Source organism: Suncus etruscus, chromosome 12, assembly GCF_024139225.1.
Source record: "Suncus etruscus isolate mSunEtr1 chromosome 12, mSunEtr1.pri.cur, whole genome shotgun sequence".
NCBI lineage: Eukaryota > Metazoa > Chordata > Mammalia > Eulipotyphla > Soricidae > Suncus > Suncus etruscus.
Window position 1 is genome coordinate 26,425,142 of NC_064859.1, and position 72,089 is coordinate 26,497,230.

General features: G+C 39.1%; 1 protein-coding gene across 1 annotated transcript; it reads left to right on the forward strand.

The window, feature by feature from the left end:
• Positions 1–19,774: 19,774 nt before the first annotated feature.
• Positions 19,775–56,163, forward strand: CNRIP1 (cannabinoid receptor interacting protein 1). Its single transcript, XM_049785119.1, has 3 exons — positions 19,775–20,293; positions 23,331–23,481; positions 55,173–56,163. The coding sequence occupies exons 1-3, from the start codon at positions 20,115–20,117 to the stop codon at positions 55,335–55,337; spliced, it is 495 nt and encodes a 164-aa protein (XP_049641076.1). The 5' UTR covers positions 19,775–20,114; the 3' UTR covers positions 55,338–56,163.
• The last annotated feature ends 15,926 nt before the right edge of the window (positions 56,164–72,089 follow it).

Here is a 72,089-nt window from a genome sequence, read left to right on the forward strand (position 1 = left end):
CTCCTGTCAGGCTCGGGGGACCATATGGGATGCCAGGATTCGAACCACCATCCTTTTGCATGCAAGGCAAATGCCTTACCTCCATGCTGTCTCTCTGGCCCCATTACTACCACGCCTCCATAAATTTTTAGGGGAATTCAGCCCACCAGGTGTATCCTCAGATTTTCCTGGTAGAGCGAACTGAAATAACCCCCACGGGATTCCTCAAAAGGCCTGCTGTGGACGCCTTTTTTCCTGCATGGATGGTTAAGGAATTTCGTTAGAGATGCTTGGCATTGCATTTTCAGTCATTTGACTATCTCTCCTTTATAAATCTTAAGGAAAAAATGTGGTCTCTATTAAATAATTTGGCTAAAGAAATCCCAGCACCAAAGATTACAAGAGACCCCCTTTTTTGGAACTTATAAGTTAAAACAATGTTTTTTCTTTTTTATGTTCTTGTAGTTGAAGTTCTGGGGCAATTTGAGGTTAATTGATAAAACCTGTTTTGAGTAACTTTGCTTTGTTATGGTAATTATCATTATTAACACCTGTGACTGGCTTACCCCTATAAAAACCTCTGTCTTGAAAATAAACTCATAGCACTCCTGCTAGTAGATGTGTTGACCCCACATACTCTGTGTGTGTGGTTATTATTTTTTCAATATTGTTCCGTTCGTCTGCCCATGCTCCCCCTTTTCTATTTGTGAAGGACTCCATCCCACTAGACTTGCTGAGATGCAGGACGTCTGCAGCACTTACCTTGATATTATTCCCATGACATTCTTTATATATTTATTAAATAATATCTTTACTTAAACACCATGACTACAAAGATGATTGTAGTTGGGTTTCAGTCATAAAAGGAACACCTCCCCTCTTCACCAACGCAGCATTCCCATCACCAATGCCCCCATCTCCCTCCCTGCTCCTGTATTCGAGACAGCCTTTCTATTTCTCTCACTCATTAACATTGTTATGATAGTTAACAGTGTAGTTGTTTCTCTAATAGCACTTACCACACTTTGTGGTGAGCTTCATATCATGAGCCAGTCTTCTGGCCATCATCTCTGGGAATTATTTTAATAATGTCTTTTATTTTTCTTAAAACCCATAGAAAAGAGAGACTATTCTGTGTGTGTGTGTGTGTGTGTGTGTGTGTGTGTGTGTGTGTGTGTCTGACTTATTCCCTCAGCATAATAGATTCCATGTACATCTTACCTTGATTTTTTTTATTTTAGTCTCTTACAGAAATATCATTACTATGTTAAGATTTAATATTAGTTCTTAGTATCTTAGTTCAAGATCATATTAACATAAAAATTTATTTGAAGAACATTCTGTCTTTTGAAAAACCACATTACAAGATATCCATTAAATTACTCTGTGTACCTAATACAAGAATCCACACACAAAGTTTCCCTTTAATTCAGTGCCAGGAAAAACCTTGTCTTTTTAAAAACATGTTTGTATCTTTAAAATTAAATAGCTCATATGTTTCCTTCTCAACTTTTCCCCTTAACTCCAGAAAATTTTATCTAAACTAAAAGCCCACTTGTACCAGACTAGGCACCTATTGTCATCTCCTGCCAACCCTATTGTAAATTGTATTTTGATTAGTGGGCTAGAGAGATAGTACAATGGTGCTTACTTTGCATACAGCCAACCAAGGTTTCATCCCTGGCTCCTTACATAGTCCCTGAGCCAAGTCATGAGTGACCCCTAAGCCGAGTGTAAGCCATGGTCACAGCTAGATATGACAAAAAAAAAAACATTCTTGATTATATTTCCCATTTAAAAATAATATCGATAGCACAGCGGTTGGGCCTTTGCCTTGCATGTAGCCTACCCAGGACCGACTCAGATTCAATCCCCGGTATCCAATATGGTCCCGAGTCAGGAACAATTTCTGAGCACAGAGCTAGGAGTAATCCCTGATCACTGCCAGGTGCGGCCCAACCCCCTCCCCAAATATTCAGATATAATTAATTATTGGTTTGGGGGACACACCTAGTGGTTCTTAGGGCCTATTCACAGTAGTCATAGGTATAGCATGTAGCACTGGAGATTGAACTCCAGTCTCCTGCATTCAAAGATTGTGTGTGCTCCAGCCATTGCATACATCCTGAACCAAAATACTTATTTTTAAACCTAAGTGTATTGTCTCTAACTACACTAACCCAAATTTAGATGCCTGAACAGAAAATTGATTCTGACCTTAATAGAGGATATTATATTATTGTTATTGTTGTTTTTGACCACATTCAGCAGAGCTGGATTTGTACTCAGGGGTCTTTCCTGGCACATCTTATGGGATCAAATCAGGTGCTGGGGACAGAATCTTGGTTGCAAGATTCTGTGCAAGGCAAGTGTCTTAATCATGTTACCATTTTTTTAGCACCTGTAGAACATTTCCTTTCACCTATCATTGGCTTATTAGATAGAACCTTGTAAATTTAACTGACAAAAGACTAACAAGAGGAAGACAAGACAAACACCCTCAGTATGTACTCTCACTATACTGTCCCTCTAGCCTCCAAACAGAAGCTTATGGACACATGTAGTACACATATTTCGTGAGAGCACCCAGAGGTGAGTAACTCAAAGCAGAGGTTGAAAGTTGGGTTGAAACAGCATCTTAGCAAAGAATAGTAATTTGGTAACAAAAAGGATAGGAAATGGGAAAAGAAAAGGGTGGCAAATTATGGAAAGGAAAATCATGGGTTACTAACAGTAAACAAAGGCTTGTTGTAGCAATATTTGCCAATTCTCTGTGCTACCTTTGGGTTGAAAGTGTCTGCAGTCTTCATGACCCTATTCATAAAGCTTCAACTCCTCTCCATTCTCAAAGGGAAGTCAGAAAACTTCTTTACATAGTTTTGTCCTGCTTTTAAGGCACTAGGGGTAGAGAGCTTTACTCGTAACCATTATACCAAAGTGACATATTCTCAGGTTGGCAAAATTTGTTTCTCTTAAATAATATAAAGTATTTGTTATAAGGATAGTGATGAGGCCTCAAAATTCAAGTCAAATAACCAAGCCTCAAAATTCACAAGAAACTCCAATCTTTGTTCTTTTAGACCACACCCAAAAGGGGTTACTCCTGGCTATGCGCTCAGAAATTGCTCCTGGCTTGGGGGACCATATGGGATGCCCGGGATGAAACCAAAATCCGTCCTAGGTCAGCCGTGTGCAAGGCAAACGCCCTACTGCTGCATTATCACTCCAGTCCCTAAAAAGACTTTTAAAGTACTGAGCTATCTGCATTTTATCCCTCCTGTGTGCTCATAGGTATATAAAATTTATGTTGGTCTGCATTTGCGACTACTGCTGTGATAATGAAAGCCTGGACTGATATTCATCCTTCCAATGAATTTCTGTGCAGATGTCAGTTCCCAAGGATTGTGATTATCCCAGGGTCTCAGCTTTTCTTGCTCCTCTCCTGCAAAGAAAGCTAAGATCAAGAGGAGAGAGAAGAGACAATTTGGAAATTAGAACTGAGCAGGAATCCTTAGTCACCCTAGGTTTAATGTGAATCAGCAAAACAGAGTCTAAGTTGATGCCTTTCATTTTTAATGGAGATGGTCTGTATCTATTCTGCTCTCTCAACAAGTTAGAATAATTTGATAATATTCCCAGAAGTGCATCTCACATAAAATTTCTCAAGATTTATAACACTGACTGGTGAGATCTCATATACATAGAAACATTAATATTTAAAAAAGTGTATAGATTTTAAGAAAGGGTATAGATTTTAAGAAAGGGTATTGGTAGTCCGATATATTTGAATGATATGACATGCATGCTATTTTGTATTTTAAAATATACAAAATATATTACCTACAACCAAAGATCCTAGGAAGTTGAATAGTTTCTCTTTCTCACTTTTTATTCCTATATTTACATGTACAGCACACACTCAAACACACACTAATGTAAAAGTGTAAAGATATACAATGAATATATTATATGATGCAAATAGATAAATTTCTGTCCAGTATACTCTCTATCCCTCTGTCTTTCTGCCAGCTCTCTCTCTGCTTCTGTTACCTTTCACTCATTCACTCACTCTATTTCTCTGTTGGGAGGTAAGATTTACAAGGCACAGAATTCAATCCCCCTACTAACAGCATAATTGAGGCCTCACAGCCAAACCTATGTGACAGAGTTTAAAAGTATATCCTCCTGCCCCAGTTGAGCCTTCTTGACTACAACCCCACTAACAGCTTAAAATTTTTTTTCTGAGAGCATCTGCAACAGAATTACTCAGTTTCTCTGGATTCCTGACACCTTCCCCCTACAAGAAAACATTTTAAGGTAGTAAACATATATTTTCAGGGGGCTAAATTTGGAGATAAATTTTCAACAATTCATAATAAGTACACAGCATCTATATTAGAAACAATTTGTCGGATCCTCACACATATAGAGCGACTCTCCAGACATTTCTTCTCTGACTCAAAACCCAACCTCTTTCTGGTGGCCAGTTCTTGAACAAACTCTGCTATACTCAGATACTCCATAAAAATGATATTTAACTCGTGTCATTGGAATGTTTGTGTATTAATATGGAATGAGTCAAAGGAGGAGGTTGGGCAGGGGAAATTCCCTGCACAGTAGTTTCCATAAAATACTGGTCATATTTTCTGAATTTAATGTTTTAATATTTTTCCATCTTAAAAAATTAAGTTTAGGGGACTGGAACAATAGTTCAGCAGATAGGGTATTTGCTTTGCATGCAGCTGACCAGGGTTCGATTACCAGCATTCCATTTGGTCCTTAAAGCACCACCAGGAATAATTCCTGAGCAAAGAGCTAGGAGTAACCTCTAAGCTCAACCAGTTGTGACCTCAAAACAAAAACAGTGAAATTAAATTAAATTTATTTTCAATTTCCAAATCTGTTTATGTAACCTGCATCTGTTGTCATTCTTGCTTTTTAATTTTTTTCCAGTACATTGTGACAATTATCTTTGAGAATTGTAATTTTCTTTTAGTCACCCGAGTTTTTGTATAATTTTGTATCTATTCCACAGTTTATTGCTTCCAACTTGTCAGTATTAAAGGTCCTATATTAATTTATGATGACATTTTATAAAGTATAAATCAGGAAAGACAAAGACTGTTGGTCACTTTACCAGAATGAACACAGGATTCTGGCAGACTAGTCATCATTAGGAGGATATTATGTCATTTCACTTTGTGATTTCAAAGTAATGAAATTTACTCTCTGTATTGTGGATGTCCCCTCCTCCAACTTCTTATTTGTCCCACCTGAATAATCAGAACTGCCCACACCTGGAATGGGCGGGTAGAGGAGTCTGCAGGGAGGAGAGAGAGGGGATAAGAAGGAGAGTTAGAGAGAGAAGTGGATGAGAGGCATCATTATCAGAGATTTAGCATCAGATTCAGCATTAGTAATTGAGCATCATTGAAGAAGCAGCAGCAGTAGCATCACCAAAGGGAGTTAGTCAGCCTGGAAGCCAGTTAGGAAGCCTGGAAAAAGCAGCTGAAAGGAAGACAGAAGCCAAAAGAGCCAGAAGGAGCAGAAAATAGCATCTAGGAAAAGGCTTAGTATGGTGGCCATATGAGGAGGTGTACATGGCGGTAGGGACTGTGAAATAAAGCTGGCTGACTCCTGGAACTTCATCTGACTGCTTTGTGAATCTCTCTGTCTTCACCCTGCAACCTTCAGGGTGGTCTGGTGGGAGCCTGGTCAAGCCCAGAAAGGCCTCACCATCCCCACACCAACACTAGGACTCATTCATTTATATTAAGACAACACTGTACCTTTTCTACATATATAAAAGCATGTTTTGTTTAAGTGGATGCAGTGTGAGATATTCAGGCACATGAGTATATGTGCATATGTGTGCCTGAAGAGAAAAAAAAGTGGGGCTTTGGAAAATTGAAAATATCCAGTTGCTCTAACTTTCCTTATTCAATTTTTTTAAATTAATAGAAGAACTCAAAAACAAACTGTAAGGGATTATTTGAAACTTCCATCTAATCTTTAAAACTCCATTGTTGTATCTTGTAATAGATTAGACAGGGTTGAACCAAAGAAGTAGTACAGGTATTAAGGCATGTGCCCACTCAGATTTCATTGCAAAAACGTTTATGGTCCCACAAGCAATGCCAGGAGTAAGCCCTAAACACCACCAAAAAATAAGATTATACATGGTCAAGGTAATTTTATATGTGAGGAGTTGAATGTGACAGCCTTGACATGGGTTATTCATAACAATAGGCTTGTCAAACACTTGCTAGTTTGCTAGGTCTAGTTTTCAAATTCTTCCACCATCATTTATGTTTGCTTTAGTTTTTCTTTTGCCCATCTAGTACCTTCACTTCCCCTTTTGAAAAAAAGCACACTCCTGTTTTGAAAAATGATTATCTTTCTCCTTCTCCCTTTGGTTCTAAAGATTCCAGTTCTGGCTCTCATGAGAAACAGCAGATCCTCTCCTTCTCCAATATATTTTTAATCTAGTTTTTTATTTGTTTTATAATGTACCAGTTGTCTCTTGTGGTTGGCATTGGTAATTAAAAAAAATAACAAATAGCATGCACTTGCCCATATCTTTTCTGAGATATGTCATTTCATACTTTAGGGTACAATTCCCCATTCTGATGAAATGGTCCACAGATCCATGCTTGGAATGGTTTACAAGCTTTTTCCATTTTGGATAAGCCGATGTCTCTCTTGAACATAAATCACTATTTACCTCTATATACATTCCCTTTCTTTATTTTCAGAACAAATTTGTTACATCAAAAGTAGTAATATGAATTTAAAACTTTTTTTAAAGAGCCATAATGAAAAAAGGAACTGAAAAGACAGCACAGGGGTAATTCTTGCCTTGTATTCTGGCAACCCCAGTTCAAATACTGACACTACAAGTGTTTCCCTAAGCACAGCAAAGGGTCAATCTTGAGCATAGAAGAAGCTCCATCTGGTGTGACCCATATATCTCTTCCAAAATAAGCCAAGCATATACAGAATTGTGTTAATATTATAATTTGTAGAGTAATTCTTCATTTGTATATTTTACTATCAAAATTAATTCTATCAATTGATTATTATTTTACATCTTATCAAGAGAAATATGTAAAGAATTTTACTTCCTCTGGTTATATAAATACCCATATGATATAATCAGCTTGCATCTTGGTTCCAAAATTTCAAATAATTATTGACCACAAAAGAATAATTATTTCCACAAAGGAAAATTTTGCTGATCTCTTATTAAGAGTATAAGATACTAAACTTTAAGGAAATAGGAAGATCAGTAGAACAGTGAGAAAAGATAAAATAAATGAAAGAATGTAAAATTATGTTACAAATAAATATGAAAAAATACTACAAATAAAATTAGGCAAGTAATTATGTGAAACATATATGTTGATTCTCAATTTTTTACTGAAAGTTTGGGTGACAACTGAAGTTCTCAGGGATTGCTCCTAGCTCCATATTTGGGTATCAGTCCTGGCAATGTTCTGGGACAGTGCAGTGCCAAAGATTGACCCAGGTCTTCAGCAGGCAAAGAATGGAATTTGCCTTTTTAGCTATCCCTTTGACCCCAAATTATTTTATTACTAACTGAATTTTATTTTTACAGTGCAGGTAATCTGACTTAACCAAAGCCTTGCACATGTTAAGTATGTGCTTTACCACTAAGCCATAGCCTGGACCTCCAAATATAAGGAATTAAAAAAATATATAACACTGCGATTTACCGTGTTGTTCCTAATACAGTCATTTTAGGCATTAAATGTTGAAACACAAGTACACCACCAGTATGATCTTCCTTTCATCAGTGCCCCCAGTTTCCCACCCACCATCAAAACCTGCCCCCTTGTTTTGTTATAACACAAGGGCAAATGGAATTTCTTAATAATCAAGAGATATATACATCAAGAAGTAATCACACTTTTAAAAATATATACAGCCAATGAGGGTCCAAAAATAGTAAAACAATTGCTAATAGACTTGAACAAAGATATCAATAGCAACAGAATAGTAGTTGGAGATTTCAACACTTGTATGCAGAAGGACGGTGGTTCAAATCCCAGCATCCCATATGGTCCCCAAGCTTGCCAGGAGCGATTTCTGAGCATAGAGTCAGGAGTAACCCCTGAGTGCTGCCATGTGTGACCCCCCAAAAAAGAACATCCTCCTTTACCAGTATAACATTCCCACCACCAATGCCCCCATTTTCCTCCTCCCCCACTCCCTTCTTGTATTCAAGACAGGCATTCTATTTCTCTCACTCACTACCATTGTCATGATAGTTGTCAGTGTATTTTTTCCTCTAACTAAACTCACCACTTTTTGTGGCAAGCTTCATACCATGGCCAGTCCTTCCAGCCCTCATCTTTTTTGTCTCTGGGCATTATTACAGCAATGTCTTTTATTTTACTTAAAACCCATAGATGAGTGAGACTATCTGTGCCTATCTCTCTTCCTCTGACTTATTTCACTCAGCATAATAGTTTCCCTGTTCATCCATGTATAGGAGAATTCATTATTTCATCTCTCCTGAAAGCTGCATAGTATTCCATTGTGTATATGTACCACAGTTTCTTTAGCCACTCATCTGTTGTCAGTCATCTGGGTTGTTTCCAGAGTCTGGCTATTGTAAATAGCACTGCAATGAATATAGGTGTGCAGAAGGCATTTTTGTGTTGTGTTTTTGTGTTGCTAGGGTTCTGAGTGCCAAACCAAGAGTAACTCCTGGCTGCTGCTTGGTGTGGCCCAAGAACCAAAAAATATTTTTATTTTAAAAAAAGAATCAATTTGAAATAATTGAGATAACAATCTCAATATTGTCACTAAATACTGAGGATGTACTGGGCTGTAGTTGATGCTAGTTGAGCCTTCTTCATTACTGTTCAGGCTAACTGAGCTTGGTGGTCTTCTACCAGCAGATTTCTTTTGGAGGGTTTAGGTTTGGGCACTGGGCTTCTACAGTTCATGCACAAAGGGAAATATACTGAAAATGCCACAGAACTATCAACTGGACTAGACTAGGAAATCTCAACAGCAGTTATTTTCTTTTGGAACTTGGTGGAAGATTGAGGCCATTTTCTCCCAGAAATATGGTGGCTATGGGAAGGGCTTCTGGGTTTTCAGGTAAAGTACACTTAACAAGTTATATTGCATCTATAGAAAAGTTATTAAAGTAGTCACAACACCTACTTGTTAAAAAGACATCTATTAGTTAATACCACATGTTAACCATTTACCTCTCATCAATCAACCTAAAATAATGTGCCACAGCCTAACATTCTGCCACATTTTTACGAAAATATGAGTTATACAGATGTTGAACTAAAGATTTGAGTATTGTTAAAAGTAACCTGGATGATCAAATGTCAGCATTGTAACATTAAAGAACATTTTGAATATCAATAAATGTAAAAATGGAGAAGAAATATGCAACTTTCTTCTTTGTGACTTGCTTTTAATAATAGAGTGAAAAAATGGAGTAAGGTATAAAATATGCTTCTATGGGTGAGGAAAAAAGTGGTAATAAGTTGGTCCATCACAGGAAACTCAGTCAATGCCTTTGCCTGGTTTAATATAGAGCTAACTCACTTTGTACTTTGCCCAAGAGCAGAAGTGTGTTTGTTCGTCATGTGTTGTTTTATTAAGTAACCATATTCATATAATATCAGACGTTTTGCAGAGAATATATTGAAGACCATGGCAATGGCAGATGGTTTGAAGGTAGGGCATAGAAATATTGTGTATAGACTTTTTCTTAGAAGAGATATGAGCAAGACTACCCATTAGTGAGGGGCAATTGCAGGGAGACCTTGGGACCCTGTTGCACTGGAAAATAATCTCTAAATATCAGCACAAATTCTTCCACATTATTTCCTTGAATGAAATGCAACTCTCATACCATGAGACTCGTATCTTCTGACTATACTGAGGAAAGCTGAGTGGATCTTCAAGATTGAATCATGCCACAGGGTGTATCACACCATCAACTGAATCATTACAACAGTAGAGTCATCTTACTGCAGGTTAGATAGAAAATCTCTTCAAAAGATAATTCCCTTCCCAATAGAAAAACAGCCCAGCTCTCCTACTAAGTTCCAAATACATATTATATATCAGCATATATCATATATATGCTAATTCTTCCCAGCTAGTTTGGTCTTGGCTGATATCTCTGGGGCTTTCTCAAAATGGGTGGGCAGAGCCCCTTCCTGCCTGAAGTCACAACAGTCACCTTTGACACCCATATAGAAATTGCTCAACTCCACAATTGAATGCATAATATGAGCAGTTGGTACCAGATTATGGTCTGAAATCTATGGGAGGGGGTGGTATTCTTGAAATGAAGGTGAACCAAGATGCCCTGAGCCTCTCTCCAGTAGAAAACCCTGCAGAATCTGCCCACCTTCACTGGCCCAACTCAGTTCCCACAGTCTCTTCCTGTGTAGTCCGGTCTGGGCTGAAAACTGGAGCATACTCAGAATGGGTGGGGACAGATTCCCCTTTCTGCCTAAAGCCACAGCCACCACTATCTTAGAGAAATGACCCATCAGTACAGTTTAACCTGATTAAACTGTAAGTCACCAAATTCATCCAGATTAATAGATCCTGGACCAATTGGCTGCAAGCAGCCACATAACACCTCAAAAATTACATAGTAATTTTCACATAGTAATGTCATCCTAGTATTATCATACTAAATCTGATGGAAAAGTTACATAGAAGATCACCCAACTCAGTGAACCTAAATAGTAACACAGAAGGCACTACTAGCACCAATCACAGCCTGGTAAATCCTCATTGACTTTAGTAACAACATTGAGGTATATAACAATTACTTCAAGTTAATATTTATTGATCTAAGTTTCAAAAATTCCATTTGCCTTTGTGTTGTAACAATCAATATGAAGTAAATTTGATTATTTCTACAAGGGGGCTGAGTATGGTGGGAGTGGGAACTGGGTACGCTGGAAAAAAGAAAGAAACACTGGTGGTGGTGTTGGTGTTTGAACAGTTAATGCCTGAAATGACTGTATATAAACAACTTGGTCAATCATGGTGTTATAATAAAAAGTGTTTAAAAAGAAATACTGCATGTATACACTGAAAAATGGCAACTTTGTTCCATTATTCACTGAAAAATTGGAGGAGAGCAGAAAGCAGAAATAAAATTGTAAACATCACTTTCAACTACAGGTGGGACATACAAAACTCTAAAGCAGAAATGTGCTTCAGTGATAAATTCATATTACATGGGCTTCATTGTATTAACAGTGAAGAACTCTGTTAAGAACTTCAGGACAAATTTTAATTAAATACTATGGGTAACTTTCTGTGTCCCTAGAAGTAATTTTGTGAGCTTTACCTTTATTAACAAATCTATAGAGGGGGCCAGGAGCAATAACACAGTGGTAGAGCATTTGCCTTACATGCAGCCAAAACAGGATGGACCCTAGTTCGATTTCCACCTTCCCATATGGTCCCTCGAGCCTGCCAGGAGTGACTTCTGAGTGCAAAGCCAGGAGTAATCCCTGAGCACTGCCAGGTGTGACTCGCCAAAAAAAAAAATTATCAATGGAGGATAGATAAATCATGTTCTGGAATATTAGACATGCTCTAAATATTCTTTGTATTCTCTTTGTATTCTTTGCATCTAATGCTGGCTAATTTGGAATATTCCAATTAGTTGTGAACTTTGTAAACCATGATTCCATTAGTATGAGTACTGTGAGTATTAGTATAAGTACTATTAGTATACATCATTATGAGTACTATTATTCTGTTTTATTTTGCTAAGGCTTTAATCATTTTTATGAATGTAGTCATTTATCAAAAGTCTGCAAAAACCTTTTTTTCTGAATAGGCATAACTTCTGGTCTGTGTTTGCCAGACAGTCCTGGAAAAGAAAGGACTTCCAATCTCTGCTGTCTCTCCCTTTCCCACACAAGGAAGAAAAACAAGCAGAGACTTTACTTCCTAAAAGTAACTTCTCTCCAGCTCATCTTTAAGGAAGAAGGTCCCAAACTAAGACGCCCCACATCACCATATGTTGCCTCCCTTCAGACCAGCATTCATAAAAGCCATTGTAGAAGTACCCTTTTGAGAGACTTCCCTTACTGCTTTCACAGGTAGTCTCAGTTTCTCCCATTCCAGTGTTTGTGTTCTTATCTTAACTGAGAGAAATAGTTGTTATAAGAATAGTTCAACCATTAATTATTTTTGCATAACAGAGCAAGAATCTACTCACAATTTACCACTAACAATTGTAACTAGGACTTGAAAGAAACTGGGTATTGGTGAGGGCTGACCTAGCCAATAAAAGCTTTAAGGTGAAACTTGACTTGGCCTGATGAAGGCGATTATTACAACTAATATTAAAGAATTAATTCATCGATCCATCGATTTAACAAATAATCCTGTATGCTTTGCTAAGGCTACTAGTACTGGAGAAAACTGTTTTGACTAGAATAGCACTCTGTCTTAAAGATATTTATGTGCTGATAGTGGAAAAAATGCTTAAGTAAATAAGTAAATTATATATTTATAAATCTAGATGTTAAAATTGTTTCAAAAACTGTAGTAGGGTGAAAGTAGGGAGTGCTAAATTTAGGCCTCTCTAATGAGCATTTGATGGGGGAGTGCTAAGTGGAAAAAAAAGAAAAAAGAAAGCAGAAATGTATGGTCAGGGAGTACAGGGGATTTTAGAAAGGATGTAATTGAAAGTTAGTGTTAAGGCCCAGTGTTTGTGCTGGAGAGATAAACACATTCTGGAACAATGAGTTGCATAATGCTGAAAAACTGGGTAACTTGATAATGATTAAAAAGGAAGCCACGGGTACAGTTGAAGTGATAGAGCTTAAGGTTTGCATGTGTAAAGCCTCTGAGCAGAGTAGGATGTAGCACCCAATAGGATAAAATAGGTAAGATGGCCACATCTTAAGCATATCACATGTTAAGCATATACAGGTTTTTTGTTTTTCATTTAGTTTTTGCTTTGGGGCCACACCTAGCAAAGGTCCTAGCTCTGTATTCAGGAATCACTTTTGGTGGTGCTCAAAGGACCATATGGGATGCTGGAAATCAAACCCGGGTCAGCCACATCCAAGAAAATCTCCTTAATCACTGTACTATCTCTCTGGCCCACAACAATTTTTATTTCAGTTTTGGGGCCACACCAGGTGGTGCTCATGGCTTAGTCCTGGTTCTGTACTTAGTAATCACACCCTATGGGCTCAGAGTACCATATGGGTGCCAAGGATCAAACGTCAATCAGCAGTGGGTAAGGCCATATGCAAGAACTTGTACAGCTCTTCCTGCTGTTTTGTTTTCAGTTCCTTTCCACAATTTTTAAACACGAAAAAATAAAATCTTTGTGTAATGTCACTTAAAGTGAATATTTTATTTAAAATTCTGGAGAAAAAGTGAATCATATTGTCTTGGTGGTTTACAGATAATATCCATGGCAAAAAAAAAAAAGTGTCCTTCTTAAAGTGTAAGTAAAGAAATTTTCTTGCTAAAACCTCCTAGAAGAGATGCATGCAAGGTTTCACAAGCACATGTAAAGACTCCCACTGGGATCACCAGCTTGAGTCAGAGCTGCTACGTGACTGTGAGGAGGTAACTAATTCCCCCAAGAGGCTGCCAGACAAGCAGGAGGCCTAATGTTCCCATGGCTACACAAGTCTCTTGGCCTAAAGTAGAACCTGAACTCTTCAGAATTGCTCCAAAAGGATGGTTTTTATCTTCAAAACTAGCAAATAAAACGAAGTAAGACAGTTCTCATAGGGAAAGAAGAGAAAATTATTTGCAGCAGATAAATCTTGCACTTGACTGACCAGGGTTCAATCTCTGACATCCCATATGGTTTCCTGAACACCACTGTGTGCACAAACTCCTTCCTCCCCCAAAAGAAAGTTCTTATATAAATGTGTGGTGAATTGATTAAGAATAACAAGCAGGGGCTGGAGAGATGGCATGGAGGTAAGGCGTTTGCCTTGCATGCAGAAGGACGTGGTTCGAATCCCAGCATCCCATATGGTCCCCCAACACTGTCAGGAGTGATTTCTGAGTGCAGAGCCAGAAGTAACCCCTGAGTGGTGCCAGGTGTGGCCCAAAAACCAAAAAAATAAAATAAATTAACAAGTAGAATGAAGCCTCATCCCTCCTTTCTTCCTAGGTAACTTGGCCTTACCTGCAAGACCCCGCCCATTCCTGGGTGGGGTCTTGGAAAAGGTAGATAAAGCCTTTGACCCAGGGGATTAGGGGCTCGCCCTTTGGCTCTCTCACCTTTTGGTCTTTGGCCAGGATGGAGGTCAAAGGGAAGATGGCTGAAAGGAGTTAAGATGCAGGGCAAGCTAAGAATAGCTAATGCTTAAAAGGTTATGATATAGGCCACACATGTGGTGGATAGGGATGAATAAAGCTGATGCTTCCTGATGCCTGTCTCTGGATGAGTCTGATTCCTCCGTTCACCTAAACCTGGGACCCGCCAGCTGAATGGGGATTGTGGAGCCACTTGGCCTGGGATGGCAGAGAAAAATCCCTCCATCCACCTCCATCCAGCACCATCGTTAATTATTGAACACAACAGTAGAAGAACAGAAATCTGACACTTCATTGATATTCATTTAAAAATAAAATAAAAGTAGAATCCTGCAGGTCTGTACCTAAACAAGGATCAAATGAAGACAAAGTAAGGATACTAGGACTAGATTATCTGTCTATGTATATGTGTGCATAAATTGGCTATCTGTATCACATCACATACATTGATAACTATGACTTTAGTTATAATGCTGATTGCATTTTGTTTTGTTTTATTTTCTTATCCTTTGATGATTTTTATTTTTGTTTTGGGGCCAGGCACAGCAATGCTCAAGGGTTACTTTTGGTTCTGCACTCCAAATTACTCCTGGAAGTGCTCAGGGAACCACATGGAATTTGGAGAATTATAGCCAAGTCAGCTGCATGCAAGGCAAGCTCCTTACCCACTGTACTATTACTCAGGCCCTAGTTGATTGTGTTTTGAAGTCTAAGATGTGCATTCAGCACAGTGACTAAACAGCAAACATGAATGCTATAAACCCAATTCCTTTGCAAAGCCCACTGCTGATTAACTGGCGCTTAATTTACCAATTACCAAACTCATGATAATTATGGTTACTTTGTTGATATCCCAATCGAAGATAATTCACACTGAGAAATAAGCACTTTAAAATAATATTTTACATCTATTAAATATAAATTCTTAAAATGGGATTTAAAAACGTAAAATCTACCAGGAATATATCACTACTTTTAAGGATAATTCAATGCTAGGAACTATAGTGAGTCCTGTAAATCTATCAAATGTAAGAGGAGCAAATGATCATATAAGAAGTCCCTAAGAGGTTTAGGGATACTCTAGCATGACACAGAGCTGGTTGGGATGGGGGTGGTGTGACTCCCAGCAATGCTCTGATTGAATCAGGCCTTTTTAACTTCTAAATTCAGTGAAAATTATGGTAGTTACAGGAGGAAAAAGGGGGTGGATGGAAACCATGGGTAGAGATCTTTTTTATATATATAATTTTTATTGTGACCAATATGAATTACAAGTCTCACATTATATTTAAGGAGCACAGTGACACTGAATCAGGGCTATGCCCACCACCAGTGTTGTCCTCCCTCTCTCCATTCGTTTCCAGCATGCATCAGATACTTTCCCCCCTTTTGTCCCTTGGACTGGTAGTGTAACAGGTCCCCTTTGTGTATAGCTTGTTGTAGATTGGGGGTCTTTATTCTGTTGCCATTGGCTTTGGGTTTGGTGTTTAGGATTAATCATTTTTTTAATTTCCATTCAAATTTCAAGCGACTGTTTGCTCCTGGTATCATTCACTTCCCCTCCCCCCAAGTTATAAGGCAAAACAAGATGATTCAAGTTCTGTGGTTCTGTTAGAAAAACAAAACAAACAAAAAAAGTAAAACTGACAAAAAATACAACAGCAACAAGAAAAAAAAAACGAAAAGAACAATAATAATAAAAATAATAACAAAAATAAGAAAAAGAAATGAAAAGGAAAGAATAAAAAAAAGGAAAAGGAAACTGCACTCTCCAAACAAGTGGAAATAGAGATAAACAGATAGGAATATATTAAGCTGAGAAGCTTCTGCACCTCAAAGAAAACAGGATACAAGAGCCACCCACTGAGTGGGAAAAACTATTCACCCAATACCCATCAGATAAAGAGCTAATATCCAAAATATACAAGGCACTGATGGAACTTTACAAGAAAAAAAATCTAATTCCATCAAAAAATGGGCAGAAGAAATGAACAGACACTTTGTCAAAGAAGAAATACAATTGGCCAAAAGGCACATGGAAATATGCTCCACATCACTAATTATCAGGGAGGTGCAAATCAAAACAACTATGAGGTACCATCTCACACCACAGAGATTGGCGCACATCACAAAGAATGAGAACAAGCAGGATGTGGGGGTGTGGAGAGAAAGGAACTCTTATTCACTGCTGGTGGGAATGCCGTCTAGTTCAACCTTTATGGAAAGCAATATGGAGATTCCTCCAAAAACTAGAAATTGAGCTCCCATATGATCCAGCTATACCACTCCTAGGGATAGACCCTAGAAACACAAAAATACAATACAAAAATCCCTTCCTCACACCTATATTCATTGCAGCACTATTTACAATAGCCAGACCCTGGAAATTACCAAGATGCCCTTCAACAGATGAATGGCCAAAGAATCTGTGATACATATCCACAATGAAATATTATGCAGCCATCAAAAGAGATGAAGTCATGAAATTTTCCTATACATGGATGTACCTGGAATCTATTATATTGAGTGAAATAAGTCAAAGGGAGAGATAGATGCAGAATAGTCTCACTCATCTATGGGTTTTAAGAAAAATAAAAGACATTTTTACAATAATTCTCAGAGACAAAAGAGAGGAGGGCTGGAAGATCCCACTCATGACATGAAGCTCACCATAAAGAGTGATGAGTACAGTTAGAAAAGTAACTACATTGAGAACTATCAATGTGAATAAATGAGGGAAGTAGAAAGCCTGTCTAGAGTACAGGTGAGGATGGGGTGAGGAGGTGGGAGAGTTGGGACATTGGTGATGAGAATGTTGCACTGGTGAAGAGGGGTGTTCTTTACATGACTGAAACCCAAATACAATCATATTTGTAATCAAGGTGTTTAAGTAAAGATATTAATAAAAAAACACACAAAAGGCTAGTGTGGCAAGTTTTTTTTTTGTTTTGTTTTGGTTTTGCATAGGCACAGTAAGTATTGGGGATATTAGAAAAAGAACTTCCTTGGCCTAAGATATTCAGGGTTCCTCCACTCCTGAAACACACTGTCATAGTAACAATTACAGGATCCGGAAATGCTCATTATCAAACCTCAAGGTCTTTTTACAGTACCAGGGAACATTCTGCTCACTTGTGGCTGATTAAATCAGTTGTCTGTCATTAGAGATCTTGATATTTGCATAGATCCTAGGATGAAGTCTAGGAGAGAGTCTTTCTTTATGGTTCTAGAAGTTCTGCTCCATCATGGTTGTTGTAGTCAGTTTTCTATAATTAGTGATCTTGGTTTTTGCACAGATCCTAGAATGAAGCCTAGTATAGAGTCTTTCCTTATGGTTCCAGAAGTTCTGTTCAGTCATGGTTGTCAAAGTCAGACATCTAGAATTAGAGATCTTGGTCTTTGTACAAGTCCGAGGCCATAGCCTAGACTAGGGTCTTACTTATTGGTCAGTCACAGTTGTAAAAGTCAGTCTTTTGTAATTAGTGATCTTGGTTTTGGGTTTTTGTACAGATCTAAGTATGGAGTGTCTTCTTATTTCATCTTACTGTTAGGTGATGAGGTAGGGCAACCTGCTTTTAGATCAAGTTGTCGCTGTTTCCTCATTATCAGGATGTCCTTATCAAGTAGGGCAAATTGGTGCCAGTGGGGTATTAGGAACTCTCTGGGGGGAGTTTGATTCCTGGTGCTGTCGCAGAGAACTTTTTTGGAGGTGACAGCGACTGAGTGAGGCATTGGTCACTATCACTGATTCATATGCCCTGCCCAAGGTTTTTCTAGTACTGAAACATTGGTAGCAGGTGTTGTGAGTTCTCTACCCCCACAGAGACATTAAGCTACCTAACTGAAACTTTATAAGGTTGTAAAATAATGTCAAATTAATAATAAAATGATAAGGGATGTCTGAGCATTCTTGTTATGTTTATTGATGTTTGAATTTCCACTCAGTAATAGTTACCTATATTAAATTAGGCACTGACCCTCACACCAATCCTATCAGAGCATTTACTTCCCCCACTCATTAAACAGAAGATGAGACTTCCCTTTCCCAAAGTCAATGAAAGTAAATTCTGAAGGAATTGGTTAAATTAGCGAATATCAAAGGGAGGGTCCCTTACAGAAGACAGAAAGCCCCCCTGCTTCCAAGTTTTACTGGGACACTCCAACATGTTTTATGTGAAGACTATATAATACTTTTAAGGATGATTTAATGCTAGTAACCATGGTGTACCAGTAAATCTCATAAATGTCAGTGAAGCAAATGATCGTGTTGAAAGAGAAAAAAAAAACGTAGCCCTCCAAGATTTTGTATCATTCCAAAAGTAGTATAGGGAACATTGGGGGTGAAAAAAAAAACCTGAAATGAAAGTTAAAGTTGATTTAATTTTGTAAAGTGAGAGATCTGTCACTTTCGAAATAACTCTTTTTTTTTTGGGGGGGGGGGGAGGTTGGGGTATACCTGGCAGCGCTCAGGGTATTATATGAAATGCGGGAGTAGAACCTGGGTCGGACGCATGCAAGGCAAACGCCATACCCACTATACTATCTCTCCAGCCCCTCGAGATGACATAATTTCTAAAGAAAAGCCGGGTGCGAAATAGCCAAAAAATGCAAACCCACGTCTTTATTGGCAAAAAAAAAAAAAAGGTCCTTCTCCAGCTCAGGTGAGTTCCCTGGATGACACTATCCACCTCGGTGGTGCTGAAGCAGCTCGTTTAGAGCTGCAGCTTCCTGCGGTGCCTTCCCACCTCCTTCTCCCCCTGCTTCCCAAACCGCTGACCTTCCATTTGGGCCAGAAAGACGCTAAAGAATCACGCTTAAAGCTCAAATCTGTCACTGGAGAAGCGGCGCCGTTCGGGGCCATCTAAGCTCTGCGGAGGGCTTTGTCACCAACCATCTTTGGCTGATCCCTGCGCTGGCCCACTGTCCTTAGCTGCGCTTTAAAAATGGGCTGTTTGCCTTTTCCTGGGTGGGCTGCTCACCTTCCAGATCTGTGCAAAAATAATAAACAAACAAACAAACAAAACACGTATTTTGTTTATCATTCTCGGAACAAGAATATGCATGGTAGAAATCCACACCCCAAGAGAAGACACAGATTCCCCTGAATGTGTCTTGATTTATTTTTCATCTTGATTTCACTTTTCTTGGCTCCTACCCCTAAATCTTGCAGCTGCAGCTAAGCCGGCTCTGGGAAATGGAATTTGAGTTTTCCTTCCACCTTCGCTTTGCAAATCCTTTTTATTTCCTGACACGGAAATATATTTGATTAGCGGTTTCCTGCCCCGCGCGCATACCGCGTCCTTTCCTCCCCTTGGCCGCACCAGCCACGAACCCCGTTCAGGGGAGTTAGCTGGCCCAGGGTGGGACCCAAACCCCGGGTCGCTGCAGCCCGGCACCGGCTCCCTCCCGGGCCTCCTTCCACCCGCCCCGCGCCAGGCGAGGAGGAGCCAGCGCGTCCTCTTCCCGGGTTGAAGGGGATCGTGATGCGTAAACAAGATTAACTCCCTCGCACCCAATCGCGCCGATCCACCAAGCCAGTGCGTACCCGTGTCGGATCCCAGGACCGTGCCCGGGGAGCGGGGCATCGATGGGGCAGCCCCGAGCCTCTCACTGCGGTATTTGGGGGTGCTATTCCAAGCCGACAAAACCAGGGGCCCCCAGCCTGACAAGAGGCTGCTGGCGAGCCTCCCCTCCGCCGCTTCCCTCGCCCTCCCCGCGCGTCCTCTCCGCCCACCGCGCTCCAGCCTCTCGGCCGCATCCCGCGCCGTCCTCCACCTCCCGAGCCGCCCATCTCCCAGCGCCCAGCTATGGGGGACCTGCCCGGCCTCGTGCGCCTCTCCATCGCTTTGCGCATCCAGCCCAACGACGGCCCGGTCTTCTACAAGGTGGACGGGCAGCGCTTCGGCCAGAACCGAACCATCAAGCTGCTCACCGGGTCCTCCTACAAGGTGGAGGTGAAGATCAAGCCCACCACGCTGCAGGTCGAGTGAGTGCAGGCGCGCGCCAAAGCTGCTAAGGGGTGTGGGGGGGCTCGGAACCAGACCCCAGAGGGTTTTGGAGGTTGGCCAAAAGGGCAGCTCCCCAATCCCCCCACGTCCTCTCTTTTGCTTTTTGCTTATCTTTCTTTGATTCCCACTTCCCCGCGCCCTTTCAAACAGGGATTGGCCTATCATCACTTTGCAAATTTGGAGCAATTCCCAGCCCTTGCGCCCAACCCCGCGGTGCAGACTTTTTCCAGCCTGGAAGCGGCCGGGTGCGGCCCGGTGGAAGAAGCTCTCGCTGCGGGTGGGCTCATTACCGCAATCCCGACTCTCGATTGCTGGTACCTGACACCTTGCCCATTTTTTTGCCCGCTAGACTGCAGGAGGGAGGTGAGGTTGAGGAGTCCAGGCACGAGGCAGAGGTGTTTCTGGGGCTTCCTGCCGCGCTCCTCCATCCACGCTCTAAGACCAGCTTAGAGGTGCCAGCTAACGGAGTAGCCACAATCAGAGGAAAACCATTTTCTTGCTGAGGCCCAGATTCGGGAGTAGGGGAAAGGGGAGTTTTTGTTTTTATTCATTTTATTTTCTTTTTCTGCTAAGCTGGAGATGGTATCTGTGATTAGAAACACCCTTAAAACAAAACATGGATTTGGGTTATTTGTGGCAAAGGTAATCTTTCCTCACAGACTAGAGCCCTAGATGGAAAAACCAAGAAGGCCCAGCAAGGAATCCTTGACCCAGGCAAGAATGAAGCCTGGCATGAAAGGAGGATAATAGGGACCATCTGCAATAGCAGGTGGGGGCATTTGCTTTGCTTGCACTGAACCCAGGTTCTTTTCCTGTCAGCCATATGGTGTGCCCCATCCCCACCCCCAAATAAAGGACCTCTTTTATGAACACTGAATAGAGGGGTGGGAAGGAGAGGAAGGTCTTTGATTTTCCCCCTGACACTTTCTACATATTTATTTGGGGTTGGAGGCACACCTGGTGATGTTCAGGTGTTACTCCTGGCCTTGTACCTAGTAATCACTGGTAGTTCAGGGGACGATATGAGATGCCAGAGATGAACCTCATGCAAGGCAGGCTCTGTGCCCGCTTTACTCTCTCTCCATCCACTTTTACACTTTTTTTATTATTATTTTGTTTGTTTTTTGGGGTCACACCCAGCAGCGCTCAGGCGTTACTCCTGGTTCTACGCTCAGATATTCCTCCTGGCAGGCTCCGGGAACCATATGGTATACCAGGATTCGAACCACTGTCCTTCTGCAAGCAAGGCAAACGCCCTACCTCCATTTTATCTCTCAGTCCCCCCTTTTACACTTTTTGTTTTGGTTTTGGGTCACACCCCACAGCGCTCAGGGATTACTCCTGGCTCAGAAATCGCCCCTGGCAGGCTCAGGGAACCATATGGGATGCCGGGATTCGAACCACCAACCTTCTGCATGCAAGGCAAACTCCTTTCCTCCATACTATCTCTCCGTCCCTCACTTTTACACTTTTAATAGTCCATCCAAAGCCATGAATTCTGTGAACTTGTAATGGCCCCCATGTGGCAGACCTTAATCCAATAATTAAACTTGGGAATTCTGTGATGCTCCTGGCTCCTATGTCAGTGTCCCCCAGGTGCCATGCACCCAGAAACCTCACATTTCCCAGGGGTCTGTACTGCTCTATACTTCCTAGACTCCCTTGCCTATCTTCCCTCACAACCCTTTTTCTTGTGCTTTCAATTCTATAGGCCATTTTCTTTAGAGTAGTTACTTTTTGTCATCCAGGCTACAAATGGAAAGTATTGTAATAGAGAAAGATATTTCTAGTTACATTTAAACTTTATCATTGGTTTCTCAGTGCCCTAAACCAGTGATTCTCAAAACTCAGTATACTAAAAATTTACCCCAAGGAATTATTATGACACAGTTGGCTAAACCCCATACTGGAGTTTCTTATTTGCTACTTTAAGGTGGGGCTTAAATTTTGGCATTCTAGCTAGTTGAGTAGATAATTTTGACATTGTTGGCCCAGAGATTACACTTTGAGACTGTTGGTCTAATTCAAAAGAATGATGACAATGAGAAGTTCTGAGGATGTGCTCAGCTTATGGAAGAGTCTCTCAAACGCACCTTCTGATTTTTGGATCAGGAAAAAAAATTATTCCAGAAATAGTTAAGTGGTTCTCAACAGTACACACATATTAAAATTATCCAGAGAATTTTAAAATAAATATACACCACCTAACCACACCCTAAACCAAGGGTCTCAAACTCGTGGCCCACGGGCCATTTGTGGCCCTTCGTACAACATTTTGTGGCCCTGCCCTAGAGGAATCTTTTTTTGTTTTGTTTTGTTTTAGTTGTTTGGGTCACACCCCCCAATGTTCAAGGCTTACTACTGACTTTGCACTCAAGGATCACCCTGACTGCCTCCTGCAGCCCCCAGGTAAATTGAGTTTGAGATCCCTGCTAAACCAACTGAATTCTGATATTTGGGGATAAGGCTGGATATAGACTAAAGAGGAGGACCGTTAGAGTCTAACTGGCCTTTTCCAAAAATAATGACTTTATTTTAGAGAACAATTGATTGGTGCCTCTAAAACTGTGAATCACAAACTGGATGTAGTGGTTGTGTAAATGTTTGTTGAGAGGGCCGAAGAGATAGATAATAGGCAGCACACTTTTTGCATGTGGTCAACCATGGTTCAATCCCCAGCACCCAATGTGCACCATATCCTGCCAGGAGTGATTCCTGAGCATTCAGCCAGGAATAAATACTGAGCACTGTTGGGTGTGACCCAAAAACAAACGGAAAAAAATTCTTGAGGAAAAAGCTATTGCCAGTGGAAAAAGTTTAAGAAATTTTGGTCTAGATACAAGTGATTACTTAACTGGAGAACTCAGCCTCCTTGATGTTCAGAACAGTCTACCATATTGCAGTCTTTCCTTTAGCAGGTACCTGTAGAGCCCTCCTGTGTAGAGCTGGGGGTAGACCAGGACAGGGTTCCTAAATTGATTTCTACAACCCTTGATAAACTCAAATCCATTGCAGGAATATTTCCATTGGTGGAGTGGTTGTACCTCTAGAGCTGAAGTCTAAAGAGCCTGATGGGGACAGAATTGTTTATACAGGCATATATGACACAGAAGGTGTGGCCCCAACGAAGAGCGGTGAACGACAGCCCATCCAGATTACCATGCCGGTAAGGCCTGTGGAGGGAGTGGGGAGTGTCAGGATGTGGTTCCAGGAAAAATGAAAACATATTCATGATTGCATATTGAAATTAATTTTCCCATAACACTCCAATACAATTAATTAATCTATGCTTCTATGATTAATTTCAGAGTAATTTCTTGTATGGAAAAAATGTTAAATTATACTTTCTAAGCCCATTGATTTTTCTTTTTTGTTTTGGTTTTTTTTGGGGTTTTTTTTTTTTTTTTTTGGTTTTTGGGTCACACCTGGCTCTCTGCTCAGAAATAGCTCCTGGCAGGCACGGGGGACCATATGGGACACCGGGATTCGAACCAACCACCTTTGGTCCTGGATTGGCTGCTTGCAAGGCGAACGCCACTGTGCTATCTCTCCAGGCCCTCATTGATTTTTCTATTTTTATTCCAATATTAACTCATTTAATTAGTTAAGTATTTAATATTGAATTATTTAACTTTTTTTTTTCTTGGTTTTTCGGGCCACACCCCTTTGATGCTCAGGGGTTACTCCTGGCTAAGCGCTCAGAAATTGCCCCTGGCTTGGGGGGACCATATGGGACTCCAGGGGATCGAACCGCGGTCGTGATCTTTCCTTGGCTAGCGCTTGCAAGTCAGATACCTTAACATCAAGCACCACCTCACCGGTCCCTATTTAACATATTATTAGATAATGTGTTCTGTATTTTGTAATAAGTACCTTATTGGACTGGTTTAACCAAAATTTTTCTTTAGAGATCTTTAGTTTTTCAGATTGATGTTCATAATCCACATGTAACTGTCATTTTTCTGACTTATTCTTTGTCCTTATGTATTAACTTACATTTCTAGAGTAATATTGCTTACTAAGGGATAAATGAGTTTCCTTATCTCTAAGGCTTTACTAAGTGAAATATAAGCTTCAAATATTCATTGTATTAAAAGTTTATGTTTTCCATTAAAAATTTAAAGATTGTTTAACTAGAAGATCTATAATGATGTCGGGACTAGAGATAGTACAGTGTAAAGGGGCTTGTCATACAAACTCTATCCCTGGCAATATGGAGTGATTTTTGAGCATAGAGCCAAGAGTAAGATCTGATCACTGCCAAGTATGGCACAAAATCAAAAACAAAAATAAGATACACTGATTTTATCTACTTTTTCCCTCTCTGGATATAATTGATCTCTGATATATTAATGCAAAATTATATAATGAACTTTCAAATAGAAAACCATTCCCTATTTCCTAAAATAACACTTAAACATAATGCATTAATTTTAATGTATTATTAATTAGGTAATATAGAAAGTTTCTACTTATATGGTATATTTTATACATTTTCTCCTTATACAATGGGTACTTAGACAAGTGTGATAAATAAAATAAATACCAGAAAGAATAAAAATCTAAGCCATGGGTTTAACTCATGGTCCACACATTGTTTCCTGAGTGGCCTCTGATAGCACTGATTATGACCCCAAAGCAAAGGCAAACACAAATAAAAAAATATCCCTGGATAAATGGAATTTCTTTCTAGATGAGAAAAACATACTCATACTTAGATGAGGAAAAATTAACATATAAAAGTAAATAATAATTAGTATAAGATGTAGGGGAAACTTAGAAGTGCCCTTAGAACAAATGCCAGGTAACACATCATCTAAGATTTTGAAGTCTGAATTTTTAAAGAAAGAGCTAAGAATGAGTAAGATTGAAGGAAAATGGAAGGGACTAAGTTAAGAGTTGGGGAAGAATTTAATGTGTTCAAGTGAGTCCAAGAAGCTCCTCATGCCTATTTCAGAGGATAAGACAAAGACTTGCTCTAGATATGCTGTTAAGTAGGCAGTTGATAGTACTAGAGAGATAGTTTACTGAGTAAAGAATCAACCTTGGGGACCAAACCTGAAACACTTACCTTGCACCTGGTGACCTGGGATAGATCCCAAGCACCCCATGTAATCTTCAAACACTTCAAAAAGTGGTCCTTGAGCATAAAGACAGAAATAATCCCTGGAAGAAAAAAAAAGTTAAGGGTTTGGTGTTACAAGACTCTTTCTTTTTAGATTCATCTTAACTCTGATAGGAATTAATGGAAAGTTTTTTTGTTTTGTTTTGGTTTGGTTTTGGTTTGGTTTTTGGGCCACACCTGGCGGTGCTCAGGCGTTACTCCTGGCTGTCTGCTCAGAAATAGCTCCTGGCAGGCACGGGGGACCATATGGGACACCGGGATTCAAACCAACCACCTTTGGTCCTGGATCAGCTGCTTGCAAGGCAAACACCGCTGTGCTATCTTTCCGAGCCCTATGGAAAGTTTTTATGGCAACTTTTATATACAATATGGTAACCAAAAAACCATACTAATGTTAAATGAGGCACTCTATATAATCACTACCCCCTCAAAATTATAGCACTTTTCTTTTATCCTTCTCCCCAAAATTATCTTCATGCCCACTTGAAATCAGTCCCTAACCTAGCCCACCTTACATTGAGCTTACTATCTTGGTAGCTCAGTTAAATAAAGTCACAGTTTATTTCATCTAACTTTTTTCATTTTGTGTTATGCTCTTGAGAGTCATCTATTGTTGCATGTATGAATGGTTAGTTCCTTACTTCACTGAATAATATTCCATTCTGCGAATACACTAGAGTTTCTTCATCCTCTTACTTGCTATTTAGTTATTTGTTTTCGATATACTCTTTTACAAGCAATTTCATGCCACTTGAGCCCAGCATGCTGGGGGCACCAGTGCAGCCCATGCGGTGCACAGGGAGCCATGCAATGACAATTGTATTGAGGCCTTGTGCATGCGAAGTATGGGCTCTAGCCCCTAAGCTCTTCCCTGACTTTGACCTCTTCATTTTTTTCTTTGAACTATTTCTTCAAATTAGATAAATATTTCTGTGTTAAGGATTAATGTAAACAAGTTTTTACTTCTTTTGAAAAAATACCTAAAAAGAAGAAATTTGATGAGTTTGATGAGTTACAAGATAAGTACATATTTAACTCTTAAAAAAGAGTAGACTTGGCATGAAGCCCATGGCATTGATGTCTCCACCCACCATGGAAACTGCATTTTTTATGTCCCCATGTTCCCCTCGGCACCTCAATCTGTTCCTAACTTTTCACTGAATAAATAGTGTCTTGGGTGAAAGAAAAAAAAAGGAGTAGACTTTCTTAAAAAAAAGTGTAGACTTGGGGCCGGCGAGGTGGCACTAGAGGCAAGGTGTTGGCCTTGCAAGCACTAGCCAACGAAGGACCGTGGTTCGATCCCCCGGTGTCCCATATGGTCCCCCACAAGCCAGGGGCAATTTCTGAGCACTTAGCCAAGAGTAACCACTGAGCATCAAATGGGTGTGGCCCGAAAAACCAAAAAAAAGAAAAAAACAGTGTAGACTTGTACACTTAATATTTAATTCATTAATCTATAAGAATACTAGTTAATTGGGCCCGGAGAGATAGCACAATGGTGTTTGCCTTGCAAGCAGCCGATCCAGGACCAAAGGTGGTTGGTTTGAATCCCGGTGTCCCATATGGTCCCCCGTGCCTGCCAGGAGCAATTTCTGAGCAGACAGACAGGAGTAACCCCTGAGCACCGCCTGGTAGGCCCAAAAACCAAAAACCAAAAAAAAAAAAGAATACTAGTTAATTATGTAGCACTCTTTTAAATTTGAAAATCAGAAAATCCTGAAGAGCTCAACCAGCATTTCATGCGTGGTCTATATTGAAGTTCTAAATTTGAGTAGGAGAAATATTCAAGTATTATTTGTTCAAAATTATCTTGGCTACTCTAGAACCTTGGCATTTTTTTATAGATTTTTTATGATTAATTCACCAATTTTATCAATAGTTAGGGTTTTAGTTACATTGCATTGAATCTTTGTCAGTAGGAGCAAGTTAACAGTTAATATTGAACTTTACAAAGTATTATTTATTTACTTAATATTTATTTACTTATTAATTTAATACTTTTGTATTATTTACAAATGCAAAAGTATAACTACTTAGATCTTTGATCTCTACCTATTTTATATTACAGCCTGAAGCATTCTCTACAGATAATTATTCATAGAAAATTATGTATTTCACAAGTTTTTGTTAACTTTCCATAAAATTATAAAATTTACTTTATAAATTTTTTTTCTTCAGTTTTTTTTTTTTTTAGTTTTTCAGGCCACACCCATTTGATACTCAGGGGTTACTCCTGGCTAAGTGCTCAGAAATTGCCCCTGGCTTTGGGGGGACCATATGGGATACCAGGGGATAGAACCGCAGTCCTTCCTTGACTAGTGCTTGCAAGGCAGACACCTTACCTCTGGCGCCACCTCTCCGGCCCCATATATAAAAATATTTTATATTTTTAAAAATAAAATTTTGGGCCTGGAGAGATAGCATAGCGGCGTTTGCCTTGCAAGCAGCCGATCCAGGACCAAAGGTGGTTGGTTCGAATCCCGGTGTCCCATATGGTCCCCCGTGCCTGCCAGGAGCTATTTCTGAGCAGACAGCCAGGAGTAGCCCCTGAGCACTGCCGGGTGTGGCCCAAAAACCAAAAAAAATAAAATAAAATAAAATAAAATTTTTATTACTATCACAACAGAAATAAATTTATTTTATGTGATTATTTTATTTAAGCTCTTTGGTTACCAAATTGTTCATGGTTGAGTTTCAGTCATAGGATGTACACTACCCTTCACAGGTGCATGTTCCCTTAACCAATGTCTGCAGTTTCCTTCCTACCTACCCTCCCAACCTGCCACTAAGATAGGCATTCACTGCACTGTTTCTGTCTGTCTGTCTGTCTCTCTCTCTCCCCCACCTTTTTGGATAGGGTAGTTTGCTAAGGAAGGAGTATCATGCATATCTTTTTATCCTCTTTCAGCACCCAGTTCTTTCCAGAGTGATCAGTCTATAAGAAGGCTATTGATTTTTGCATGTTAATTTTCTAGCCTGCCTCTTTGCTATACAAATCTATTGTGTTTAGAAGCTTTTTGACTGTAAACAGTGAGAGCTTGAATTCTTTCTTTTCTATCTGGATGCCCTTGTTACCGTTTTTCTTTCCTAATTGCTAAGGCAAGTACTTCCAGTACTATGTTAAATAGGAGTGGTGAGATGGGCAGCCTTGTCTTGTACCAGATTTTAGAGGACAGGCTTTTACTTTGTCTCAATTAAGTATAATATTTGCTATGGGCTTGTCGTAAATGGCCTTGACTGTATTGAGAAAAGGTCCTCCCATTCCCATCTTGTTGAGAGTTTTTATCATGAATGGGTATTGGGCCTTATCAAATGCCTTCTTCTCTAAATCTATTGATATGATAATATGATTTTATTTTTTCTTTTGTTGGTATGTCTACATTCCCACCAGCAATGAATGAGAGTCCCTTGAGGCATCCACACCAGCACTGGTTGTTCTTGTTCTTTGTGATGTGTACTAGTCTCCATGTGAGGAGATATTTCATTGTTATTTTAATTTGTATCTCACTGATGATCAGTGATGTGGACCATTTTTTTCATGTGCATATTGGTGCAAGCACTTTTCATTTCTGGGAATCTCTTGGCAATGATGACTTTGACTGTTACTTCTTCATAAGGGTTTTCTTCCTGGCCCTCTGGGATCCCAATGATTCTTCTGTTGTTTTTATTAAATGTATCCCAAAGGTCTATTTTTATTCGTTCATTTGTTTTGAGGATATTTTTTCTTCTATTCATTTATTTTAAGATTATTTTCAAATTCCTTCTGCTGAATGGAAGTATTATACAGCTTATCTTTTAGCTCACTGATTCTGACTTCAGCAGCTGTTACTCTGTTGGTGATGCTTTCATTTCATTTATCATGTTTTTCAGTCCCATTATTTCTGTTTGAAGTTTTCTCATTTCTACCTTTTTTGTTTGTTTGTTTGTTTGTTTTGGGGTCACACCCGGCAATGCTCAGGGATTACTGCTGGCTCTGCACTCAAAAATTGCTCCTGGCAGGCTCAGGGGACCATACGGGATTCAAATCACCATCCTTCTGCATGCAAGGCAAATACCCTACCTCCATGCTATTTCTCTGGCCCTTATTTCTACTTTCATATACTCTTGAGTCTTATGGACAATTTGTTCAATGGTTTTTCTGAGTTCTTTAAATAGCCTTAACATTTCCTTCCTAAAGTCCTGATCAGGTAGATTATATAGGTGGCTGATGTTGGTTGAGTCTTCAGAACTAGCAAATTTAGTCATAAGGTGTGGTGGGATTCTGCATTGTTTTTTCCACTATGATCTTTGTAGGGTTGTACTGTTTTTTGTGTGTTGTGTTGGGGACTACTTGACTAGAAGAAATGCGTGGCTGAAGAGAGAAATCAAGCAGTCATGCTCTTGCCTGAACTTATACACCTCTGTTTAGTTCAAAATAGCATTTTTTAAGTCCAAACTGCACTGACTTTACATGTCCTGTCCTGCTGCTGCTGTTCAACAAGTATTTTTTTCCTCCCAGCCATGCTCTTGCCTGGGCTTACTCAGCAAAATAAACTGATTTTTATATGGTCATTTTTTTCTCATTAACATCCATCTCACATAGTTAAGAATTTTTTTCTTATGGTGATAATTTTTGTTTGTTTTGGAGCCACACCTAATGGTGTTCAGGAGTTATTTCTGGTTTTCTACTCAGGAATTACTCCTGATGGTGCTTGGGGAAACATAGGAGAGGACAAAGATCAAACTCAGATTGCTACATGCAAAGCAAATGCCTCCCACTGTACTATTACCCTGGCCTTGGTGAAATTTCTTAAGATTTACTCTTTTAGAAGGCGTTTGACAAAATCCAACACCCTTTCATGTTGAAGACACTCAGCAAAATAGGGTTAGAAGGAACCTTTCTCAAGATAGTTACAGCTATCTATGAAAAGCCCACAGCCAACATTATCCTCAATGACGAAAAACTAGAAGCATTTCCACTAAGGTCAGGAACGAAGCAAGGCTGTCCACTCTCTCCACTCTTATTCAATATAATCTTAGAAGTCCTTGCAATAGCAATCCGACAAGAGAAAGGAATCAAAGGAATCTAAATTGGAAAAGAGAAACTCAAACTATCTCTTTTTGCAGACGATATGATGATATACATTGAAAACCCTAAAGAGTCCACAGTAAAACTCCTAGAAACAATTAACCATTACAACAAAGTGGCTGGATACAAAGTCAATACACAAAAGACAGTAGCGTACAAATAAAGAAGCTGAGGAGAGAGAGATTAAAAATACAATTCCGGGCCGGAGAGATAGCATGGAGGTAAGGCGTTTGCCTTTCATGCAGGAGGTCATCGGTTCGAATCCCGGCGCCCCATATGGTCCCCTGTGCCTGCCAGGAGCAATTTCTGAGCCTGGAGCCAGGAATAACCCCTGAGCACTGCCAGGTGTGACCCAAAAACCAAAAAAAAAAAAAAAATACAATTCCGGGGCCGGAGAGATAGCATGGAGGTAAAGCGTTTGCCTTTCATGCAGGAGGTCATCGGTTCGAATCCCGGCGTCCCATATGGTCCCCCGTGCCTGCCAGGAGCAATTTCTGAGCCTGGAGCCAGGAATAACCCCTGAGCACTGCCGGGTGTGACCCAAAAACCAAAAAAAAAAAATACAATTCCATTTAAAATAGTATCAAAAATATTAAGTACCTCAGAATCAACCTTACAAAGGAAGTGAAGAATCTATACCAGGGAAATTTCAAAACAATTCAGAAAGAAATTGAAGATGATCTAAGGAAATGGAAGAGCATCCCATGCTCAGGGGTAGGTAAATCAACATAATCAAAACGACTATCCTACCCAAACTTCTATATAGATTCAATGCAATTCCCATCCAAGTCCAGGTATCATTCTTTCAAGACTTAGAACAATCAATCATAAAATTCATCTGGAACCAAAGAAGACCCAGGATAGCCAAACAGATACTGAAAAACAAGAAGCTGGGTGGCATCTCTTTACCTAACTGAAGCTATACTATAAAGCCATAGTGATCAAAACAGCATGGTACTGGAACAAAAACAGAGCCTCAGACCAGTGGGTTAGAAGAAAATTTCCAGACATAAATCCCCAGATATACAGTCAACTAATATTTGACAATAGAGCCAAGAACTTGAAATGGAACAAAGAAAGTTTCTTCAACAAATGGTGTTGGTACAACTGGAAAACCATCTGTAAGAAACTGAAAATTGACCCATACCTCATACAAAAGTCCTTATACAAAAGTCAACTCAAAATGGATTAAAGACCTTAAAATTAGATCAGAATCTATAAAGTTTATTGAGGAAAAATAGTCAGAACACTCGAAGACCTATATATTAAAAAAGTCTTCGAGGATGGAACACCAATGGCAAGGACTCTAGCATCAAACATAAACAAATGGGATTACATCAAAACAAGAAACTTCTGCATGGCAAAGGAAACCCAACTTAAAATAAGAAGACAGCTAACTGAATGGAAAAAAATTTTCGCACTCAACATATAAGATAAAGGGCTGATAACCAGAATATACAAAGCACTCAGAAAGCTGAGTCCCCCAAAACCAAATAAAGCCATAGAAAAATGGGAGATTAAATGAATAGACACTTCTCCAAGGAAGACCGAAAGATGGCCAACAAACACATGAAAACATGCTCACCTTCACTCATCATTAGGGAAATCCAAATCAAGACAACAATGAGGTACCACCATACACCAGTAAGGATGGCTCACATCAAAAATAATGGGAACAATCTCTGTTGGCTGGGATGCGGTATGAAAGGCACTCTCATCCACTGCTGGTGGGAATGCCCCCTAGTCCAACACCTATGAAGAACAGTCTGGAGAGTGCTCAAGGAACTCAGAATTGAGTTGCCATTGGACCCAGCAATTGCTGTCCTACGTATCTACCCCCAAGTCAGAAGGACATTCATCCCAAAGTATGTGTGCACCCCACTATTTATCGCAGCACTCAGTATAATAGCCAAGTCTTGGAACCAACCTTGATGTCCAACAACAGATGAGTGGATCATTAAGATGTGGTATATATACACAATGGAATACTACATGGCAGTCAGAAATTATACAATCACAGACTTTGCAGCAATGTGGATGGACCTAGAACATATTATGTTAAACGAAGCAAGCCAGAAGATGAACGATAAACACAGAATGATAGCACTATTCTGAAATACCTAGAATATACACCAGATACACAATCAATACCCTGCGATTAAATAACAGGGTGTAACAGGATAGAAACCTCAAACACTATAATAATCACCATATACTAGGGAGTAGAGCCCAAAAACAAAGGGAAGAGAAACAACACAAAGTCCGACTACACATTATATTATAATGAAACCAGCAACAGAAGAAACAGCAGCATAGAGAGAACAGGGGTTCCTGGAGACAAAGGGTGAACATACTACGGTGGTACCTCAGTGCTCAGTCACACGAGGCACCATACTCAGCTTGAATCATGAAAATGGCCGGATAAAACTCTTTAATATACCGTTTATCTCTAGATTATGCCTTCTTTTAGGACCTGAAGCACATGACCAGCCAGATCACCAAAGTAACAACCGTGACCTACAGATTTTTACTACAGGGCCTAAGCATTGAACACATTCAAGCAAACTAACAGGCCCTTGCTCTTGTACCCTCTGTTCTCATTACTTCATATTTTTGTTGTTGTTGATGTTTGATTGTTGGTTTGTTTTGTTTTGTTTTTCCTTCTCTCACTTCTTTTCTCCCTCTTCTTCCACCTTCTCCTCCTCACTATCATCAGTTCAATCTATGTCAAATAAAAACCACATGGTTACCTCCTCTATAGGAAAGGAAAGCTGACTTATAGGGTGCTGTGGACAATACTGCAAAGAGTAAATACCTATATAGATAGACCTCACTAACACAGCAGTCAGTAGTCGAGACACGAAACCTATACATATCCAAAAGTTGATCTTTTAGTTTCCTTTCCTTACAAGTACTATACTTACCTATCTTTCTGTACTCAGCGCACCTCTTGCCCTCCCCACCTCTCTACATTAATATACACCTAAGCTAACTTCTATATGTTTATATGTGGGTAGGAGCACACAGAGATAGGAATCCTCCTTAAGGGACAAACCTAAACCACAAACAACCCACACCTATACCCATATAACCCCTCCCATTTATTATTCCCTCCCCCTCCTCCAGAAATTTGACTATCCCTTGACCCCTCAATCCCATGCCCGATATCCCCACCACATATTAACTCTTCACCCTCAGTTCTTAATCCAATAGGCATCAAGACCGACCTCCTACCCCAACGAACCAGTACCCACTACCCAAGTGAAGAAACACCCACTCAAGCTCTCACCTCATTCCCGGCAAGAAAATACAACCAACACTCTGACTGACTCATGCAGTGTGGTCCTCCTAATCACCTCTCCCTAATGGGGACTATGGCTTGATACCGGATCTAGCTCCAAAGGACCCTCACTGCAAGAATTCTACCCAAGACCTCCCTGCCTGGTCCGCACACCTCACAAGGAAATCTCAAAAGACAATGGGAAGCCTATACTTTGATCATAAGTATAGACCTGTATAACACTACCTCTTACCCTGTTTCTCCCCAAATGTAAAATAATCTCCTGTTTCACTTCCTCCCTTTTTGTTTTTTTTCTTTCTTTTTCTTCTTTTCTTTTTTTTCTTGTCCATTTTTTGTTTTGTTTTATTTTAGTTTTTGTTTTTTGATTTGATTTGGTTTTGCTTCTTTTGGGTAACTCCAGGCAGTGCTCAGAGGGTGCTCCTGGCTCTATGCTCGGAGATAGCCCCTGGTGGGCACCGTGGACCATGTGGAATGCCAGGAATTTTTTTTTTTTTTTTGGTTTTTGGGCCACACCGGTAACGCTCAGGGGTTACTCCTGGCTATGCGCTCAGAAATTGCTCCTGGCTTGGGGGACCATTTGGGACGCAGGGGGATCCAACCACGGTCCGTCCAAGGCTAGCGCAGGCAAGGCAGGCACTTCACCTCTAGCGCCACCACCCAGCCCCAAATGCCAGGAATTTGAGCCACCATCCTTCGACGCCTTGTCTTCATGCTATCTCTCCTGGACCCACTTTATTCCTTTAATTACGTCTTTTATTTAATCATTTAAAAAAAAAAAAGAAACTTTTTTTCTTTAGATATGTGTGAGCATATATATTTTTAGTTTTTGGCGTGTGTCTGTTTTCTTCTCTCTCCACCCCCAAAAATCCACCAGCAATATTATGTAGCACCACTTCTTCCTGAAAAGACATATTAAACAAAGGGGAAATTTTACATGTAAAAGCAAGCTCTTATCTACGAGGGATAAGAACTCATACTTCTTTACAACACAGGGACATCTCCCGCCCTGAATGTATGTCATGTGGAACCAACTTAGACTCCAGGGAACTAGACACCCACCGTCCAGCCTTGACTCCTAGATCCCAGACATAGAAATGACAGAGTTCTCCACAACAGCTCCAGGAACCAAATCCCCTCCAGGGCATTGATAGTGCTGCTCTGATGCCAACATGCACCAGTTCTAAATTTATAACCTGACAACGAGGAAATGGGAACAACTTGATCTAAGAGCAAGTTGTCCGTCCTCATCAGCCAATGATAAGACAAAATCAGAAAACATGTCACCCTTTGACCTGAGCAAAAGCCAAGATCGCTATATACAGATGACTGGTTGTCACAACCAGGACTCTACAATACACATCCCGGGACCAACAACAACAACAGCAACGAAAAGCTCTAGCCTAGCTTTTGGTCTATGATTTGTTCAACAAAAAAAATCTCCAACTCCAGAGGTCTGACTGAGACAACCATAACTGAACAAGTCTTCCGGAAACATAATGAAAGACTTTATCCCAGGATCCATCCTAGGAGCAAAATAACGACCAAGACCACCAATTACAGAAGATGGATTAAAACAACACTGAAGAAGCAGAACTCCTAGAACCACAAAGAAAGACTCCATCATAAGCTCCATTCCTCGAGCTGCAGTCACCAAGATCTCTAGATACAGAGGTCTGATTTTACCATCCAAGACAAAGCAGAAGTCTTCCATACACCACAAAAGCACTGAGGGGAGAGTAAATGATCATGCAAGAAGTCTACAGTTAATCCCATGACAGTATACTTCAGGGGTGGAGAAACCCAGTAACTCCTAGGCCAAGGGAATTCCCTCTATAATATCCCCAATACTTAATGTGCCTATGCAGGGGTAAAAAGAAAAAAAAAACACAAAATAATCATCTTTCCACACATTTATTTATTGATTGATCAATTTTTGATGACTTTATTTGGGTGTAGATATTGAAGTAGATATCTCCAATTTTATTTTATTTCATTTTATTTTATTTTATCTTATCTTTCTCTTTCTTTTTGCACTCTGGCATGATTTGATTTCAGAACCGAGACTATTGTGTGGTGCTTGTCTTTATTGCTGTAGTGCTCACTGGATATTTAATTTGATATTTCTTTCTGTATTTTTGTGGTGTTACTTTTTTTATGTCCTCTCTCAAACTGAGGTTGAAAGCCTCTAGAATGTCTCCGCCCATTTTCAAAATATTTTACTTCTTTTTTTTTTCTTATTTTGTACCCCATTCTATTGCTTTTCTTTCCTTCAAACAAAACCACATAACTCGATTTATCTAGCTCCGCCTCTTAAATAGAGGGGGAAACAAGGGAGGGTACCAGGACCAAATAGATATATGACCACTAATAGTAAGCTAGACAAAGAGTGATCCACCTACTCTAGCAGCCTGGGGGGGTGATAGTGGGGTATATGGGTTGTAGAAAGGGAGCTGAAATGGGGGGAGGACAAATTTGGTGATGGGTATTCCCCTGATTCAATGTTAATATATACCTAAAATACTACTGTGAAAGGTATGTAAGCCATTATGAGCACAATAAAAATTTTTAAAAAATTTACTCTTTTAATAATATCACTTATATGTGGTATTTATAATAACTCATGAAGAAATGCAATGGCTTAATGAGAGTTGTTGAGAACACTCTAGGCCCAGAATATAGTGAAGAAAAGAAAAAAAATTGATTGGAGGAGAAAAAAGGCACATATGAAATGACAGGAGAAGGGGCCAAAAGGGTCGCAGATGCATTGGTAGTGTTAAGAAAAGACAGATATTGAAATCCTGAGACCCATACTTTAACAAGCAAACTTAAAAAGGTACCTGCTATGCTGGCAGGCTGGGGTGATGAGTTGGTGGCATGGGATAGACTCTGGGAATATTGGTGAAGGAAAGTTGACATTGGTGGTGGCATTGGTCCTGAAACATTATATGTCTAAAACCCAACTATGAATATCTTTGGATCTCATTTGTTCTTTTTCCTGGAGGGTTAGGTTTATTTTTCTTGCTTTCTCCTGTTTCTTGCTGTAAGACTGTATTGCTGTGAGCTTTCCTTGCAGTGCTGCTTTTGCTATGCCCTATAGCAAGTACAAGTATATCACAATGGTTTAAAATGGTTTTAAGTCATATCCAGCTAAAAAGTAAAGACTTACTCTTTTAGCAACTTCCACATACATCATACAGTTTTACTAGTCACAGTCACCATACTAATACATCACCATATTTGTTTTATGCCTAAATCATATTGCACTGATGATTTATATATGTTCATCTTAAAGCTAAATTCTCATTAATTTTACTAGCTTTTTTTATAGACCCTAGGATTTTTCTACATGTTTTATTTATCTATAAGTAAAAAGTTATTTTTATTATTCTAAATATGTGTTTCTTTTCTTTCTGGCCAGAGACTGGTGTCTAGGACCTCCAGTATAATATGCTCCAGTTGAAAGACAAAACATTTGTTCTTCAATATTAACTATGATGTTAGCTGTCAATTTTTTTTGTAAATGTCTTTTATCAGATTTGTGCATTTGCTTTTGATATAAAGATAGTGTTGGCCTCAGAGAAACTATTTGGAGGAATTTCCTTTTCTTCAGTTCTTTGAAAGAGCTTAAGAAGAATAAGGACATCTTTGAAGGTTTATAATCTGTCACTAAGGAAACCATCTAAAACCTGAACCTTTTATTTTGTGAGAGACTTTTCATTATTGTTTCAATGTATTTATTTGTAATTGACCTATTTAGATTTTTATTTCCTTCTGCATAAGTTTTGGGAGATTCTAAATTGCGAAAACTCATATAGTTCTTCTATGTTCTCCTACTTCATGGTATAAAGTTGTTTCTGATAGTTTATGGTTCTTTATATTTCTGTGGTATTTCTTACAACTACTCCCATTTAACTTTTGGTTCTATTTATCATGATTTTCTCCCTTTTTATTTGTAAACCTAGCTAAGGACTTTCCAGTTCTTGTTTTTCTTTCAAAGAACTAGCCCTTGATTTCGTTGATGCCATGATTAATGTTTTGATTAATATTTCACTTATTTATGTTATAATTTTTATATTTTCTTTTACTGACTTTGGATTTCATTTGTTCTTCTGCTAGTATTTTGAGGTGTGAGGCTAGGTTTTTTTCTTGCTTTCTCTTGATTCTTGCTATAAGACTCAATTGCTGTGAGCTTTCCTTTTAGTGCTGCTTTTGCTATGTCCTATCTGTCCTGATAACTTGTGCCATCAGTTTTGAGTTTCCAAGAACTTTTTTTTTTTTGTTTTTGGGCCACACCCGGCATTGCTCAGGGGTTACCCCTGGCTGTCTGCTCAGAAATAGCTCCTGGCAGGCACTGGGGACCATATGGGACACCAGGATTCGAACCAACTACCTTTGGTCCTGGATCGGCTACTTGCAAGGCAAATGCCCCTGTGCTATCTCTCCGGGCCCTTTTCCAGGAACTTTTAATTTCCTCTTGTATCTACTCTTGGCTCAGTAGTTATTTAGTAGCATATTACTAGATCTCCAAATAATCAATTTTTACAACTTTATTTTGATAGATTTCTAGTATTATTCCATTGTGATCCTAAAAAAATACTTGATGTAAGTTTCAATCTTCACAACTTTATTGAACTGTTTTAGTGGAACTAAATTCCTTTAACTGTAGCTTGTCTGTAAAAGTTTTTAGCATGGCCTTCAAATCTGGATAAGCATGTTGATTAGAATATTTTGGTTGAACATCTTTATATTAATTCCATTCCTTTTTGACAATAGAGTTTTCTGTGAAAAACATGTACTGAGTTGCATAAGGTTCCCTTACACATGATCTGTATTTTCCTCTTGCTGTCGTTAGGATTCTCTCTTTCTTTTAGATTCTTTGCTTTTTCTACTTTTGTCCCACTCCACCATGATCCGAAGAATTTCTGGATTGGTGATCCAGAGTTTCTCTTGGTGATCACAGGAGTCATGCAGTGCCAGGCATCAAACCTGGGCCTTCTGCATACAAAGCAGAAACACCACTCTTTTGTTTGGTTTTGGGGGCTTTGGGGGGCTACACCTGATGGCACTCAGGGATTACTCATGGCTCTGTGCTCACAAATAGCTCCTGCTAGCTCAGAGGACCATTTGGGATGCCGGGAATTGAGCCTGGGTCCATCCTGGATCAGCCACATGTTCAAAATCACAGGTGTCCAGGGGCAAGTCTACACCTAGGTTAGGTAGATCTGTGAATTGATCAGGTATTAGTTTGCAAATACCACGGGGCTCCTATTGATTAAGTTCAACAAGACTTGGAAGGACTCAGAGTTCAAGATTACCTATACTGTGTCCAATTTTGCACCTAATTTTAACAGGCCTAGTTAATAGCTATGGATGCATAGTCTCCAGTACCCTGTGATAGTTCTGTGACAGTTGCGAAGAGGCTGGAGTGTACACAGGCATACACAATTGTGAGTGTGCTTAGGCACCTGTGGACCTATGTGACAGAGACCAGGAGTTTAAGTACAGGGCATTTCCAAGTAAAAAGCATATACAGTCATGAGTGACAATTGACAGCTGTGTTTCAGGTTTAAAAAGGAGGACCCAGAAACACCTGTGCTTCAAGATGTAGTCCAGAGAATAGATGTTACTAATTGCTGCAGGCATCTTGCGTCTCAGCAACTCTAGTGGGGGAAATATTCTTCATGAGAGGAAAGTGGTGATCATATTTCATATTCTGTTAGTTGATTCATGTCCATCCACTCCCTGAAGTGGACTCATTGAAGCCCACTGGAGCTGTGGGACAGAAGCCGCTCGCAGCAACCAGTGCCTACTAGCAGCCCCCAGGCTTTGCTACCAGTCACAACAGCTTTGGGAATAATGGAAAAACTCTGAATGTGGGTGGAAACTCCTCACTATCTATGCTTTAAGTGTCCATGGGGTACTTTCTGACAGTAGAAGTGTATTACTCAGCTTCCATTATTCTGCTTTTAGCCTACAGTGGAATTTTCCAAGAATTTGCCTTAGATTCTATTACTGAGAAGAGAGATTCGGGAAACCCAGGGGTAGATCAGTGGCAAAGTCCCTACCCTGCTAGCATGAGGCTATGCATTTGATCCCTAATGCCACAATAGCATTTAGAATACCCCCAGAGACTCTACTGCCTGGGGACCCCTAGAGAGGCCACAGAATGTGTCATTTCCAGAGTACCCCCAGCTAGATATAAGTGACTACAGCAGCTAAAAAGTGGCAGAACACCAGTCAGCACCATGAGCAAATGTGTGACCTCAGTGAGCACCAATCATCAAAACAATAGCAAAGGAAAAGGGGGAGAAAAGTTCATATAGGTACTCTCAACATTTCAAGAGATCCCTTGATCTCTGGACACCACTATTGTGATAATTGGAAACACATGGCCTTGTTGTAAGAGGTCACCAAGATGGTTCCTGTGCTAATCCTGGTATCCTCATAGCCTATAAATTCTAGCCTTCTGCTCATTAATGCTATGTAGAGGGTTGTAGCCTTTGTTTATTGGGTGTTTGTAATAAGTTCACTGTACCCTAAGACAAACTTAAATGTCTTAACAATCTCTTCCTCGTGGCAGCTTGTATGGCAGTGGGATTTCTTTCTCGGTGAGGGCCTCTCATCTCCACTTTTTCTTGGAGCACTCCTGTCTGTTGTTCTCTGAGGTTTCAGGTGTGTCTCTGTGATTCATCAAGTGTTGGTGTAGAATACATTTTCAGTGATGCAGTGCATGCAAGTTCAGGTTCTCCCTTTTTAGTCTTGGGCCTACTCCCAGATTGTCTTTCTCTATCCTAGCAATGTCATCAGTGTTCCTGAATTTAAACTTTCATCTTCCTATCAGTAAGTAGCATCTAATCTCTGCTCCATTTTTGTCATCTTCCAATTGCTGCCTTTCTAGCTAGTTCTTTTGTGTCGGTGGAGTTTAGCAGTGAGCAAGAGTTAGATGGTTTCTCCTGAGATCTTGTAATCATCCACACTGAGGTTCTGCTAAATGTCCAGCTCTCTTGACTGCCCTAAGCCCCTTGCTATGACAATCTAGGTGAAAAACTCCAACCCCTTAGGTTCCAGAATATAATTAAGCAAGAAAAGAAATTTAGAAATCTTACTCAGCATAATTGACTTTTAAAAAGATTCACTCATCTGTTATAGAGGTCTTCTCAGGTGTCTCTACTATACTAATCTATTTATGCCAGATAATGGCAGTTAATATCATAGTTAAGCTTTATCCTTCTGCTCCCTTACTTCTAGCTCTAACTCTCAAATTTTCCAGCTGTTCTCCCAGACTGAACATTTTCTTCTGCCATATCTGGCAGATAAAATTGTCATTTTCTTTTAGATTGTAGTGCTCTCACAATACAACTCTCAGGTTCTCTCTTCCCAAAAAATCCATAATTCTTAATTTTTGTCATTGAGATTTTGTAAGAGTAATTTTCTTGTGGTTTCGCCCTTGCTCTTAACCACCTTTACAACCTTTAAGTGTTTTTTGTTAGCATTTTATCACATTTTATAATAATCTATATAAGGCTGACCTAATAACTCCACTCCAGCATTGGCCCCAAATTTTTTTAATATTTTGTTAGTGGTGGTGGTGGTGGTGGTTTTTGGAACACACCCAGCAGTGTTCAGGGGTTACTCCTGGCTCTGCTTTCAAAAATGGCTCCTGGCAGGCTCAGAGGACCATATGGGATATCGGGGATCAAATGAGGGTCTGACCTGGGTCATCCTCGTGCAAGACATACGCCCTACTGCTGTGCTATCACTCTGGCTCCTAGAGCCCTAATTTAAAGCCTTACAGTGTGAAAGTTCTAGTTCCTAATAATGTGATAAAACTTGGTGGAAGGAATGAGGGAGAAAGTTAAAAGATATTGAGAAGGCCTTTGCTGTCTAAGTTTTGGCAACAGATTTATAATTCTTTATAAAGTGAAGTGGGATTATTTTCATAGTCAGTTCTCTGAAGCATTTTACATAGCATACAACTTAGCTGTGACTTGAAAGTTTGGTATAATTTATTTATTTATTTTTTTTTGGTTTTTGGGTCACACCCGGCACCGCTCAGGGGTTATTCCTGGCTCCAGGCTCAGAAATTGCTCCTGGCAGGCTCAGGGGACCATATGGGACACCAGATTTCGAACCGATGACCTCCTGCATGAAAGGCAAACGCCTTACCTCCATGCTATCTCTCTGGCCCCCTGGTATAATCTTTTAATAAAAACTCCAGGAGCCAGAGAGATAGCACAGGGGTAGGGCATTTGCCTTGCATATGGCCCACCTGGGGGCTCTGGGGCAGGACAGCTAGCCATAGGCCCCCTGGGCTGACCACTTAGTCCAGAAGACTAAGATCCCCCAATGCCAGGCTGGTCTTCAGGGTCACGCCTGGTAAATAGGGTTCTGGGGGGAGCATGGGGGAGAGAAATTCTTCCCCTATGCATACTGGACCCCTGGAATCTGCATATCCTACATTGCAGTCAGGATGGTGCAGAGCGTCCTCTCAACCTTCTCTCAAGAGCTAGTACAGGCTGAAGACCAGAGCTCAGACTTGCCTGTTTACTTTCCAAGGCAGTTACTTCCTTCTGGGCCTCTGCTCTTAGACAGATGGATTCACAGTCTGTGACTTTAGGTGTGAATAACACACTGGAGAAAATGATTAACTCAAATCATTTAGAAAAAATTTTATTTAAGGCATAGAGAGATAGTACAGGAGGTAAGGTGCTTGCTTGCCTTATCAAATGACTGACCCCAATTAGCTCCCCAGAACTATATATGACACTTTGAGTACTGACAGGAGTGATCCCTCCCTGAGCAGTCAAGAGTAATCTGAGCATCACCAGATGTGTGTCCTCATACACACAATAAAAAGAATTTGGTATAAAATTCCTTCATTGGATCTGTAAAGTGAGAATTTTCTAAGACTATTAGATATCTTCTGTGTGAACATGAGTCATCTTAGTTATGAAAAGAAAGTGTTCATTGCTTAGCTTGTGCAGACATCACTAAACGGCTGGGGAATCTTAAATTACTAGCCCATAATGTGAGGGTTTCATGTAATGAAGAAAATTCATAATCTCAATATCATGAATACTGAGTCATAGCAGTAGTATCGATTCTTGTATAGGTTACTCCTTGCTATCCAAAGTCTCATGTTACTCACCACTTCGGTTCAAAAGACAGACCAACATTAGCACCCAGTTTCACTAAAGAACTGTAAAGAAAGAAACTATAAAGAGACAGCAGATCTTTCAGAATTCACATATATCCAATGCAATTAAAAGACATCCTAAGCTCTTTACTGAGAACTACTCTAGAAAGGCTGTGTATTTATGTCATTCCTGCTTTATGGTATATGTTACTTAAGCATCAGTTATTAAATTTGAAATTATTTGGTATGTTGCTTTATCTTTGAATATGCTGTCTCAGCTGAAGAAAGTTTTCACAGGAATTTTCACCTGATTTCCACAGAAATCAGAATGAAAAGAAACAGGTGATTAGTAGTTCATGGTACAATGAACCATGAATGATGATGGCATCACTTTTGTTTGAGCTTTGCCATGTGACTATATTATTTGTGATAGGCTGATATATTTTTGAGGAAAATAATTTAGACAATATTTGTTCAGCAATCAATATCTCTAGTGTTAAGTTCAGATTTCATTCTACTAATGAGATTCAAAGCTTTTCACACACTTTTCTGACCTTTTTCATTAGTGTTACAAACATTAATGTCATAAATTTTAGGCACAACTGTACTTCCGCAGATAGGAAGACTTGACATGTCCAATTAAACCCAACCAATGGAATAGGGGAATCCATCAAAGGAATCTGAATCAGAGTATATCAGAGAAACTTCTTTTCCACTCAACTTTCTCATCCCTTCCCTTCATTCTTATGGTAGTTACTGCAATGACCAGGGGTCAGACACATGTTTGGCTGTGATACTTGACCATAGTTGTGGTGCTCACCAGCATTGCCCATCAGATTGCCATACTTGCATGCATGTTTTTTGGAGTGTCATAGTCAAGCTGTGGTGTTCACTTAAAGCTGCTGTGGTGTTCCCCCAGGTGTTTGTTTGCCATACAGCTCACACTTCCATGTCGTGGTGCTCATACATCTTTTACTTGTAAAGCCATATCACTTTTGTTCTGGTGTTTGCAGAAATCTACTGCAGCAATCTCTTGTGGTTCCAGGGATCACAGCAAAGTTGCCAATCTCAATCAGAAGTGCCAGGATCATGCTCAGCACATACAGTAACACCAGGGCTTAAGTTCATAGCTGCCTGCTTGCAATGCAGATCCTCTGTACCATTGAGATAGCCTCCACTGACCTCTAGAATGTCTCTTTGGCTTCTATGTTGTTGTCATTGTTTGGTTTTGGTTTTGGGGCCACACTCAACTAGTGCCTAAGGCTTACTCCTGGCTCTATACTTAGGGATCACTCCTAGTGGGCTCCCAGGGACCGTATATGGTGCCAGGGATTGAACCTGGGTTGACCTTGTGCAAGACAAGTGCCTTTCCTGTACTATCACTTTTAGTTCCTATAGCAATTTCTTAAGAGGATAACATTTGGACTGGAATGACAGTACAGTGGGTAGGGCATTTGCCTTGACCAAGGTTCAATCCCTTGCATCCCATGTGGTCCCCTGAGCTTGCCAGGAATGGTTTCTGAGCACAGAGCCAGGAGTAACCCCTGAGCACTGCCAGGTGTGTCCACAAAACCTAAATAAATACATAACATTTAAAAATAATTCAATTTTAAAATACTATGCTATTTAAATCATTGACCAGCTAGTGGAAATATCTCTCTTATTTCTTCTTGTTTTCATACTCCAAAACATATTTCAGATAAACCAAGGAGTTGTCACCTGAAAATTTACCTTTCAAAAATGTTTAGTGAAAAAAATAATCTAAACTTAAATAGATACAATCTAAAGGTAAATTTTTAAGTTTTTTTACATCCAATAAAATGTTCTGTCAGTAAACTTAAATTTTAATTATAAGGCTATTTAAATTAAAAAGCAAATGACAGTTTATGAGAAAATTCTTTGTAATATGGACAACATATAAATTATGCTGCCTTGTTTGTCACTGCAGGATATTCCTACATTTAGTAACTTTCCACAGTCCTCTACTGCCCACTGAATCTAAAGTCAGGAAGTAGTCAGATGCCATCTGACTTAGATAAGCAAGAATGACCCCTTTGTTCAAGTTACGGAAGCCTGGTAATTACCAAGGTAAATAAAGTGATACCAAGTTCTATTAGCTTTAACCCTCCAGTTCAAAGAGAAATGTTACTTGTCTTTTAAAGTGGTTAATCCTCCATTAATTCTTATAAAGAGAGATTTCAAATGGAAATTCTGTCTCACAGGTCATCAAAATATTCCCTTTTTGTTCACTGGCTTTAGTGGGAGATTGGTGAGAATGGAAAAATAATAAAAAGAGACAGTTATAGGCAATGGTTGTGAGTTGAACATGCAGAGAGAATAGGTGTAGGTACACACTACAAATACAAAAGTTGATCCTCAGGCTAACTCTATTTAGTCTAGCATTTTGCAAGATTTGTATTATCAGTAAACAACTTATTAGAAACCAAAAAAAAAAGTACCATACATAGAATGAGAAAAATAAACAATAAGCAAAAAATATTTTACTGCTATAATTTTAAAAGTGTAATGCAGGGCTGGAAAGATAATACACTTGGTAGGGCTCTTGCATTCTGCTGTATTATCTCTGGTATCCTATTTGGTCCCCCTCATACCACCAGGAGTAATATCTGAGTGCAGTGCCAGGAGTAAACCCAAGGTATTATGGGTGTGGTCAAAAAAAAAAACAAAAATTGTAATGTCAGTTTTCATTGTCACTTAATATCATTATTCTTATGTATTAGCATATTTTTGTGAAAGAGTAATTTTTATAAATGATATATTAAATTTTGTTGAACCATTAATTTTAGTTTTTATATATTGCTTAATATTTTATGCAAACAATTACATATACATAGAGAGCTTCACTTCCCTATTTTTCTTCATGCCTTACAGTACTGCTTAGAATTGTCAGTGCTGAATAGGAGCATTGAGAGTTGATATCCTGCCCCTACTGCTGATCTTTCAGGAAAAGGACTCTTCTCTTACCATCAAGAGTGATATGAGGGCTATAGAGATAGTTCCAAAAGGTGGAACACCTTGTATGAGAAAGGCCTCAAATTTGATTGTTGGCATTGCCTGTCATTTTAGCACCACCTGCTTAGATGGCTACATTACTGCCAGGTCTACACTACCACCAGCCAGAAGTGGCTCCAGAATACCAGGGAGGCCCCTAAATAGAAAAATAAATAAGTGATATTAGTTCTAGAATTTATTTTTAGTCAATATCCCTTAAGCAAGAATCATATTAAAGAAATTTTCTTCTATTTCCCAATTTACTGAGTTTATCTTTAAAAGACATTGAATTACCACTTGGTAATTTTCTTCATATATTGGTATGTGGCTTTTCTCTCTTTTCTCTCTTTTTATTTTTTTGTTTTGTTTTTGGGTCATACCTGGTGACACTCAGGGTTATACCTGGCTATGCACTCAGAAATTGCTCCTGGCTTGGGGGACCATATAGGACACCAGGGATTGAACTGAGGTTTGTCCTGGATCAGCTGCATGCAAGACAAACACTCTACCTCTGCACTATTGGTCTGGTCCTGGTTTTTCTCTTTTTTGTTAAACTTACGAATAACAAGGAATGTCAACATTGAACAATTCTTAAATTCAAAATAAATACCTCTCTTTTTTGGTGTGATGACATTAGTAAATGTTGGTTTTAACTTATTAATATTTTTTAATTTTATTAATATTTCAAGCAAATAAAACTATAGGAATTCGGTGCTAGAGCAATAGCACAGTAGGTAGGACACTTACCTTGTATGTAGTGGTCCCAGGTTCAATCCCAGCATCCCAACGGTCCCCAGAGTCCACCAGGAGTGATTCCTGAGCACAGAGCCAAGATCAATCCTGAGTACCTCCAGGTGTGGTCCCCCAAAAAACTATAGAACTTTTTCTGGAGGGGGCACAACCGGTGACACTCAAAGGTTACTCCTGGCTGTACACTCAGAAATTGAACCTAGCTTGGGGGACCATATGGGACGCAGGGGATCGAACCAAGGTCTGTCCGTGCAAGACAAATATTCTACCGCTGCACCACCGCTCTGGCCCCATAGGAACTTTTTATATAAATCGAAAAATGTTTTCTCTAATTTCCCCTTACTTATTATATATGTGTATATATGCTTATGTATACTTATTCTTTACTTAATATATGCATATAATAAGGGAAAGTTAAGCATATGCCTTGTATACAGCTACATAGGCCCTGATCCTGGTTCAAATCCTCAGCATTACATATGATCTGCTAAGTACTTCCAGAGGTCAGCTTTGAACACAGAGCTAGGAATAACCCCCAAACACCAATGGGTATGGCCCCAAAACCCAAAACAAAACATAAAAATGAATTTTGAGAAAATACAAATATTTTTATAATAGTGTTCTAAATCATTCTAAGTATTACCACATATGCTTTTGCTCAGAGCTAAAAAATGGAAAATGGTTCACTAACTCTAATCTTTTTCTTATATTAACATTCTATATACTATGAGATAATAGTCTCATAGTTGTGAGAGTTTCTAGAGAGGCATTAGGAATACTGGGTTCTCTGTTCCTATTGTTAATTGGCTACATAATCTAGAAGTAGAACAAGTCCCTTAAATATGCTGAATATTAGTTCTTTTTTTCTGGGGCGGGGGGCAATGAGCCAACTGTGTTCAGAGCTCAATTCTTATAGTACTCATGGGACCATACATGGTGCTGGGAATCAAACCCCCAATCAGCTGCGTAGATGATAACTTACCCACTATACTATCCCTCTGGCTCCTAAATATTATTTATTTCATTCATAAAATGTTAAAAATTAATCACCAGATCAAAATGAAATGATATGTGTGAAAATTTTGTGTAAAATGAACAGTGCCCTGCAAGTCATGCACAGAATTATTATCTCTGTGTATGAACTGCATTGTCCAGGGAATCTGCCCAAGTAAATTTTCCTTGGAAAACACAGATGGACGGAGAGGTAGAAGAGAGCCTTGCAGTTGCTCTGTTCTTTAATAAGAATGCCAGATTCAGAGAGTCCATCTGTTCCTGTTTAAATGAAACTTTCTGAACCATGTGGTCACAGGCCCAAGAAAAAGAAATCCAGGAAAAAAGAATAGAAAGGCCACTACTGGAAAATGAAAGTAATAAGACAGCGAGGAAAGAAAGTATATTACATGGTCAGAAGATTATTAAATTTACTGCAATGGGACTTAGATTCAACATTAATTATAAATAAAATAAGAAGAACCAAAATAGAAACACCTAAATATCTTGTCTTTCACTATGACTGTTTCCAGTAATCAAATCATATTTTGTCTTTCTATGTTGCTGACCATTCTTCTTCTTCTTCTTCTTCTTCTTCTTCTTCTTCTTCTTCTTCTTCTTCTTCTTCTTCTTCTTCTTCTTCTTCTTCTTCTTCTTCTTCTTCTTCTTTTTTTTCCTTTTTTTGGTGTTTGGCTTTTAGGTCACACCCGGCAGCACTCAGGGGGGTTATTCCTGGCTCTATGCTCAGAAATCGCTCCTGGCAGGCTCAGGGACCATATGGGATGCCAGGATTCAAACCACCGTCCTTCTGCATGCAAGGCAAATGCCTTACTTCCATGCTATCTCTAAGGCCCCAATAATTCTTCTTTGTTAGTTTAAGGTTATGCAGGCATATATGTAGTGGTTAAGGTTTTTTTTTTTCTTGCCTGTAGTCATAGTCATGTTGTTTGATTGTGTTTTTTGATTTTTACAGCCAATTTTTATTTATATCTATTTCCAAAAAAGACCCCAGATTTTCCTAGTTATCTACCATAGTTTCTAGTTACTTTCCTCAAAGAATAAACTGATTTTTGAAAATGTTTTGTTACTTATTGAATTCAACAATTTATTATTAAAATCCAAAGGCCCTATACAGCCCAAAAATAATAATGATACTAAATAATTTTACATTTTTTTATTTCTTATAAGATTTTAATTTTTTTTGTTTTTGGGCCACACCCAGTGGCACTCAGGGGTTACTCCTGGCTATCTGCTCAGAAATCGCTCCTGGCAGACACAGGAACCATATGGGATGCTACAATTCAAACCGCCTTTTCCTGGATCAGCTGCTTACAAGGCAAATGCCCTACCACTGTGATATCTCTTCGGCCCCATGAGATTGTAATTTATTCTTATCATCAATACCCTATTAACAATGAAGTTGTAATATTTTTCATATCCATTCAGTTTTTTTATTGAGACATATGGTTTACAATACTGTTAATAATAGTGTCATGTATACATCTTGCCAACACTATGCTTATCATTAGAGTGCCAACTACTCTCTACCAAGGCAAACATGTCTAAAATCCCCATGTTTTGGGTCAAGGATGTGAATCAATAGTAGGGCTTTGTTGAGGCCCTAGATTTAGTCCCCAGAACTACAAAAAATATTCTAAAATAAAATTCCTAGGGTTTGAGAGATATGCAGATATATAAATGTATAAAGTTTCTAAGGAATAATTTTGTTTAAAAACAGTTTAAAAACATTCTGTTATAGGGGCCGGGCGGTGGCGCTGGAGGTAAGGTGCCTGCCTTGCCTGCGCTAGCCTAGGACGGACCGCGGTTCGATCCCCCGGCGCCCCATATGGTCCCCCAAGAAGCCAGGAGCAACTTCTGAGCGCATAGCCAGGAGTAACCCCTGAGCGTCACAGGGTGTGGCCCAAAAAAAAAAAACATTCTGTTATAAAATTAATATATATCACAGAAGAGTTAAATAGAAAATCATTGAATTTCTTTAGAATTCCATTGTTAATATTTTATTTCCTTTTTAAATATCTTGTTGTATCTGTTTTAGCTCATATTGTATTTAAATTGCTTTGTTCGCCTTTTTTATAACACTGTAAGAAGATTTAAGCATTTTTATCACTTAAAAACCCTTGTTTCCTATATAATAACTATATAAGTCCATCATATAGATATGCCCTCTTTTTTTGTATTTTTATAAAGTTATATACTTAGAGCTTCCCTTAGGAATTTATAATGTTTGCTAAGTTGATAATTACTATTTGTTTAAATGTTTGTTCTTTGTTACCGATATTAAATTTGAATATCTTTTGAATGTTATTCATATTTTTGTAAAGCTATATTTCACTTTTTTAATATATGTTATATTATTTATAGAATATGTATCACATAGTTGATATAATTGAGCATAATACATTGGCTTCCAGGTAAGTAGGAGTGAAATTTTAAAAAAGAAAAGGGAGAGAGGGAAAGAGGGAGGGAAGGAAGGAAGGAAGGAAGGGAGGGAGGGAGGGAGGGAGGGAGGGAGGGAGGGAAGGGAGGGAGGAAGGAAGGAATGGAGGGAGGGAAGGGAGGGAGGAAGGAATGGAGGGAGGGAAGAGAGGGAGGAGGAAGGAAGGAATGGAGGGAGGGAAGGGAGGAAGGAAGGAATGGAGGGAGGGAAGAGAGGAAGGGAGGAAGGAAGAAATGGAGGGAGGGAAGGGAGGAAGGAAGGAATGGAGGGAGGGAAGGGAGGAAGGAAGGGAGGAAGGAAGGAAGGAATGGAGGGAGGGAAGGGAGGGAAGGAAGGAAGGAAGGAAGGAAGGAAGGAAGGAAGGAAGGAAGGAAGGAAGGAAGGAAGGAAGGAAGGAAGGAAGGAAGGAAGGAAGGAAGGAAGGATAAACAGGAGGGAGGAAAGAAAAAAGGATGGAGGGAGGAAAGAATAGAGAGAGAAATAGAAACAAAGAAGAGAAAGAAAAATAGTACAGTAACAAGGAAATGTGTGAAAATTATTGTATCTGGAAGTGAGGTTTTTAAGTCATTGTCAGATGGTTTAGTAATTTCTTGTTGCTAGTTGATCATTTTGTTGTTTCTTTTGTTTCTGAACATGAGGTGGCTTCAGATACACAGTGGTATCTAAATTGGGTTGTTCATACAGAAATACAGTAATTCAAAATATTGGACTTCAGGGGCCAGGCGGTGGCGCTAGAGGTAAGGTGCCTGCCTTGCCTGCACTAGCGTTGGACAGACCGCTGTTCGATCCCCCAGTGTACCATATGGTCCCCCAAGCCAGGAGCGACTTCTGAGCGCATAGCCAGGAGTAACCCCTGAGTGTCACAGGGTGTGGCCCAAAAACCAAAAAAAAAAAAAAAAAAAAAAATTTGGACTTCTTCCACAGCTGCAGGAATATCAAGCACTATTGCTGATATTGTGGTTTTAGGAGTATGAGAAGGTTAGGGGAGGGTGCCCACACTTACAGCCTAGAAGTCCTGGTGATGTCAGCCCAAATACCAGCATACCTGGGGTTTTTGTCAAATTGGTGTCTCTGCAGAGAGCAATATGAAAAAAAAGGCCATTGGCAAAGCAGCGATGGTGGGTGAGGGGTGCAGTTGGCAGGTTTCAGCAGTGTGGGAAGTTGGCCCACCTCTTCTTCCAAGATTGCCCATTTTCAGTTTGCGTGGCTGGCGTAATCATAATTTTTCTGGCTTGGTTTATTTCTCTTTCAAGAATAAATTAAGGGGCCAGAGTGATAGTGCAGTGGTAGGGCATTTGCCTTGCAAGTGGCTGATCCAGGATGGTCTGCAGTTTGATCCCCCAGCATCCCAAATGGTCCCCCAAGCGAAGAGCAATTTCTGAGCACATAGCCAAGAGTAACCCCTGAGCATCACCAGGTGTGGCCCAACAATAAAACAAAACAAAACAAAAACAAAAAGCAAACAAAAAAGAACAAATTGAGTCTGTGATAAATTGTGTCTGTTTAATTAGCTGAATGCAGACATAGTGACTCTGTGTTTCACTTTTATCCAAATTTTAGAAGTTCTAAGATTCTAATAACCCTTTCAATTCAGAATATTTGCTAATACCTGTAAATACAGCTTGACTTAAACATTATTTCTTTTTTATTGTTTATTGTTTTGTTTGTTTGTTTTTGGGCCACATCCAGTGACACTCAGTGGTTACTCCTGGCTATGCACTCAGAAATCGCTTCTGGCTTGGGGGACTATATGGGACGCCGGGGATCAAATTGAAGTCTGCCCTGGGTCAGCCTCATGCAAGGCAAATGCCCTACTACTATGCTACTGCTCTGGCCCCACAAACATTATTTCTTATAAAAATGTCTTTACAATTTGAAAATTACAAATAAGTACTTGTAAACAGAGTACAGTGGGTTGCAGATCATTCCACAACCAGTTCAATACTGAAGTTAAAGAATACAGGACAAGTGCTTGGCATAGGGTATATGGTGCTGTGGACTGAGATCAGATTCCTTCACATGCAAGATACATGCCCCTTCCCCTGATCTGTCTGCTCAGCCCTACAGTGCCATGATTCTAAAATAAACTATAAGTAAAATGTCTAAACCAAAGTATATCCATAACTTTCTCTTAATATACATGACCCTTCAAAAAGACTTTCTATTGATGATATTTAAAATACATTTCATTCACTAAAAATTAATTTTTTTTACCACATCTGGCAGCACTCAGGGGTTACTCCTGGCTCTGGGCTCAGAAATCGCTCCTGGCAGGCTCAGAAACCATATAGGATGATGGGGATCAAACCTGGGTTCATCCTGGATCAGCCACATGTAAGGCAAACATTCTATCACTGTGCTATCACTCCAGCCCTAAAAATATGTTAATATTTTAAGATGTTTAATATTAAATTTAAACATTAATGTTAAATATCTTAGTATTTAAGATAGTAATATATAAATAAGATGTTTTAATATTTATTGTACTTTGAAGCCTGCACTACATTTAATAAAGACACCCAGTTAAATTATGAGCCAATAAGTTTTGTCCATGAGTTTTGACAAATTCATGTGTGTATATATATGTGTGTATATATACATTAAACATATATGTGTATATTATATATATAAACTCATGTAACTACCAACTCAACCCAGATGGAAAAAGTTCCCTTCATTTCCCAAAGTTTCCTCCTAAACTTTTCCATCAGTCTTTCTCTTCCCTCAGTTCACAGTCTCTTCCTCTCACCCAGTTGCAGGCTGCCACAGGTGTTTCCTATCAGCATGGGTTATATTTTATAGTGAGTGACTATTAATTTTATAGTTCTATATATATAGGGGATTATATACAGATTTTTTAAGGACTGAATTCCTTTGCTAAGCACATTCTTAAGAGCCATTCATTTCTTTTAATTTAAACACCATGGTTACAAGGTTGTTCATAATACAGTTATTTTCAGATAAAGTTGTTCATGATTGCTACAGTCATACAATGTACAACAACCTTCACCAGTGAGCATTTCCTGTCACCAATGTCAACAGTTTCCCTCTCACCCTCCCTGATGTCCTCCACCCATCCTCTCTCCTCCACCCATCCTCTCCAGGCATTTTACTTCATCTGATTCTCTCTCTCTCTCTCTCTCTCTCTCTCTCTCTCTCTCTCTCTCTCTCTCTCTCTCTCTCTCTCTCCCTCCCTCCCCTTTATTTTTGACACAGTGGTCTACACTACTGTTATATGGAGTGCCATGCATCATGCATGTCACTTTCTCCCCTTTCAGCACCCAATTCTTGTCCAGAATGATCAGTTCCAACTGTCAACCCTTCTCTACTCTAATTGCACTCTCTGCTCTTTGTGGTCAGCTTCCTGCCATGGACTGGTCCTTCTAATCCTCATCTCTTTTATCTCTGGATACCATCCCCACACTGTCTTTTATTAAGAGCCATTCTTATTGCTTGAATTAGTATGTTCCTTTCATTTCATATAAAGTGCTATTTTAGAATATACCAAAATGTGTCACCAGGCCAATGACAAAATATTTGGACTGATTCCAGTATGGGTGGTTACAAATAAAACTACTTTATACTTGTATAGATCATTAGGCCACTATTCTCTAAAAAGAAATACATCACTTCTTATTTGGAAGAAAATCTGTGGACTCTAGGTGATTCAGTCCCTGCTTCAAATCTAGCTCAAACCCCAAAAAGAAGCCAACTCCATTTTAGATGATTAGGATGAGGCAATGGTGCAAAATATAATTTTGAAAGCATCTTGGAAAGTTCTCTGGGAAGCACCTGATTTGCTCCTCCCACTGAGGACACATAGATGCCTATGCTCTCTGCCCTCCCTGGTCATGCTTTCTGGCTCCTGACAAGTCAAAAAATCTTGCCAAGTCAGTCTCAATGCCTCTCATGACGAGGGAAGAGTGGAGAAGAAAATAAGAACACGTATCATGATGTTTGCTGCCAGACACCCTAAATAGCTCCCAAAGGTGGTATCTGGGTCAGGCTACCCCTCAGGCCATTTGAGTACTTGCCTGCTGGCCTCTGGGGTATCCCATGCCCTCTTCCTGGCTCCATGAGAATGACAGAGGTCAGAAATTTTTCTTTGCTGTAATGTGCAGGCCTACTCTCTGAAAAGCATAGGAGCTTGCCGAAGTTGATCTTATGTAAAAATCATCTCTGACACAAAGAGTTTGTGTATACACAGCACATAGTTTGGGCTAACATATGTAAGCCTACATCACAAGCATAAATACCTGAATTATAAATAAATAATAGTATTCAAGTACCCTATTATCATAGAGTTTGACTATCATATGCTTCCATATGTTTCCTGGAATTGAAACTAATGATAAATAATTTTTTCATATTTAATTATTGCCTATATATGTTATTCTGTTTTTGTTTTTGTTTTTTGTTTTTGGGCCACACCCGGCGGTGCTCAGGGGCTACTCCTGGCTGTCTGCTCAGAAATAGCTTCTGGCAGGCACGGGGGACCATATGGGACACCGGGATTCGAACCAACCACCTTTGGTCCTGGATCGGCTGCTTGCAAGGCAAACACCGCTGTGCTATCTCTCTGGGCCCTATATATGCTATTCTATCAAGCTTTTCAAATAGAAGCCAACAGACAATCACTATTTAGACCTGGACATAGCCCAGGGGTTAACACATGCCTTCACATGTACAAGGCCCAGCATTAAATCCCTGACACTTCTTGCCTATATCCCAAACACAGGTGCTCCTGAGCTCGACATAGGTTACCTCAGTGCTCCCCTATAGCATCATATAGTAAATATAAGCTTTGAATCATGAGAACTAGCTGGCTACATATCAAAGGAGTGGATCTGGGGCCTCTACTGAGCATTGCTTGAGAGGCCCTTATGCAAAAAAAGAAAATAAAGGCCTAAAATTGCAGACCCAGATTCCTGATTATGCAGGTGCTAACCAACTCACCTGCTGTCATTGCTGGTGGCCAAATGAAGTTTTTTAATGATGTGCCTTTCTCTTCTCTCAGTTCACAGACATTGGAACCTTCGAGACAGTGTGGCAAGTCAAGTTCTACAATTACCACAAGCGAGATCACTGCCAGTGGGGAAGCGCCTTCTCTGTCATTGAGTATGAGTGCAAGCCCAACGAGACACGTAGCCTCATGTGGGTGAACAAGGAGTCCTTCCTCTGAGGGTGGCTTCTCCCGAGATACTGAATGAGGTCTCCTCAGAAGCCTGTGTTTAAAGTAACCCAGCACAAGCCAAGGCACACCACCCTGTTGCTGTTTCCCACTGGGTGCCAATGACCTACTAGCCCTGATTATTTTGAAAATGTAATTCCCCCCTGATGCTGTGTCCATAACTAAAAGGTTCATGATGTACCTTCCCTCAAAGATGATCCCTTTCTGTGTTCTGTGCTGGTGTTCCGCCTCTTGGTGCTCTGGGTCAACCTGACAGCCCCTTGTGACAGGAGCTCAGTGGCCTGAGCAGGCCAGTACTATGGATCATGACTCCACTTAACAATTGTGTTGTTTCTTTCCAAATTGATCCCTTCTCTTTGTTACACAAAATGTTCAGTAAAAAATGAATTCTATTTGTGGGTTATTTCCCCCAGTATAGTATGGTGACTTATGATCTGTAATGTTTTTCCAAGCAGGCTTGGTGAAAATGTGAAAAAGTGAATGGGACCCCCAGTAGTGTTTTCTATAAACAGATCAGCTTTTTCAGGGAAGGAGAATGATAAAATCACAAGATGGATATTTAAGAAGTTATCTGTAGTGTCTGAATGCTCAAGTCACTCAAGTATTGTGCTGTGGCTGAGTGAATGTGGGAAAGGCCTGTTTTGTGAATCAGTGTTGAGAGAGGTGACAGGAGTTATAGTTCATATTTGCTGTGAGTTGTTGGGATTAAACATGCCTGTTGATGTTCTTTTTCCTTTCCCCTTCACTTGAACTTTGTAAAACTGTGTATGGATCTCTAAGAACCTTTTGATATTTCTTAATAAAGATATTGAAAATCCGATATTGATTTGCCTCTATATGGGAAGGAGCTCGAAAACAGCTGCATCTTATTCCATGAAAACTCCTCTCAGGAGTTTGCTGCAGGGTGAAGGTGATACACTTGAGTATAATTAACACTTTTTTGGGATGGGTGAGGCCATACCCATCAATGCTTACAGTTGACTCCTGGCTTTGCACTCAGGAATCACTCCTGAGGGTGCTTGGGGGAAGATAGGGGATGCTGGGGGATTAAGTCCAAGCTAGTTGCCTACAAGGTAAGTTCCCTTCCCACCCTTCTCTCTCTCTGGCCCAAATTATCACATTTTCATTCAGAGATCAGTTCTGGCAATTTGACATAAGAGTCCCAAACAGCTCTGCCAGGACTCAGACAACTTGTACCTGTCTGTGTCTGTCTCCTTCCCTGGTGATGTCTTTGTCAGCTAGCTTCGTAGCTGAGTATATGGCGCTGTCACAATGCATGAAAAACAAGGGTAGAGATGTCCTTGCCTACTTCCAGGCACTGCCGGGCACCATGCCCAATGCCTGTACTACATGCAGTTTGAGAATTAATTCCCTAGAAGGCAAGAAAGTTCCTCTTGAAAAGCAGCATACTATTTTGTAACATTATAATAAATATTCACTCGTGGAAAACAAATCCTGTTCCAACCCAACTGATAAGTTAGTTGCTTTGTTTACCTGTGAACTCTTCATGTAAAATGGTTCCAGGTTAATTGAGGATATTCTCCAGAGTCATTTTATTGGAGAATTGAATTTGAAAGGCGAGCAGCAAAACCTTTGCTTACCTGCAATGAGACATGACTGCCAGCAGGGTACAGCACTACCTTGAATTTGGTCAAATCAAAGCCCTATTAAAGGATAGCAGAATATTTCATTGCAACTGCTGCTGGGTATAAACATTAGCCCATTCCTCCTTACTGTATTTTTGAGGCATCCCGCAACCACCCTCTTGTCATTAATAGAGATATTAAAATATTAGAAGCAATTTTTTTGTTGTTTTGCTGTGAACAAAAGATCACTTTTTCTTCCAGAATATCCAACAGAAATGTGGAGTAATTAGAACATTGAAAAAAAATGTAAAAACTACATGTTTTTATCCATGAGGCATTTAGTTAAATATATATATATATATTTTGTAGAGCAAAAGGTCTCAAGTTACTGTCTCATCTCTCAGCTTTGAATTTGACTGGGGACTAAAAGGTACCATGACTCGAAATATTCCATGTGTGAGTTTTGATGCTTCTTATAGTGCCCACTTCAGATGATGCTTGGCACAGAGATGCAGTACTTCCTGGATTAGCAGTGTTCAAGGCAACCAGGGTCACTCCTAGCAGTGCTTGGGGCCATGCAACTCAGTGTTTGCCCCTGCTAGATTTATGTTCTACCAGTTGAGTTATCTCTTTGCCCTTCCATAATTACAAAATAAATTGCATAAATCAACAGAGGCTTCATTTTCAGTCAAAAATTATATTCAAGCATAGTTAAGAAAAGTGTCTCCTGCCCCTCCTTCCACTCTCCCTCCCTCCCTTCCTTTCCCGCGAGCCTACATGGCAGCACCTCTGTCTCGCTTTTTCTTTTTCCCCTTCCCCCCTTTTTTTCTCCTTTTTTCCTCCCTTCTCCCCCCTATACCATTTCCCCTCGGAGGCATTTCCCCCGGGGCAGGGGCAGAGCCGGCCTCCCCCACCCCCCTGCCTGTCCGGGCCCCCGCCACCCTATGGGGGAAAAGAAAGTGTCTCATAATGATCACTAATTCTTCCACATAGGAAGCAGGATGAAATATATTCCTAGCTAAAGCAGTTAAATAAATATCAAAAGATATAACCAAAGGATCAATCCATCAAAAGGATTTAACATTGGTTAATGTATAAAGGAGAATCAAAATATATAAGGCAATTATTACCAGACTTGGAAATATTAACAACAACACAGTACTGGTTGGAAACTTCAGCGTTCCAACTATCAATATGTGCATCAGCCAGACAGAAAATTCAGAGAGAAATAGCAGTATGAAATTAATTGAATGAGCCAGACTTAATAGACATTTTAGGGTTCTCCACTCTATGTCCTAATGGTTGAATACAGTTTCTTCTTGAATACTCATAAAACATTCTCAAGGATATGTTTGGACACAGTGTCAATAAATTCAGAAATATAGAGATAATGCTCAGTTTATCTCAGACTACAAAGATATAAGACTACATATCAATGACAAAAAGAATTGGAAAAAATTTCCCAACATATGGAGTTGAGGAGATAGCAGAGGATCAAAGGATGCAAAACAGTTTGATCACTGGCATTGAATGACCTCTAAGCACTCCTGGGAGTAATTCTGTAGGCTCCTAAGCACTGCTAAGTATGTCTCCACCAGCTTTTTAACATAATTGGATAGCCCACGTGGTCCTCAGCATTATAAGGCCTAAGCAGCATTGAATCTGGAAGCTCTAGCATTGAAACATCCTGGTTGGACAAGTGTTGTTGGGAACGGATCTGTCCTTGGTACACTAATTGGGAGGTTCCCCATTCCACCCTTAAATTTCTAATATATGAAGACTAAGTATTATACTTCTAAATAACTGTTGGATCAATTGGGAAATCTAAGAGGATGGGAGACTCGTGAAACAATTGAAAATAAATACAAGAATTAATCAGCACCTAAAGGATACAGCAAAAGAAGGCAATGATAAAAGGGATGTTCATAACAATACAGGCTTATATCAAGAAATAACAAGAGCCGGAGAGATAGCATGGAGGTAAGGCATTCGCCTTTCATGCAGAAGGACGGTGGTTCGAATCCCGGCATTCCATATGGTTCCCTCTGTCTGCCAGGGGCGATTTCTGAGCGCAGAGCCAGGAGTAACCCCTGAGCACTGCCGGGTGTGACCCAAGAAACAAACAAACAAACAAACAAACAAAAAAGAAATAACAAAAAGGGCCAGAATAACAGTACTCTGGGAAAGGCATCAGATTCTATTTTCCGTATCTAATATGGTCTCCTGCAGCCACCAGATGTGATCCCTGAATACAGAGCCAGGAGTAACCTGTGAGCATGACTGGATCACCAGCCCCCGCAAAGAGAGAAAAGCTTAATGCTTCTGTTTAGTAAAAACATTAGTTCATAAAGGAAATACATTAGAAAATCATTTAAAAAAAAACCATTAGAGGTCAGAGCAATAGCACAGCAGTAGGGCATTTGCCTTGCACACAGCTGACCCAGAACAGACCTAGGTTCAATCCCCACTGTCCCATATGGTCCCCCAAGCCAGGAGCGATTTCTGAGCACATAGCCAGGAGTAAGCTCTGAGCCTCACAGGGTGTGGCCCAAAAATCAAAATAATAATAATAATAATAATAACAATGAACTAGAAAAAATAAATCAACATTGCACTCATCTGCAGGATATTAAAAAACACATCATAGAATAAGATTAATGCACAAAGATAATAGAAATATTGGATGGGAAGTGCAGTGATAGGACCATTATGACAATAATAGCTAGAAATGATCACCCTCAACAGGAATTGGAAATTGAAACAGTATTGCAAACTACAATACCTATTGGGAAAAAGAGAAAGAAAAGATAGAAGAAAAGTGTCTGCCAAAGGGACAGGCTAGAGATGGGGGGTTAGAAAATTGGTGGCAGGAAATGAACACTGATGAAAGGTGGGTGTTGGAACATTGTATGATTAAAAACTCAGTTATCAACAACTCTTAAATTCTGTTTTTCACAGTGATTTAATATTTTTTAAATCATAAATAAATCCTATTGATAGTCACTTCAAAAAGAACTTAGTGTGAGAGGGGACCACCTACTCTAGCAGCCCCGGGGAGTGATGGTGGGGCATATGGGTTGCAGAAAGGGAACAGGGAAGGAGAGAGGACAAATTTGGTGGTGGATATTCCCCTGATTCAATGTTAATATGTACCTAAAATACTAATGTGAAAGATATGTAAGCCACTATGATCAAAATAAAATTAAAAAAGAAATCTTAGTGTGTAGGAATAAACTTAATGAGTTAACTTAAAAAACTATAACACAAGAGGCCAGAGAGATAGCACAGCGGTAGCGCGTTTGCCTTGCAGGCACTGACCCAGGACCAATGGTGGTTCGAATCCCATTGTCCTATATGGTCCCCCGTGCCTGCCAGGAGTGATTTCTGAGCAGAGAGCCAGGAGTAACCCCTGAGCATCGCAGGATGTGACCCAAAAACAAAAACAAAAATAAAACAACAACAAAAAAAACTATAACACTGTAAAAATAGATTAAAGAAGACACAAAGAAGTGGAGAGGTAGTCCATGTTCATGGATTGGAATAGTGGACATTGTTAAAATTACCTCTCAATCTACAGCTAATGCAATGCAATCTCTATCAAACTTTCAATGGTATTTTACAAAGAAATAGAACAAATGTCACTTAAATTAGTATGGTACAACTAAAGACCCCAACTAGCCAAAACAATCCTGGGATTAAAAAAAAAAGATAGCATCATACTCCCTAACTTCAACATATACTACAAAATTATATTAATCAAAATAGCCAAAACACTTGATGATATTGAATTCTAGGAGTGTCTTGTGATACTACTCCACTAGCAAGAAAAGAAAAAGCAAAAGTTGGCCACTAAGATGACATCAAATAAAATAATGTCTATATAATGAAAGAAACAATAAAGCAAAGAGATATTTTACTATATGGGGAGAAAATATTCACCATACATCTTACCAAGAGCTGATATCTAAGATATGAAAAACATTCACAAAACTTAACAAAAAACACAAGCAACTACATTAAAAAGTAAGAGAATATCTGAATACACACTTCTACAAAGACCTATACAGGCCACCAAGTGTGTGGAAAAAAATGCTTATCATCACAGATTATCAGGAAAATAGCAATAAAAATGACAAATGTCACAGATCACACATAGAAAATAGTCTATATCAGAAAGGCTAGAAACAGTAAGTGCTGATAAGGATGTCTGGAAGAAAGATGTCGTTCACTGTTGGTAGAATTATAAACTGGTCCAATCTCTATGAAAACAGTAAGAATGTTTTACACACACACACACACAAACACACACAAACACAGAAGAAAAACAGAACTGCTGTATCATCCAAAAATTCCTCTTCTAGGCATATATCCAAAGAATAAAAGAAACACGAATTCAAAAAGATCTGTGCATAATGTTCACTAGAGTGCTATTTTCAATAGCCAAGAGCTGGAAACAATCCAAGTGCCAAACCACATGAGAAGACAAAGAAGATGTGGTATATATGCACAATGGAATATCATTCCACTATAAGAAAAAGTAAAATCTTGCCTTTTGTATGTATATAGATGGAACTGAAGGGGATTATGCTATGAAGACTAAGAAAAAATAGGACAAGTATCAGAAGATTTCCCTTGTCTGGGAATCTAAAGGACGAAAGCCAGTAATATGCAAAGCCAAACCACAGCCACCTTTGAATGTTCAGACAACAGAAACTGAGGTTACCAAATAGAGGAGGGAAAACAACGGAGAGGAAAGAAGAGGTTCAATAGCTATGGTGGAAGAAGATTGATAATTTGGTAATGGGCTTAGTGTGGTAGCTCACATGAAATTGAACCCCTAAAATACACCCAATCTTGTAAACCAATGTTACCTGGATTAAAAAAATCTAAATAGAGGGGTGTTTGTGTGTGTGTGTGTGTGTGTGTGTGTGTGTGTGTTCCCCAGGACTAACAAGTAAAACTAAATCCAAGGAGGAAGGAAGATGCATAAACAGGAAATCTCAAAAGCTAATCTGCCACGTTAAGCGTTCTTTCCTGGCATATACTGTTCTACTTATGACTGGATTTAAGCCCAGTCTCTCTGGCTACTTCTCACATAGCTCTCCTACTCCAAAATCTGAGTGCTCAGCTATATCAAGCTGCTGAGTTGTAACTTTGCCCCTTAGCCATCTGGAAGGTCTATTTTTATACAAGTTATAGAGTTGTGTCTCTCTACTTCTAAGCATCCTCAACACAGAAGCTTGAGGAATTAAGCCATCTTTCTAATTATGATGACAAAAACACTTTGAGCAGATGAAAGAGAAGGTAAACATTGAAATAATGTCTTATGAGCCCTTGCTTATTGGGAAGTCACTTATCTGTCCATAGAGATTATCTGGCCCGCGGCTGAAAGCAGAAAACTACCCCCAAGAGAAGATTCCGGTTACAGATGTCACAGTTCATACCTGAAGTTCTCCATCTTCTCTCAAGATCTCACAACTATTATTTTAGACATGTTTCCAACATAAAGTATGATTTGGTTTCTGGATTTGAGGAAATTGGGATAAGAATAATTAAAAGGGGGCCCGGAGAGATAGCACAGTGGTGTTTGCCTTGCAAGCAGCCAATCTAGGACCAAAGGTGGTTAGTTCGAATCCCGGTGTCCCATGTGGTCCCCCGTGCCTGCCAGGAGCTATTTCTGAGCAGACAGCCAGGAGTAACCCCTGAGCAACGCTGGGTGTGGCCCAAAACCTAAAAAAAAAAAAATTAAAAAAAATAATAATTAAAAGGAAAAAAATAAAAAAGAATAATTAAAAGGAAGAAAGTAATTTGTAGAAATAGAGCTACTGAAAAGAATTTTTTCACAGAGTAAGATAAAGTATTTTAAAAGCTTAAAAAGAGAAACAAATATATATGGTACACCCATATATTGTGGGAACACAGTACTATACTAAACCAAGAGAGTTTCTTTTTCCATTTTTGTTTGTCCTTCCCCCCACCTTCCTTCCTTCTATCTTTCTTTTTTGTGCAGTTCTTATGGGAACTGTGGTGATGGATGTCAAACCTGAATCTCCTGCCTGTAGAGAATGCAGTCTAGTCCTTTTGGACATCTCCCTGGCCCATAACCACAGGATTTTCTTGTGGATATCAAATAAATATTAAATATATAATCTTTTAGAAAGAGGATTTATTATCTTTGGAAAATATCAACATGTTTTTATGTTGATTCTGTTGGAAAGAGGTATCAAATAAAATACTGTTCAGCCACTTGATGTATGACCTTATATAAATTACTTAACAGCTCTGTGCTTTGATTTTCTCATTTAGACAATAAAAATAATAATACAGTTACCTCATGGACTAGTTATGACTATAAATAAATTAATGTGTGTAAAATGTAATTACTTATGTGTAGCATTAGTTGAAACATTTTGCTTAAAAACACAACATAAAATCCGCGTCACCTGGCACCTGGGGCTGTACATCCTTGTGAAAAAAAAAAACAAACATATCATAAAAGGGAAAATACATTTTCAGACAAAATAATTTCAAATGCCAAGACAAACTAAAGAAAGCTCATATTCTAAAATATTACATGCAAGAATTTGTTTTTTTAGGCCACACCTGGTGATGCCCAGGGGTTACTCCTGACTATGTGCTCAGAAATCACTCCTGGCTCCTGGGACCATATGGGAATCCAGGATCAAACCGAGGTCTGTCTGCGTGCAAGGCAAATGCCCTACTGCCACGCTATTGCTCCGGCTCTCATGTAAAGATATTTTAACTAAAATAATTTGTGTACTTTTGCTTTGGGTTCATAGCCAGCTAAAATTACTTCTGGTTCTGAGCTCAATAATCAGTGCTCAGGGCACCCTAGGGGATGCTGGGAATTGAACATAGGTCAGTCACATGTAAGGCAAGAACCTTGTACAAACTCTCTAGTCCTGATGTTTTATTTTTTTTTATTTTATTTTATTTTATTTTTTGGTTTTTGGGCCACACCCTGTGACGCTCAGAAGTTGTTCCTGGCTTCTTGGGGGACCATATGGGACACCGGGGGATCGAACCGCGGTCCGTCCTAGGCTAGCGCAGGCAAGGCAGGCACCTTACCTCCAGCGCCACCGCCCGGCCCCCTATGTATTATTTTTAAAACAAATAATTTGAAGCAATATATTTTAAGATACATTATGAAAATATTGATAGGAAGGAATCTCCAAAGTAGTACTTGGAGGACCATGCCAGGAATCAAACTTGACACCTCTTTGTGCCACGCATGTGTTCCAGCCCTTGATTTATCTCCTTGTCACTAGGAAGGAAATTTATCCACAAATATTATTTCATTGGATAAATATTCAACTTTTAATAATATGCAAGAATCATGACTAAATCAAAGAAATTAAAATCTGGTAAAAGTCAAGAATTAGGTCAAAATTTCTATTTGTAATTTCTCTTGATATTCCTACTAATTTTAGGAGTATTCAGTAAATATCATCTCATTATTTCATGGAGAAAAAATAAATCTTAGAAGCTAAAATAAGACTCACATTTAAACATCTAATTTTTTAACATTTAATGTTTAAAAAACAACTTTATTTGGCCCTCAGTTTTCTCATTTATGAGTGAGAAATATATTAGGATTATGTAACATATTTCATGAAAGTACCTTCTTTCTCTTCTCCCTTTCACCTTCCTCTGACACATTCAACTTAAAGTGACTTCTCTAAAAACTAAGCTAAAATGAGAAGACACCCTACAAAATGGATGAAAACAGTTGCACATCAGATATAGGACTAATAATCAAGATTTATAAAGCACTCACAAAACTCAACAACAAAATACATCAGTGGCCACATACAAAAATGAAACATGAACAGACATTACCCTAAAGACATATGAATGGCCAATAGGAATATAAAAAAGTGCTTATTCTCACTAATAATAAGGGAAATGCAAGTCAAACAACAATGATATTACTTCAATGTCATATAACAAAAAGTCTGGAAACAGCCAATATTGGCTACACAATGATGAGAAGTAACTTTATTCACTCTTGGTGGGTATGTCATCTGGTTCAATATCTATGAAGATCAGTAGGAATATTTTTCAAAGAAGCAAGAATAGTATTCCCGTATAACTATGACATCTACCTCCAAAATGCAAAGACATTGATTAAAAGAATACGTGCAGATTATGTACATCACAGCAATTAGTACAATAACTAAAATATGAAAACAACATGAACTTCATGAATGGATCAAAAAGTTGTGTTATATACACAATGGGATACTACATATAAAGACAAAATCATTTACCTCTATGGAAGGTACTAAGAGTATGTATGGGGCTTAAATATACAACAATAGAGAATAGCCAAAGATAAAAGATAAAGATCCACAGAACTAAGGTGTTTTTGGCAGGGGAAAGAGGTAGATTTGAACAGAAACCACCTTCCTTTGGGTCCTTGGTGGAGGGAAGTGGGCATACTGGTGGTAGATGTGATATTGGAATGATATATGCATAAAACCAATGTCAATTTACAATGCATTTGTAAATTACAGTACTTTCATAAAGATGAATAAATAAAGTGCTTCAGGGCCAGGTATGTAGCTCAAGGATAAAGTGTATGCCTAGTATGCATAAGACCTGGCTTCTATTCCTAGCAGCACAAAACAAAACAAAAAATAAAGTTCCTTCTTTAACCCAATAGTTTTACCTTAATTTTTTGCAGTGTTATAAATGTGCTGCATTTTCAAAAGCAAAAATACTATGTATATATTTAAAACACATATCTGCCTTAAAAGGTATTGCCAACCAATAAAGAAATACAATTTCTATAAACTCATTATTTAGTATAGAAAATTTAGAGTTGTGGATACAGCCAATTAAAGATGCTGTTTTCTCTTTAAAAACATACTAGCCATTCCTAAATAAGAGTAATTAAAATTCTGTATGTGTGTGTGTGCTATCAGAGGTAAAACAGACTTTTCTATTTCTGAGCCACATCCCCATCCCTGGAGTAATTAAGATTTTTTTCTTAGCAAGTACTGAATTCCATTCCCCATTTGCTACGACAATAGTTTGAGTCCCCCTGCTGTTCTCACCGTGATGCTGACAGGCACAGTAAATATCTTCATCTTTATATATATATGTATATATATATATATGTGTATATATATATATATATATATATATATATATATATATATATATATATATATATATGAACAGCAAAGTCTTCTGCCCCTGCGCTGCCTGTGCCCTTTGCCTGGCGTATCCTGCTCCATGCTCCACCTCAGAAATGACTTCAAGTGCCAGTTTCAATGTCACCCCAGAGAGAAAGACTTTCCTGGCCCCTTGACCATGTTAAGTCAAAGATCATTTTGGAATATTCTTTATTCAAATCTCTTCCTTTATACCTTCTTTCTGAAAAGTTTCATGGCCTTCATCTGACTTTCACTTTTCCTAAGTTCTCTGGATAGCTTCCACGTATTTTTAATGACTCAGTGAAAATGAGCTGACTCAATAAAAAGGTGATGAGATTCTAGAAAGAGCTGGCTTGCTGACTGACTGACTGGCTGGCTGACTGGCTGGCTGGCTGGCTGGCTGAGGTGTTAGCTGAAAAAACATCCAGCAAGAAATTTGAAATGCATTAGCCTGAAGAGTTCTGTTACCTCTAAAAAAAAGACGAAAAGCGCTTTAAAATAAAAGCAAAAAGTTTCTGAGGGTCTTTTACTGACATTGCTTTCCATGAATATGCTATTTCAAATTAGTTTTGCTAATACTGTTGGTACAAATGATTATTTGAAGGAATTTCTGAAGGTTAGGGAAATTGTTTTGCTCACCATTTGTTTCCAGCCCTTTCTCTAGACACACTGGCACTTTACTTCATGAGCTGGGATGATGCCATGAATGTATTACCAGCCAATAAACTCAATTGTGAGCAGAAGTGATATGCTCTACTTCCAGACTGCAAGCTCCAATTGTTTGCAATACCCAGCAGAAACCTTTCCCTTGCCAGGGCAATCAGCCACTTTCAATAGGATGCATCATCCTAGGCTTGAAGTGAAAAAGGTAGGAAATAAAAACTCATCCCAACTTTGCTGGACGTGTAGCATCAGTGAAAAATTCAGGTTTATTTTTTCCCTCAACATTTTCTTGAGAAAAGTGAGGCATATACAAAAAGAGTTGAAAGAACTAAATAGAAAGTATCCACATACCCTTTCCACATACCCACATACCTAATGAATTTCACAATGAATTTCAAAATGAACATTTTGTTCTGGTTCCTTTATCATTTATCCACTATTCTTCTATGTTGCATCAATTCATCTTTGTTGTTGTTGTTGTTTCTGATTAAATGAAAATATGCTGTAGAATGTTTCTAAGATTTGGGAGTTGTTTGTTATTGCAATATAATCCAGACATAAAAAAGAACTTCTTCTTTATTAAGAAATACATGAAACTAAATACTGTAAAAAATAAATAACTGTAGTATGAACAACTGTAAACCATAGTGTCTAAAGTAAAGAAATTTAATTTTTAAAACTCCACAAGAGCAGTGGCATAGAGGTTGGGTGTTTGCCTTGCACGCAGCTGACATAGGATGACCACAGTTCGATCCCCCAGCGTCTCATATGGTCCCCCAAGCCAGGAGCGATTTCTGAGCGCATACCCAGGGGTAACCCTTGAGCATTACCTGGTGTGACCCAAAAAAAAAAAAATCCACAAGAAACACCTCAATTTCACTGATTTTTTTAGTTTTTGTTTTTACTATATCCATCACTGCCTTTGGACCTAGAAAGTTTCCTTCGGTAGTCTATTGTAATTATTAAGGACAGTCCTTTGTATGTGATTTCCTTCTTTAATCTTGGTGTTTTCGGAATTCTATTTTTATCTATGGTTTTCATCATTCTGAGTAGAATGTGTCTTGGAATAGTTTTATTTGTATCTCTTTTAGCTGATACCCTTTAGGGCTCAAGAATGTGGATAAAAGCACTTCACCACTTCTCTACAGCTCTCTGCAGAGACACCAATCTGACCAAAATTCCAGTTATGCCAATATTCAAACTGACATCTCCAGGAATATTTTGGAGTGTGGGCACCCTCTTCCCACCTACTAGTACTTCTGGAAGTTCTGACAGCCAAAACCACGCCCCACAAAACACACAGTAGCAGAAAGAGTGCTTAGAGTTCTTGTTGTAAATGCAGCTGTGTGACAACTTCAATTTTTTTTTTATTATTTTTATCCTTATAGGGGCACACCAATCTGGACACCAATGTGTATCTGAAGCTACCTAATTTCAGAAGCAATAAACAACAGAAGGATCAACTAGCAATAAGAGCTTATTAAAAATCTTCTGACAATAATTTAATGATTTCATTGAGAGATATAATAATTTCTCAATTTTTTTTTTTTGCTGCTGTACTTTTTTCCCTTTCTTTTACTACTTTTCCCTTTTCTCTTTTTAAATAAATTTGCTCCCACTTATCTGGAAACAAATGTATTATGATCAACTATGTCAACTAAGTGATACATGGCCTTTAAATGAAGTAATTTATATTTAAGAAAGATAAACAGGGGCCAGAGAGATAGCATAGCGGTTGGGTGTTTGCCTTTCATGTAGCTGACCTAGGACCAGCGATGGTTTGAATCCTGGCATCCCAAATAGTCCCCCTTGCTTGCCAGGGTCAATTTCTGAGTGCAGAGTCAGGCATAACCCCTGAGCACCACCAGGTGTGACCCAAAAACAAAACAAAATAAAGTAAAAATTAAAAAAAGAAAGATAAACAAATAAGTCTTCATTAAATTAAGAAATTTTTGCACCTCAAAGGATATGGTGATCACCCACAGAATGAAAGAAACTATTCAGCCAGTACCTATCTGATAATGGGTTAATATGTACATTTCTCAAAAAGCTAAAGAGTGTGCTCCCAAATGACCCAGCAATACTGCTCTTGGAAATATATCCTAGTGACCCAAAAACATAATACAGAAAAGGCATCCTATTCATTGTAGCACTATTCACAAAAGCCAGAATCTGGAAACAACCTAAGCGTCCATGAACATATGAGTAGAAAAAGAAACAGTACTGCATCTACACAATGGTACATCTACACAGTAGTACATCTTCCACAGTTGTTAGGAAAAAGTAGGTTATGAATTTGCTTGTACATGAATGAGTATGGAGAATATTACGTTGTGTGAAATGAGTCAGAAGAATAGACATAGATTGATGGCACTCATTTTGGAGATTAAAATAAAAACAAAGTGGAGTAATAATACCTACCGAAATAGAGATGAGGGCCAGAAGGACCAGTCCATGGTAGGAAGCTTGCCACAAAAAGTAAAGGAGTGCAGTTAGGGTAAAGAAGAGACCACTATGCAATGATAGTTGGAAATGATCACTCGGGACAAAAACTGTGTGCTGGAAGGAAGTAAAGTAATATGCATGATACTCCTTCTGTAACAATATTGCAAACCACAGTGTCTAAAAAAGAAAAGGGAGGGAGAGAGAAAGAGAACAGAGTCTGTCATAGAGGCAGGCAGAGGGAAGGGCATGGAGGAGAGCAAGAAGGAAACTGGGGACACTGGTGGTAGGAAATGTGCAGGGACAAGTGGTGGATATTGTGTGACTAAAACGCTCAATCATAAACAACTTTATAACTGTGTATCCCACAGTTATTCAATTAAGAATGTTTTAAGTAATGATAAAAGAAATGCAAATGGCCAAAAGGTACACAAAAAATGTTCTGCCTCATAATCATCAGAAAGATGCAAATCAAAACAACAGTGAGATATCATCACACACCACAGAGACTTGCACACTTCTAAAAGAATAAGAGCAACTAGTGCTAGTAGGGGTGTGGCAGAAAGTGGGAATATTGATGAGCCCAGTCTTTCTTGGAAAACAATATGGACATTCCTAAAAAAAAAAAAAAAAAAAAAACCCTAGACATTCATTTGATCCAGCAATTGTACTTTTGGGAATATTCTCCAAGGGGGAAAAATTATTTGCACCCGTATGTTTTTGTTATTTACAATAGCCAAAATCTGAAAATAACCCAATGCCCAAGAAGAGATGACTGGATAAAGAAACTATGATACATATACATAATAGACTACTCCATGGTATGAAAAAAGTCATGAATTTTAAATATAAATTAAAAAATTTTAAATTAAATCATGCAGTATGCCGCTATATGGAGGTACCTGGAGAGTATCATGATGTGAAGTCAATTAAATGGAGAGAGACCAACACGGAATAATTTCTCTCATTTGAAGGCTACCATGGAACATAATGTTGGAATAATGAACACTCAAAGACAATTAAAATAAAGAACATGAGAACTAGTATTCAGTAGAGAGCAAGACCTTTGAGGATTAAGGGAGAGGATGATGAGGAGTAAGGGGAATGCCCATGGTAGAGGAAAGCATTCTACCAGAAGGAGGAGGTGCTGAAAGTATTGTGTAAAGTATTGTGTATGAAATCCTCTCAACAACAGCACTGTAAACCAATGTATGCACACACACATATGAAGCGCCTCTTGTAAAAGCAGGCTGGTAAATGGAAGCCAGATGGGGGTTGGGGAGAGAAGTGGATGCTAGTGAAGGGATAGATTGGTGTTGAAACATTGTATGCCTGTGACCCAATCATGAATAACTTTGTAATTTCACAGTGACTATATAAAAATATAAAATTTAGCAAACCATCATACTATGAATTAGACAGAATGTTAAATCTTCTTTTTTATCTCAAGGGCTGAAACTGAGTTCGTCTGGGTAAGGCTTTATTTGGAGACAGAGATGGAACAAATGGAGAAAGAAAGTCAAGTGTCACATTCATTGAGTGCCTGTGGTATGGAGACATTTTATAGGTTCTATTCATTAAACCTGAACACTACCCTATGAAAGATGAATGATTTCCATTGTTAAATGAGGGAATAATTTCCATGTTTAGGCTGCCTGCCCAAAGTCACAGAGCTAGAATGAAAATCCAAATGACTCCAACAGTCTGAGGGGCTCTGGTTTTCTGACAACCCTGGGTTTCTAACAGTGTCAGAATCACTGAAAAGCACCCCTCCTAGTGAAAAGGAGGCCAACCGAGAGGCATGGTCCATCAGGCAGCACTAGGTTAGAGATAAACTCCCTCATGTCTTGGAGCAAAACCTAAACCAGTGAAATCTTTTTAAATACTCAGGAAAGTTGGATAACTCATTAAATGTAGGAGCACATTGAATTTCTGAAAGTTCAAACAATTGGTTTTTCTATAGCCTTGATCAATCATTTTCCTCTTACAAAAATAGTTGTTCTAAAAATCTCTTTTGTTTTCAGACTTTCAGGCCTAAATGTGATGTCTTCGCCATTGGTTCTTCAGGCCTGGGTTTTTGTAAAGAAGATATGGGAGTAGAGGCTACTTGATATCCCAAGATCTACATGATTATATCTTAACCTTGAACTTAATTTAACCACACAGGGAGTTTATTTCCCAAAGGTTTCATGATTTCAGCATGATGCTTTGGGTTTTCTATTCATTATACCCAAAGAAGTGGATGTGGTACATGCAACTTTTAATCATTAGGTTTTCATTCAAGACAAAGACGTTTTTCCTTAGCTATGAAGGTCTTATTTGACTGGCTAGGAAAAATAATACTTTGGTCAACTTGCCTAAGAAGACAGCCAGCCTAAGAGCTTCTTAGAACTTGGGATCCAGGAATTTATTCTTATCCACTAGTAGTAATCCGACCCTGAATAACATGTCCCTTTATGAATTCAAACTATCTTTCTTATTATTTTAATAGAACTTAATCTCTCCATGATGATTTTTCTGAGATTATGACCTTAAAATGAGGCTTAGATACACTGCAGGAGCTAGCACAGGAAAGCTTCCTAAAGGACTACATGGAACTATGTCTTAATAGTGCTTGATGTTGTATGAATAAAACATATATATTAAAATTTATAAAATTGTTTGTACACAACCACACAAAGATTAAAGTTTATATTATTGACTTTTAAAGAAAACATTAGGTCTCTAATACAAAGGAGGCAAGAAATCAAGCTGTCAGGATCAAATCAAAAGCATCAGGGAATACAAACCCAGTGGACTAATCACTGAACAGACATCCCAAGGATAAATACCAGACCATTTCTCTTCAGACACAGAAATCTTTCTAGAAA

What these genes read in the sequence shown, in the direction of transcription:
- CNRIP1 (XM_049785119.1), top strand. Translation starts at nt 20,115, where the DNA reads ATGGGGGACCTGCCCGGCCTCGTGCGCCTCTCCATCGCTTTGCGCATC. An exon ending in CCCACCACGCTGCAGGTCGA is followed by an intron (nt 20,294 to 23,330) that starts GTGAGTGCAGGC and finishes AATCCATTGCAG; the next exon opens with GAATATTTCCATTGGTGGAG. An exon ending in CCATCCAGATTACCATGCCG is followed by an intron (nt 23,482 to 55,172) that starts GTAAGGCCTGTG and finishes CTCTTCTCTCAG; the next exon opens with TTCACAGACATTGGAACCTT.